At 35.6% G+C, this 72,089-nt stretch overlaps 1 protein-coding gene across 4 annotated transcripts; it reads left to right on the top strand.

The window, feature by feature from the left end:
- Window positions 1-34,008: 34,008 nt before the first annotated feature.
- Window positions 34,009-71,124, top strand: Tmx3 (thioredoxin related transmembrane protein 3). 4 transcript variants are annotated; one of them, XM_041640846.1, is made up of 17 exons: window positions 34,009-34,214; window positions 35,057-35,111; window positions 38,140-38,179; window positions 39,825-39,948; window positions 45,065-45,110; window positions 46,336-46,416; window positions 49,088-49,187; window positions 49,839-49,916; window positions 52,233-52,299; window positions 55,516-55,614; window positions 57,691-57,748; window positions 57,900-57,953; window positions 59,525-59,581; window positions 62,115-62,244; window positions 63,606-63,674; window positions 69,153-69,219; window positions 71,106-71,124. In XM_041640846.1, exons 1-16 carry the CDS (start codon window positions 34,160-34,162, stop codon window positions 69,171-69,173), a joined length of 1,134 nt encoding a protein of 377 aa, XP_041496780.1. In that variant the 5' UTR covers window positions 34,009-34,159; the 3' UTR covers window positions 69,174-69,219; window positions 71,106-71,124. The 4 variants fall into 4 exon arrangements, with proteins under 4 accessions (XP_041496780.1, XP_041496779.1, XP_041496778.1 ...); XM_041640845.1 differs by lacking the exon at window positions 71,106-71,124 and having other exon boundaries at window positions 69,153-69,494; XM_041640844.1 differs by lacking the exons at window positions 69,153-69,219; window positions 71,106-71,124 and adding an exon at window positions 64,968-68,236.
- The last annotated feature ends 965 nt before the right edge of the window (window positions 71,125-72,089 follow it).

Raw genomic sequence — 72,089 nt, 5'->3', positions numbered from 1 at the left:
TTAAGCTCCAATGAATCTAATGTCCTCTTCTGTACACCCCTAGCATCATTACTCACACACGTATGACATATTAACACCAACAATAGTCACCAAAAACATAGAGAAAATGTGTAAGGAAAGGGATACTTAAGAAACAAGCAGGAGCCGGGCAGTGGTGGCGCACGCCTTTAATCCCAGCACTCGGGAGGCAGAGGCAGGCAGATCTCTGTGAGTTCGAGACCAGCCTGGTCTACAGAGCTAGTTCCAGGACAGGCTCCAAAAACCACAGAGAAACCCTGACTCGAAAAACCAAAAAAAAAAAAAAAAAAAAAAAAAAAAAGAAACAAGCAGGAATATCTAATATAGAACATTAAAAAAAGCTTCACCACAAAACTATTTGAAGACATAGCAAAGGATATTTCATACTCAATAAAGGAGAAATCTGTCAAGATGGTACCATAATTCTAAATATTTATGGACCAAAGTAAACAAAATTTCCTAAAAGAAATCCTATTTTAAAAACATAAAGTGACCCTATCACGGCAATAGGAGGTGTTTCATCCAGACTAAAAACACTAAACTCTGAAGCTGAATGCTATCATAAATGAAATACACCTATCAAATATTTACAGAACATTCTATCTAAACACTAAGGAAAACACTTTCTTTTCTAAAGCCCATGGAACTTTAGCAAAATCAACCACATATTAGAACATAAAGCAATACTCAACAAATATAGAAATTGAAATCACATACTCAGATTAACACCCCCCCCAATCTTAGAAACAACCATAAATTAATATGTTTCTGAGAAAAACATTAGAAGGTATTATAAAGAACAGTCACCAACCATTCAGGTTGTACAAGAACAAGGCATAACAGCTGCTGATCTTTCAAAGTTACCAACAGCCCTACATTTAAAATGGTTGGTGGATAAACCTGTATGTAATGAGCAATGATCTTAAACAACAGAGAAACTGAAGGCTTCAGAACAGCAGTTAAAGTCTCAGTATATTGAAGAATCACCCAGCCCTTGAATTTTTTTATATTTGCTATTAAAAGGAAATTTGGAAAATGGAGAATGGTAACAGACCTAAGAGCTTCAATTAAGGTGATTCAGCCAATGGGCTATCTACAAGTCTGGAATTTCTTTGACTTCTCTATTGCCTAGAAAGATGGCCTCTTACCAATATTGATTAAAAAATAGTTTTCTCACTCTATCTTTACAAAAAAAGACAAAAAAAAATTGCCTTCATTATGCCTGCTGATAATAATTCTTTATCTGTGAGGAGATATCAATGGCATATTCTCCAGCTGAGAATGTTAAATAGCCACATGGAATCCATTATGTGTGTTATCTTAAGGAAGGCATTTTGCTTTTGTTTCCACAGGAGAAGAAAAGCTTTGGATGTTATAATAATTGACAAAGGTTCAATTTGAACAAGAAAGAGACCCTTGATGAGGAGAGGTGATAGTTCATCAAATAGCATGACCATTCAATTTAAACTAACTTATATGACAAAGAAATGTTTATCATTTGATCTGCTTTAACTGACCAAAAGGGAACCACCACAAAATTAGGTTTAGGAGGGGTTTCATTTTTGTAGTTTTAGGAGAATAAAGGTATCTATCTAAGGAATCTGAAGATCACTAAACAAATGAGACATCTGAAGAAAAAGAGTGAATCATCCAAAGATAATATAACCCCCACAAAAAAAGAGTACATTGACCGATTTATATTTTTGTGGTCTTGAGTTTCAGGCAGAAAAGAAAGTACATTTCAAGATTTAAGTCTCAATATGCCCTGGAAAGCTCCAATTGAACTGATACTAAAAGATTTACGGTAATTCTGAGTCTAAACCAAAGAAATTAAGACATAACTCTGTCTGTAACAAAGAAATTAAGACATACCTCTATCTGTAAACAAAACATTTTATGAGCCCAAAAAAGCCCAGCATTTATTATTGTTGATCACAGAATGTTAGCTTAAAATGTTTATACACTCAGAAGTATAGATTTTGGTAAAATATTTTTGTATTTTCTTAGGTAGTTTAGATTTCTAACTCCTTTAAAATCCTCTATAACATTACCACTCTAGGTAGATAACAAAATGACTTATTCTTTCTTTGCAGATACAAGTTACAGCCCACCAATTAGAGAGTTGATTGAGAAAAAGTGCTCTTTCCTTGTTCTGTCACAAGTTAGATTTATTGCATGTGCGTTGTCGGGATGACTCTGTTTTTAAGCATTTACTGAAGTAATGGATTGTAAGTAACCTTCAAATGTAACTCCTGTATTGCTTGATTTTTTTTGTTGGGTATATATAGCTGTGGAAAACAAAGGAAGACAAAACATTATAACAGGAACAACAACATGAGAGAATAAAGGAACAAAATGACCACAAAAGTGTATGAATATCATTTTCCACAAGCACCCTCAGATAAAGAAGTCTTAGTGCATCAGTGCCATGGATTCCTTTCAAACCATGGATGCTCTAGAAATGCATTAGTAAATCAATAAAACAAAATCAAAGACTAGACATAATTTCAACCAACTAACATTTAACAATGTTTCCAAAAATACAAGCTAGACAAAAGAAAGCATTTTCAAAACATGGTGCTGGGAAAAGTGGATGTTCACATGCAGAAGAATGAAACAAATCCAATATTTATATCCTTAAATAAAAAGTAAATCCAAGTGTATAAAATAATTAAACATGAAACCTCAAACACTGAAGCTTCTAGAAGAAAACAGAAACAGTACTATACATGATGTGGGTGCTGGATTTTCTTTTTCTTTTTTTTTTTGATTTTCTTTTTTTCTTTTTTTAAAATTTTTCCATTCAAAAATTTACACTTCCCACTTTCCTCCCATTCCCCTCCTGCTCCCCTACACTCCTTCCTCCCTCCCCCACCCTCCTTAAGAGAGGGCAGGATACCCTGCCCTGTGGGAAGTCCAAGGCCACCCCCCTTCCATTCAGGCCTAGGAAGGTGTACATCCAAATAGACTAAGGTCCCAAAAGGCTAGTAAATGCAGTAGAAACAGGTCCCAGTGCCATTGTAGATGGCTTCTCAGTCAGCCCCCATAGGCAGCCACATTCAGAGAGTCTGGTTTGATCACATGCTCGTTCAGTCCTGGTCCAGCTGGCTTTGGTGAGCTCCCAGAACTCCATATGATCAAGAATTACGGTCAACAATTGACATGTGGGTTTTCATAAAGCTAACAAACTTCTGTGCAGATAAGAGCAAATAATCTAAGAAAAGAGGAAGCCCACATGACAGGAAAGAATCTTTGTCAAGTATACCACTGACATAGGATTAATATCTATAATATACAAAGAGTTCAAAAAATAAACAAAAAAATCAACGCTTTCAAAAAATAAGTATGGGACATGAGCAGTGTTCTAAAAGAAGGAAAAACAACAATGGCTAAAAAAATATTTAAATTATATTCATCCCTAGAAATTAGTAAAATGCAAATCTAAACAGCTTTAATATTTTATTTTATCCCAATTAGAATGGCCAAGATCAACAAAACAACTAAAAACAAATGTTGTGCATGTGAGGCAAGCCATCATTCACTGTTAATGGGATTGAAAATTGGTGCGGCTATGGAAATCAGTGTGAAAGATACTCTAAAAGCTAAAAATAAATCCACTTTATAATCCAACTTCATAGCTTTTGGTAATATGCCCAAAGCACTTCACATCCTACTTCACAGTTTCACTGTTATGTCCATTGCTATTCAATTTACAGTAGCTTGGAAAGGAAAACAGCTTACATTCCCTTCAACTAATACATTTATAGAAAAAATGTAGTACACATATACTGTGCAAAAATATTCAGCCATAAAGAAAAATAAAATCATGAACTTTGCAAGTAAATGGAAGGAAACAGAAAAGATTTTATGAAGTGAGGTAACCCAGAAAGGCAGCGTGTTAGGTCCTCTCTTATGAGAGGCTCCTTGCTACAAATCTTCAGATAAAATTACATATCATGGAGAAATTGCAGAAACCAGTAGAGTAAAATGGGACCATTTCTCATATAGATTGTTGGGTAGCAATAGAGAGGGAATATCGGGGTATGTGATCTGGTTGGGGAAATGGGCAAAATAAAAGAGACTTAATTAGGGAGCATAGAGAGATAGAGACAGTAGCAATAACGATGTCTGAAAGAGAAATGAGGAATCATATTATTAACAATCAATTGAAAATTTTTTTCTTTTTTTTATTATTTTTTTATTTTATTGAGAAAAGGAAAAAAAAGTTTCAGCCTCCTCCCAGCCTCCCATTTCCCTCCCCCTCCTCCCAACCTTCTTCCCCTCCCCCCACTCCTCTCCCCCTCCCTCTCCAGTCCAAAGAGGAGTCAGGGTTCCCTGCCCTGTGGAAAGTCCAAGGTCCTCCCCCCTCCGTCCATGTCTAGGAAGGTGAACATCCAAACTGGCTAGGCTCCCACAAAGCCAGAACATGAAGTAGGATCAAAACCCAGTGCCATTGTCCTTGGCTTCTCATCAGCCCTCATTGTTCGCCATGTTCAGAGAGTCCGGTTTTATCCCATGCTTTTTCAGTCATAGTCCAGCTGGCCTTGGTGAGCTCCCAATAGATCAGCTCCACTGTCTCAGTGGGTGGGTGCACCCCTCTTAGTCCCGACTTCTTTGCTCATGTTCTCCCTCCTTCTGCTCCTCATTGGGACCTTGGGAGCTCAGTCCAGTGCTCCAGTGTGGGTCTCTGTCTCTATCTCCATCCATCACCAGATGAAGGTTCTATGATGATATGCAAAATATTCGTCAGTATTGCTATAGGATAGAGTCAATTCAGGTTCCCTATCCTCAGCTGCCCAAGGAACTAACTGGGGACCTTGGCTTGGGCATCAACGAGCCACTCTAGGTTCAAGTCTCTTGCCAACCCTAAGGCGGCTCCCTTAACTAAGAATTGTGTTTCCGTGCTCCCCTATCCAACCTTCCTTTATCCCAATCATCCTGTTTCCCCAAGTTCCCCCCATCCTCCCCTTCTCACTTTTCTCTCCCCATCTCCCCTTACCCCCATCCCACCCCACCCCCAAGATCCCAATTTTCTCCCCAGCAATTTTGTCTACTTCCCATAGCCAAGAGGATAACTATATGTTTTTCCTTGGGTTCACCTTCTTATTTAGCTTCTTTAGGTTCACCAATTGTAGACTCTGTGACCCTTATTTATTGCTAGAAACCAATTATGAGTGAGTACCTCCCCTGTTCATCTTATTGGGTCTGGGTTACCTCACTCAGGATAGTGTTTTCTATTTCCATCCATTTGCATGCAAAATTTGAGAAGTCATTTTTTTTATGGCAGCGTAGTACACTAATGTGTAGATATTCCACACTTTCTTCATCCATTCTTCCATTGAAGGACATCTAGGCTGTTTCCAGGTTCTGGCTATTATAAATAATACTGCTATGAACATAGTTGAACAAATGCTTTTGTCATATGATTGGGTATATTCCCAAGAGTGGTATTGCTGGCTCCAGGGGTAGGTTGATCCTGAATTTCCTGAGAAAACGAAACACTGATTTCCAAAGTGGTTGTACAAGATTGCATTCCCACCAGAATGGATGAGGGTTCCCCTTCCTCCACAGCCTCTCCCGCAAAGGCTATCATTGGTGTTTTTGATTTTATCCATTCTGACAGGTGTAAGATGATATCTCAAAGTTGTTTTGATTTGCATTTCCCTGATTGCTAAGGAGGATGAGCATGACCTTAAGTGTCTTTTGGCCATTTGAACTTCTTCTGTTGAGAATTCTCTGTTCAGTTCAGTACCCCATTTTTTAATTGGGTTAATTAGCATTTTAAAGTCTAGTTTCTTGAGTTCTCTATATATTTTGGAGATTAGACATTGGTCTGTTGCGGGGTTGGTGAAGATCATCTCCCAGTCAGTAGGTTGCCTTTTTGTCTTAGTGACAGTGTCCTTTGCTTTACAGAAGCTTCTCAGTTTTAGTAGGTCCCATTTATTCAATGTAATATATGTAATTTAGCTTAACCAAATTTTCTCTTCTGGATTGATAGTAACTCCTCTAAGAGCCAAATATCACTTAACAAAATCCTCAACAATAGGCATGACATCTCTTCTAAGTTGTAGTATGTGTAGTTACAGCTTGTTTCTTCAGAGAAGAGATTTGGCTACAAAAAAGTAAAAAAAAAATATTACACAAGATATGGGGGTAAACAATATAAAGCTTTAGACATTTTAAGTTTCAAAAACATTATAACAAAAATAGGCCTAAGCATATACAACTTAAAGATTTATATGCTTCTATTTGTCAAGTGTCATAATCAAATTAGGAAATACATGATCTATTCAGATAGACATTATGTTTATTTTCAAGAATTTATGCAAAATTCATATTGTAGGCTCCATTCTCTCTTAGTTTGATCCTCATTGCTCCTTATCTCTTTACTGTGACCTGTTATAATCAATGAATCTGATTTTTTTTTGTTATCAAGGTTAACATTATTTGAAAAAGAATGATGAAAACACAAATGTTTCTTTATAATGGTCTTTAAATATAACACTGACTTCAATTAAAAGCTTCTATATTCATTTCTTCATACAGTTTCATGATGTGTTGTTAATATACCAGGCTGTGCAAACCTAAGATTTCAGCCAAAAATAAAAATGATATAGGTGAGAGATACAAGATGAACCTCCTTGGACAAAGGAATAGAGGCATGAAGGCAGATTCAGAATCTAAGATACTTTGTAATGTGCCAGTGCATAATATTCAAAAGAATCTGGAATAAATATAATTCCTGATTCCTAGCAGGAACTTCATCTTAAAGTCTTTAGAGTTCTTTCCCTGCCAAGTACAAATTTAGTTTCCACCAAATTAGAACTTCTTGGATATGTTATTTAACCAGTCTTATGTAATACTTGAAGTGCCAAACAAATTCAAGAAAAATCCAAGTATTTCTAAAATTTCTTAACAATGGACAATTTTTTAGATAGAAATATATTTTATCAAACATTAGATTTGACAGTTTAAGTATATTTGAAATGCATAAAGAAAATTTATTTACATATGTACAATTAGGATCAAGCTCTGGTGCTTCATAGCATTAGCATTTTTAAATATTTAGATTATTTTGAGGTTTCAGTGAGCAGAACCACAACTCTGCCAATTTTCATTTGTAATGTAATGTAATGTAATTGTTCCAAATAAGTAAAAAAATCCATAAGTCAAAATGAAATTAACATTTAAATGTACTGGAGCTGTATCACACCATAGAACCTTATTTTTATAGACTACCTATTTACAACATTTTATAAGAATTGTTATTCATGATCTTAAGGAAATGAATTCACAATTACACTATAAGTATTCCCACCCTCAGTTAAAAACAAAGCAAAACAGGAGACTGTACAATTGTTTTTATTACAGGCATAAATTTATAATGCAAGAGTGGATAACACTGCATCCAAGAACAAGTCTATTACAAATTAGATAAAGCTATGCAAGAAGGAAGTATGCGTTCAAATAGAATTTTTTAATTTAAAAGCTACATATGTTTTTCTTTTTAAAAGTTTATGTAGTATATATTGATCACATGTTTCCTTTTCCCAAACTCTTCCCATACCTTCCCAACTTATCAACGCACCCAACCCATTAATCTTTCTTTTCCTCTTTAGAAAACAAACAAGCAAACAAAAAACAAACCAAAGCCACACAAAGGGAAAATTATAAGAAATTCTCTCTCTCTCTCTCTCTCTCTCTCTCTCTCTCTCTCTCTCTCTTTTGTAGGGATAAGTCCCGCCCCTTGGGGGGCGTGTTCGCCTCGGGCTAATGTTTGCCTATAAATTTGGCGAGTTTGCTCCCAGCCGTCCCTTCTGCTTTTTTCGCCATTAAAGCTGTATATATATATATATATATATATATATATATATATATATATGTACAATCTGTCTGCATTCGTTTACGCAGTTACTCTCTCTCTCTCTCTCTCACACACAAACACACACACACACACACACACACACACACACACACATACACATACACAAATATACAAAATTGGAGACAAGCCATTTATACAAGCAAAGCACCAGTAGGACAAAATTTCCCCAAACAAAGTAATATGAAACAAAGAAAAGTCCACAAAAATACCATTGAGCTCATTTTTTTTTTGTTTTCCATCAGCTCTTGATAATGGGGCCTACCCTGAAGTGCTAGAGCTCTGTAGAGCACGTTGACATCAAGCATGGATATGCAAAATTTGGAGTTTGTCCTGATGGTTTTTGAATTTGCTTTCGTCCAGTATTCCTCACTATGTTCTTTTTCCTTCTTTTGGAATGGTAAAATATATTTTATGCCACTATATGCTAGAAATATGTAATTTGATCTTTGGTTTCTGATTGTACACTAGCTTATAGTTAAGATATCTCAGAAGAGACTTTGAACTTTGTACTTTTAAACAGTGTTGAGACTGTGGTAGACTATGGAGATTTTTGAAGTAGGTCTAAATGCATTTTGTATTATTATATGGGACAGGCCAATGGGAGTCAGTGAGTGGAATGTGGTGGTTTGAATAAGAATGACTCTTACAGACTCATATATTTGAATGCTTAGTCATCAGGGAGTATATAATATCCTTTCCTATCTTTTCTGGTTCATTTTTGCTTGATATTGATTTTGTCAGATATTGAAATGTCTATACCTGTTTACATCTTGGGTCCATTTTCTTGAATACTTTTTTCCATATTTTATCATGAGGTGATGTCTATTATTGATGGTAAAGTGTATATCTTCAATGCAGTATGAAAATAAATCCTTTTTTAAATCCAGTCTGTTAGTGTGTATCTTTTTTTTTTGAAGAATTGAGATCATTGATATTGAGAGTTACCTATGAGTATTATATAATGATTTCTGATATTTAGGTGGGTGTAGGAATCCCCTCTTTTTGATTTACTGTTCTGAGATTATTTATTTCTTCTGTCTTCTTGGGTGTGGTTTAGATAGAGTTTTCCTTCTGTTGCTTTCCACAGAACTAGACTGGTAGACAGAAGTAGATTGAATTCAGTTTTATAATGGGATCTTTTGCTTTTACCATTCACTGCAATTGTTATCTTCCTAGGTAAGGAGTCTGGCTGGAAGCTGTAGTCTAGGCCCTTCTTGCTTTCTGAGTATCCACTGAAAAGTCAGATGTTATTCTAAGGTTTCTGCCTTTATATGTAACTTGATCTGCTCTGCTTAAAGATTTTAATATACTTTCTTTGTTCTGTTTAATATTTTGATTATCATGTGTCCTTTGGAACTTTTCTAGTCTTGATTATTTGGTATCTTGTATGCTTCTTGTTTCTTTTTAGACATCTCATTGCTCAGGTTGGAGAAAGCTTCTATGAATTTGTTAGAAATAATTTTTGTAGAGTGGTATGGTTGAGGTGGAGGAAAAATGGATATGGGAGCAGGAAAGAAGATATCTTAATTAAGGGAGGCATTGTGGGGTTAGCAAAAGGCTTGAATCTAGAGGAGTTCCCAGGTGTCCGGAGGGATGTCCCCAGCTAGGACCCTGGGCGCTGGAGGAGAGGGTGCCTGAACTGGCCTTGTCCTGTAGTCAGACTGATGATTATCTTGAATATCATCATAGAACCTTCGTCCGACGACAGATGGAGATAGAGACAGTGACCCACATGGGAGCCCTGGACTGAGCTCCCAAAGTCCAGTTGAAAAGTGGAAGGAGGGAGAATATGAGCAAGGAAGTCAGGACTGCGAGGGGTTGGTCCACCCACTGAGACTGTGCCTGAGCTAATGGGAGCTCACCAAATCCGGGTGGACTGGGACTAAATGAGCATGGGATCAAACTGGACTCTCTGAATGTGGCTCACAACTGAGGCAGAATGAGAAGCCAAGGATAATGGCACTGGGATTTTTCTCTACTGCATGTACTGGCTTTTTGGGATCCTATTCTATTTGGATGCATATCTTCCTAAGCCTGGATGGAGGGGGGAGGGCCTTGGACTTCCCACAAGGCAGGGTACCTGCCCTCTCTTAAGACTGGTGGGGGAGGGGGGAAGGGTGAGTAGGAAAGCAGAAGGGAAGTGAGAGGAAAAGAGGAAGTGGAAATTTTGAATGGTATTATTGAATAATAAATACAAAAGTACCTTTACAAATATCAAAAAAAAATAATTTTTGTGCCTTTGAGCTGGTTTCTTCTCCTTACTCTATTTCTGGTATCCACAGTTTTGATCTGTTTATAGTTTCAAATATTTCCTGGATGTTTTATGTCTGGATTTATTTTTTAATAATCTAAAAAGTATAATATTTTCTTTGACTGAGACATGCATTTCTTTTACCTTGTTGACAATGCCTGAGATACACTCTTATCATGTATTCTGTTGCTGATACTTACCCCTGAAGATTTTTCTTGATTTCAGAAATGTTTCATTTACAGTTTTATTTTAGTTTTACTTTGCTCCAGTGATTCTATTCCTATGTTAAATTCTCTTTTCATGTATTTAATTATTTTTATTATTTTATTCAACTATTTCTCTATGTTTTTATGGTCTTCTTTAAGGATTTGTTCATATATCTAAAACCAGAGGACAAGATATAAAGGGTCCTTGAACATATTCATAGCTGCTATTTTGAACTCTTTATCTTGAACTTCCACTAGTGCATTTCACAGGACCTTCTACAGATATGCTGCTTGGTTTTAGGAGGGGCATGTGGTAATATCTTGCTTGTACTCTACAAATAAAGCTTGCCTGGATATCAGAGTATGGAGCTCTGTATTCTGTGATTACCATAAATGAATAAAGAAACTTCCTTGGCCTGTTGATAGGGCAGAACTTAGGTAGGCTGAGAAAACTAAATTGAATGCTAGGAGAAAGGAAGCAAGACAAGAGAGAAGCCATGGAGCCACTGCAGAGACAGCTGTGCTGAAACTTTGCTGGTAGGACATGATCTCGTGGTGATGCACAGATTAATGGAGATGGAATAAATTATGATGTAAATTAACAACTAAGAAGCTAGAGCTAATGGGCCAAGCAGTGTTTTAATTAATACAGTTTCTGTGTGATTATTTTCTGGTCTAAGCTACCAGGCAGCTGGGAAACAAGTGGTTCCTCCTACTACAGTTACCAACTAGTTAACCATAGAGTCCAGGCAGTGGTGGCACATACCTTTAATCCCAGCACATGGAATCTTACTCCCTGCACTAGGGAGGAGGAAAGAGGAAGTAATATGGTTGGGTGGAAAGAGGAAAATGAGATGGGTGGAGACAGGAGCTAGCCCCTTTTCAGCCTGAGGATTTCATAGAGGTAAAATTTCTAATGGCTGGATGCTCTGCTTCTCTGATGGTTCACCTTTTACTCCATAATATAATAATAAATATAACATATATGATCTTATATATATTTAAATAATAAATATAATAAAATCATTAATATAATAATAAAACTCTGGGGTTTTATTATTAAGACAATTAGAACTCATACTACATCTGGTGCCCATCAGGGGCTCTCAGTTTTCCATAAGGCTTAAAAAAAGCTAAAAAAGTGCTTCTAGTCGCATATAAATGGAAGCAAAAACAGATTCTTAGTTGTGTCTCTCATGTACACCATGGTACAAAGATGCCCTGGGATTCGGGCTTGAACACAGAATGGCAGATTACTGCCATGATACACAGAAATGCCATCAAGCTGTCCAACAAACAACATGTCAACAGACTGATAATGTCACAGCCATGTGGCAATACTTAGATTAATAGAAATGGATTAATTTATGTATAAGAACCAACTAAAAATAAACCTGAGACATTAGTCAAACACTTATAATTCATATTGAAGCTCTGAGTGATTATTTTATGACTGTGGAATCAGGCAGGACACACAAAAACTTCTGGCTACAAGGGCATATTGTCTTTGCTGTTCATTGTTTTTATTTTTGTGCCAATGTCTAGGTATCTGGAGTTATGAATGAGATAATTCTAGGTACTGATTATAGTCTTGTCTTTGTTGAGTGTATGTTCAGTTTCTTGGTTTCTGTTGTCTTCTGTAGATATTAGGAAAGTTTGGTAGTTGTGGGATCCCTGATAATGCTTCTGCAGGTAAATGGGTAGCAAAGAGAAAAAGAGATGGACTAGAAGTAAATGCTGAGGAGTGTTTGGAAAGAGCTACAGGCATTCTGTCCATTCTAAATGGCCAAATCTCTGGGGAGTTGTCAGTGTGGTAAAAGGAACTCTTAGAAGTACGCTGAAGTTGGAAAAAGAATATTCTTGATAGACAAGATGAAAGGGTAAGGACAGGGTCTTGACTAAGAGAATCTCTGGTAGGGATAAGAAGAGGTACATTTGTAAAAAGGCTAGTACAGGATTGAAATTTTCATCTACATATATCTTAATGTTGAACAGAAACAGTAGTAAAAATTGCTGACCTGAGTCCCAGACTGGTGTATCCACTGAAGTTCCAGGTAGGAAGTGTTTTTATGTATTTGCATGTAGCACAAAGATAATGAAGATGACCGAGCTACATTGGAGTCTGGGAGTGTCTGCAGGAAAGAGTTGAGTCCACAGCAATAGGTAATGAACACACTAGTGGACTCCGTAGGTGGTGTGTGTGTGTGTGTGTGTGTGTGTGTGTGTATACACCTAGGTGTGCCTATATACTGACTTTCCTAAACATAAATTTGATCAATGTCAAGATTATGTGTATGTTGAAGATTCACTGAACTTCACAAATGTCATTATAAATTGAGGTGAGTAGAAGGCACTTTGATGTTAGAATGATTCAAAGATATCTTCTCACACGCTTTAAAGGAATGTGCCAATCTTGCAAACTGTGTTTTCAGCTGACTGGAAGTTTTCTCTGTCTTGAAAATGATGTTAAAATAATTGTTATATTTGTATTTAAAAAGTTGTTACAATTTTAAATAAGACAAAACATATTTTAGTTATCTTTCTCCACCAATTAATTTTTGTATTAATAACTCATACTTGCTAAATGTATGTTATATAAAAATTTAAATGAAAAAAACATTTTCTGAAGAAGGTATTTTATGTGCGTGTGTGTGTGTGTGTGTGTGTGTGTGCATGCATGTGTGTAAATTTTATCATTTTTATCCTTAAGATTTGGGATTTAAATTTCTATGTGATGATAATACTCATGCCAAAACAAAATTTATTCTTTTATTCTGTAAATCAGAATGAAAATGAACATTTTCTAATTCATTCCAAATGTCACAGAGTATAGGTAGTAAAGATAATGAGAGAAGCAGAAAAATAGTCGATTTTTTTTTTTTCTGGGGAAAAAAAAGTTTATCCTTAAGGACAAGATTAATCCAAACATCAGTGGAATAGAGAAACCAGGGAAGCTGAAGACAAGTCTAGAGCAACAGGTGAAGAATATTCGAATAGCCAGGGGATTAAACTAGAGAAAATAGATGTAAGTATTAGAGTGACAAGGAGACAGAAGAGAATAATTAGGGAACAATGCTAGAGTAACATGGGGACAAGATTAAAGAAACCAGGGAACAGAGTAACCACTAGAGTAACCAGAGGATAAAACAAGGGAAACCAGATAACAAGACTAGAGTAACAAGCAAACACAACTAGAGAAGCCAAGGGATAAGACTAGACTATCTAGGGACCAAGTCTAGAAAAATTAGAAAGGCAAAGTTTCAAAGAATCAGTTCAGGATTTTTGCCTTCTTTTGATTGTTGAGTGAAGCCATCATTTTCATTTTTTTGGAGGGTGGGAAACGATCTATGTCCTTGACCATGTCAGACTTCACCTACATGATATGTTTCTGTCCCCTCTTCATGCCCTTCCAGCCCTCCTCCTACCTCCTCACAGATCTTACTACAAATCTCTTTACTGTCTATAAAAATAAGTGAGCATACCCCACCTTGTTTTCAAAATGATTGATATGAATACCTCTGCAAAATTTCTTTAACCACTAAGTTAACATATTCTAGTTATGGAAGTAAGTGTTGAGAACTATTATTAGGGTGACTAGTCAGCTTCCAACAGATAATATGGTGAAAAGAACCCACAAAGACATCAGCTTCATTTCTAACTTTAAAAACTGGCATCTCAGTGACCTTTATGATTTGTTTAAACTATACGAAACGTTTCTCTGGGTATATATAAAATACCTTTTCCCTGAAAAGCAATGATTCCTCACTTGAACATACAAGGTAACTAAACATTAGATTATTTTACTATAGTTTTAGAAAGTTAGAAAATTGAAATATAGTATAAAACTACAGTATTGAAACAGTAAGCTATAACTACTTAGAAAGACAAACATGTAAATGGAAGAGAAACAATACTGAAATATAAACACAGATCTCTCCATCTGATGTATGACAATATGCAAAAAAAATTGTCCTTTCACAAAAAAGTACCATCTCAAACATTAATCCATATAAAACTAACTACTACAACACAATATAAAAAAATATGTAGCTGGGTCCAGGGGTAGGTTGATCCCGAATTTCCTGAGAAACCTCCACACTGCTTTCCAGAGTGGTTGCACAAGTTTGCATTCCCACCAGCAATGGATGAGTGTACCCCTTTCTCCACAACCTCTCCAGCAAAGGCTATCATTGGTGTTTTTTATTTTAGCCATTCTGACAGGTGTAAGATGGTATCTTAAAAAGAACAATGGCAATGGGTTTTTTATCCTACTGCACGTACTAGCTTTGGGGGAGCCTAGGCAGTTTGGATGCTCACCTTACTAAACCTAGATGGAGGTGGGTGGTCCTTGGACTTCCCACAGGTCAGGGAACCCTGTTTGCTCTTTGAGCTGATGAGGGAGAGGGACTTGATCGGGGGAGGGAAATGGGAGGCGGTGGCGGGGAGGAGGCAGAAATCCTTAATAAATAAATAAATTTAAAAAATAAAAAAAAATATGTATCAAAGGCAGTTCTCACTTAGGAACATGTAAGACAAAACATTAAAACTCCAAAAAGTACACAGAGAAAAAAATCGCTCTTGACTTTGAAATAGGCAGGTTGTTCAAATAGGATAGTGAACAATAACCATAAAATAAATTATTTATAAATAACTTTAGAATTTCTGATTATGGGAAAATATTATCAACAGAATTAAAATACAAACAATGTCATAAAAGGAGATAACAGTCATACATTCATCCATTGAGGATCAGTAAGGCACAATTTAACAAGTAAAGTTAAAAATATAATGTTTAAATAACACATTCAAACTTGAAAGTGTAGTTTATGAAAGGTAAGATTCACATATAAAACAAGCATGTAGATGTTTTTATATCATCCATTAGCAAGAAAGCACAAATTAAAAGCACAAAACAGTCTTATCTTACAGCCCCAAGTTTCCCAGAGTTCTAAGTAAAATCTAAAAATCAAGTTCATATGTCAGTTTATTTTATGCATTAAGATAATATGTACTGTGCCAAGTGAAAATAATTCTCAGATAAAAATGGCTATGTACTGAAAACAATTCATTAAAGTAACGAAAAACTAAAATAAAAGTATAGCAAAACTTTCAATGCTTCTTTTTTCTCAGAAAACAGTACAGTAATAGTCTGACCACTTCAAAACTCTGCTGACTTTATGAAATCACTGCTTTATTACAGATATAAAATGGTACAGCGCACAATTGCACTAGCTCACCTTGCTCTTGTAACCATGATCACAACTGTTTCTCATTACCACACATCAAGGAAGCCAAAAATCTTCTTTTTGTTATGCTGATTTTAGTCAATTATCAGTGATCTGTATATATCTTTCTTTGAAAGTGGTAGTCAAGTCTAAATATTCTAAAATTTTGGAAGACCAATGTTGCCAAGGAATCTATTTCTTTCTAAACAATGACTGCTTTTCTGGAAAAAAGAAGTCAAGCGTTTCTTGACCTTAGTAGAGAGCTGGTTATGTTTGTTGATGCCTATAGCAGTTACATCAGTAGTAATGGACACAGTTCAGATCATTCCTAGCAGTTCTCTTATTTCTTGAATCTAAAAAATGTAAGAATGTCTAGTTCTCACTTCTGGGAAGGCATCTATGTTGGGAGCCAAGAATATCTACCAGTCTGTAACTGTGTGTTGGCTAGCAACATTGGGGCAGATGAAGTACGTACTATTAGGAGCTATGGTTTTTAACAGTAACTGTTCTCAGTCTGGTACAGCCCTTTTTATTTATCATACATTGAGCTTTTTTTCTATAACATGATAGAGTGGCTCAGTTAAACATGTCCCTTTTGTGTTATTAGGCAGGCTTTAGTTATTCATTCTAATTCCAGTATAAATAGCCTGACTAACATGTAAGCACTTCCAGAAATCCTCACCTAGGCAAAGGAGATAATGGCTGGCATTTTCTAATATGTTTTCCAGATGAAGTGCTTTTTATGGTTAGATACCATATTATTCCTCTATAGTTCCTATAGTTACCCTGCACCCAACCAAACGTCTTTTATGACCTTAACTTCTTGTCCCTCTGTAGAAGTTCTGTTTCAGACCCCTTTTGTGATGAAGCCTATGAAGTTCATGAATGACAAGTATTTAAGATAGAATTAATATGTCTCCACCACAGTCTATAATCCTTCCTTTGTCCTCTGGTATTCTGTCCACAGGTTGTCACTGACTGGGGCAATCTTCAAAAAGAATCACAGTCTGTTTTTCTCTTGTAGGCAGTTCCATCACAGCATTAGATCCAAGGGATGATCTGTGGCTGCACTGTTTCTCAGTAGAAGCACCAAATGAAAGAGATAAAAGGAAGACCCCTCTGGGAGGCAGTTAGTTATACTGATGAGTGTCTATGAATTGGAGTTGCCTTGGAACAAGGTTGCTCTCCAGAGTAATTTATGAGACAGATCAGAAGGCTGAATGATGATTCTATGAATGCATTTTCACAGGATTAGGAAGGACATCAGGATGCAGAGTAGAAGCTGTCATCTACATATTGAAGTCACTTTGAGATAGTTAATTTCAGAGGCTGATCTATGTCAGCTCTCATTATCCACTCCTAGCTAAGGTTCACAACAATCTTGGAATGAGTATGGTATATCCACAGATTGACACTATAAAAGCTTAGGGAGTAGTAAGGATTGAGCAGTTCTCAAGTGGGATTAGTCAGCTCTTTTAATACCTCCTGGAGGCAACTGTATCCACACTCTAGGAGGTCCTCCGAGTCCTTTTGGAACAGTGGAAGGAAGTGACTAAACATGATCTCAAAAGGAGAGTAGCTACATATACAGGGTATGCAATGTGCCCTAAACAATATAATTGGAAGAATTTCTGAACAAGGGAGGTCTGGTTCTTGACAATATTTGGTCAATGTCATTCTCTCAACTGCTCTGATGATTAGGGATAGTACTATATGCACAAGTTCCAAGTAAATTGTCTGTACAGGTAGGAAGAGCTTCTACCAAGCCTGAAAAGTTATATATAATAAACAGCAGGTGTCATTATCCACTGCTGGTTGGAATGCCAGTAAAGGCCATTTCTAGATGTTTAAGTGCATAGGACCCCTGTTTTTGTGTTGACGTGGGAGTCTTGGATCCTCGCTGGAAATTGTTCTAACTCTCATTACAGACAGGTGTTGCTAGCTTGTTGGGTCAGTGTTGGTAACCTTAGGACCACCAAATATCTCTGCAACAGTCTTTCATAAAGCGGCTTTTCCAGATGGGTTGCTGGGCAAGGGTGGGAGCTAGCATCTCAGGAATTGCTATTTTTCTATCTGTGGTATTCAATCAGCCCTCCTGATTTTTGGTAGCTCCTTTATTGATTGCTCTTCTCCTGTCTTCTGGCTTACATGAAAGAAGCTCTGGGAACACAGGGAGTGTAAACATACCTTCTAAAGGTAAATGTCAGGGCCTGCAGAACTCTTTCTTCATAAAGAACATTGTTTTGATGCCTTGCCTTATTGTTGGTTTCCCAAACTCACTTGACCTTGCCTCTGTGTGAGCCTGGGTACCCAGTCAGCCTCTAGAAAGAGCTAGAAGATTTGGTCTTTGTTTTAATTTCTCTTCTGAGGTAAGCAGTCCCCTTTCCAGATATACTGCTGTTTTGATTCCTTAATTTGAGGGACTATTCCCTATATACGGGCTTCAGCTCCCATCAGTAACTGAAGAGCAGCCCATCCCTGATATTAGGAGGATATGACATAGAGATGAATACTTCATATTGGTATGGATCTTGATCTATTGATAGAAACTTCATTCATTTGTTATTATTCCCCCCCTCTCTCTCATTTATGGCTACCATTAAAACTGCCAAGTTGGAAAATTATTTTTTGTTTCTTTCAAAGAGTATTTCGGAACTCAATATTTAAGAATATCATCATTACTTTTGAGAAACAAATAAAAATTCTTGTATTTTCCAAGAGTTTTTTCACTTTTTTCTTTCTTTCCTTTCTTTATTTTATTGAGACAGGGTTTCTTTGTGTTGTTTTGGTGCCTGTTCTGGAACTAGCACTTGTAGACCAGGCTGGCCTCAAACTCACAGAAATCTGCCTGCTTCTGCCTCCTGAGTGCTGGGATTAAAGGCATACACCACTACTGTCCAGCTAAGTTTCCTCACTTTCAATATGATTATGATTCAAATGTTATATGTTACATTCAAGTCATTCTAAAAAGTCACACATTAAAGAATTTTGTACTTTTGATTAGTCTGTGTCCTAAGGCAGTCTTTTGAATCTCCTCCCTATATTTATTTATAAACAATTTTCTAATAATTTGAGAAATCATATAAACAAGGTAACATTCTTCAAAAATTATTTTGTGATAAATATATGTGATATTTGGCATTTAATGTCAGTAAAGGTGTATGTAGTACAGATGATTAGATCATCTCTTCGGGGAAAAATAATTGAATGTGTAACAAAAGGGAGCTGTCTGCACCACCTTCTGTGGCCACATGAGGTCTCTCTAATGTAAGGTTATTAATTATGGAAGGTAGAATACTCAAAAGACGTATTTTATAGATAAAATTATTTAGAACAACAGGACAACACAAGTTTTGAAACATAAGGTAATTCTAATTGCTAATATTATACATGATTTCACAAGACATAAAAAAAATGAATCACTATTTGGAGAGTTCTAGAAAGTTTATGAGGACACTTGGTAAGGCTGCTGAACAGTTCAGAAATACCACAGTAGATATGCACTTGGTTTTCCTTGCTATATTTTCCTCTCTATCAAACAAGATGGATAAAGAAGATTCCATGCCTGGAAATGCTAGAGTGAAATTTAGATATATCAAAGACCCAGACATTATAAGTATTATAGTTGTAGAGTTGCAGAGATAACCTAACTTATCAGAATGCCAGGCTACATTTAGTGCTACAATAGTATAGCTCTGGAGGAGTAGAACCACATAGAAGAGCTCTGGAGACTGAAGCCACAATAGAACAGCTCAGCTCTGGAGGATAGAGTCACAATAAAACAGCTCTAGAGGCTGGAGCCACAATAGAACAGCTCAGCTCTGGAGGATAGAGTCACAATAAAACAGCTCTAGAGGCTGGAGCCACAATAGACCAGCTCAGCTCTGGAGGATAGAGTCACAATAAAACAGCTCTAGAGGCTGGAGCCATAATAGAACAGCTCAGCTCTGGAGGATAGAGTCACAATAAAACAGCTCTAGAGGCTGGAGTCACAATAGGGCAGCTCAGCTCTGGAGGACAAGTGTCCTGACTATGAGGGAGCCAGGCTACCTGAAGCTGGGGTGCAATGAGGGATGGTCTCTCCACAGGATATAACAATCCTGCTTTTCTACTAGAAAGCAGGCACAGCTGAGCTCAATTCTGGTCCCTTAAGGGAATGTCCTGGCAGCAGGGCTATCTGCTTCTTCTCTGGCCCAAGATGTTTCTTCTTTTGCTTATACTCTACTACAGGTTAAGCCCCTGCAGAAATGTAGCAATCTCCTCAAGTGAAAAGTTACTTTTTTCTGCTCTGCCTTTCTCAGCCCCCACCTCCCCCCTTAAGGAGCACCTTAGCAAGGTTCTTCTGTTCTACTCCTCTTTGCTCAGGCCCTCTAAAGGAGATTTTCAGCAAAGTTTTTCAGCTCAGTCCCCTAAGGGACGTCCCAGCCGGGTTCTTCTATCATGCACCAGCGAATGAAGATCATCACTCAAGACTATTTTGAGAAAGAGATTTATTTGGGAAGGAGGAGTCCAGGAGAGTGGCTGCCACTGCCAGGGAGGGATAAACAGTGGACCTTTAACAGAACAGTCAGAGAGGCTTATATAGGATTTCTTAGGGGTGGAGTTTTTCCAGAAAGAAGAGGGACTGATTAGTTTTCTCTGCTCAGGGATGGGTTAGTTTAGTTGATCAGGGTAAGAGATAGCTCTGAATTCATGGCCAAACTGGGTTTCTTTCATTGGTCCTTTTTTTTTTTTTAAAGCTTTTTGACTCTAATCTTAGGACCAGGGCATATTTCTTTAACTGGATCTGATTCTAAGGACAAAGTGTATTTCTTTGACACTGGTTTCAGAGTCAGGGCATATTTCTTTGGTCCTGGGTCCAGGGATAAATATGTTTCTCTCCCTGGCTCAGGTCTCAAACCCAGGCTGTGTTTCTTTCACTGGCTCTGGGTTTAGAGTAAGAGTGCTCAGTGATTAGTTGGTTTCCTGCTCCAGTTGTCCCATTTTACCCTACAATAATGCTTTCAGGAAATTGGATCATCGTCAAAGAAACAAAGATTAGAAAGAGACAAAACAGTGAAATGGATGTAAGAAAAGAAGGTTTGGATGTGTTTGAGGAAAGAGTGTTAGATACAAAATTGAGTGTAGACTGAAATATCCTTTTTAGAAATAAAATGTATATAATATACATCACTAATCTATCTATCCGTTAATATACAGAAATGCATGTATATTAAAAAGTCTTTTCTAAACACTCATGAAGTAAATAATAAAATTACTTATTCTATGACATACAAGAAGTAAAGTTGCTCAAATGACATCATAAAGTATTTTTGTCTTCTAAAATCTAACTGTTGAAGAAATTAAAAAGACTATGTAACCTCAGTCTGAAATTTTAGAAAATATCAAAAGGTTGAGGAAGAAGAAAAAATATATATTCATACCACACACACACACACACACTGCCTTCATTTCTGCTAAGTTCCTGAAAATGCAATGGAAAATATGTAGGAGATTATGGCTGAAATTATCAAATGTTCTTTCAAGAAATGTAGCTAAAAGGCTGTGATTTTTAGTCTGATAATTTTCTGAAAAGATTGATATTTACCAAATTATGATAGGAATGAATACAGTATTCATTTTGTAATGCTGAATTGGGAAGCACTGCTTTAAATCTGAAATAAACTCATAATTGTGACATTTGAATCACTGTAAATAAAACCCTATGGCATTTATGGATTTCTATTTGTGGTTTAAATATATACACGGTGCACAAAATGTCTCCTAGGCAAAGTGATGACAGTAATATTCCCTTGGTATTTTCTTAATGTGGTATTCAAAACATTCTGTATCATGCTGACTATAAAATGCAGTTTGAGTTTTGGGTGGGGGAAATGTACCCTGTCTTTTAACCTAATCTCTATGCCCCAAAGATAATACAAGTGCATGCTTACTTACAGATAGAATAATTGTCTTTTCAAAGCTCATCACCTCTGTCTCTTAATAAGCCCTAAAAATAGCATCCCTCGAGGCAGGAAACTATTCTGTTCTTCCCAGAGGACAGGTTTACATTGGATACCATAGCAACCACAGCTAACTGCTTTCTCTGACTTTTTAAGCTTAGTGTGGGTTTCTTTGCAAAAATATTATTCTGTAAGTCACCAGTTCTGAAAATCTTGTTTGGGGAAGATCGTGCCTTTGTCCAAACTCAATTTTTATTCTAAATAAAGAATAAATTCTGTCATTCCTCCATTTTGCTTGAGTGCATGTAACCCTTCCAAAATAAAGATGCAGACCTGTTGCTAGAACCATTGATGCTGAAGCATGTAATTCTGACATATCACCATTTTTGTCACTAACACAAAAATAGATAATCCTAGACTTCAAACATAGTTTTTATAAAAAGCTTTTAGCAAAAATCATCACAATGTAAGCACAATATATCCATGATATCTAGTTTAAATTCTACTTTATATATTGCCTTTTAGTAGTCTATGAAAGTATAGCAGCTAAATTTTCATTTTAGACCATTTTTGGCTGTTTTTAGTTTCCTAAATTTCAATTAACTTATTGTCCTAGAGTTTCTAGTGCTGCAACAAAACATCATGACCAAAAAGCAAGTTGGGGAAAGAAATGGTTTATTTGTCTTACACTTCCACAATGATATTCATCACTGAAGGAAGTCGAGGGAAGGAATTCAAACAGGGCATGAATCTTGAGGCAGGTACAGAATTAAAGGCCATGGAGAAAAGTTGCTTATTGGCTTGCTTTCCCTGGTTTACTCAATCTGCTTTCTTATAGAACCTAGGACCACCAGCCCAGAGATGGTATCACCCACCATGGACTGGGCCCTCCCCCATTGATCACTAACTGGGAAAATGCCCTACAGCTGGATCTCATGGAGGCATTTCCTCAACTGAGGCTCATTCCTCTTTGATGATTCTAGCTCCTGACAAGTTCAAACACAAAACCAGCCAGTACACAAGAGCTGCCAACCCATTGAGTTCTTTTTGTAAACATGTGTTCAATTCAAATGTGTTTTGATTCCAATGCATAGGGATTTTGGTCAAGGCAAACTATCATGATCACAGACTCTAAATTTGGGGGTGGTGTTTTAAATAGGATAATTTCCACAACAAAGCATCTTCAATGTTTCATTAGAGAGGTACTCTTACACTCTATTCCATCAAAATCACTTTTTTCATGCCTGTTTTTACAGAGTTCTTTTTAACATTTTCAAACTCCTGCAACTAAAATTGCCCTTCCTTTCTTTTGCTAAATACCCCATCAGCTCCCAATGACCACAAGAAAATTGTCACAGGTGTTTTTAAAAGAATTGTATTTTTGATATGCTAAAAAACAAGATGTGATTCATATTTTCCCCTCTTCTTTTTCTTTTTTTATGATTCTTAGTAAACCACACTTACTGTAAATTCACAGCTGTGTTCTGAAACTCCAGCACAAAGATAGTGTTTGTATCTCTCCTTGTCTCTTGCCTTGTGTGATGTCACCTGCTGGCTTTAATGCCATGTTGAGTTACTTAAGTGTAAGAACACTTGGGAACTCACATAAGAATTGTAAACAAGGTATCTTGAGCCTGTGATTCTCTCTGACCCTGTACACCTTTCCCTCAATTCTTACGTCTTTCCTTTATAGCTCTTTTTATAAATTTCATGTTTTGTTTTTTTCCCTATGTTCTTTATTAAATCTGTAAGAAGTCTATGGTCAAATAATTAAAAGGAAAACCCCATGCCATCATGTGTTGTTCAATTAGCATGGCCTGATCTAAAACCTTGTAATGACATGACAAATATGACTCAAAATACAGAATTATATCAGTAGTTATGAGAACCATGATGTCTTAGGGTTTCTATTGCTGTGAAGAGACATAATGACCAAAGCAACTCTTATAAAGGAAAACAATTAATTGGAGCTGGCTTACAGCTCAGAGGCTTAATCCATTATCATCATGGCAGGAAACATGGCAGTATGCAGGAAAACATGGTGTTGGAGAAGAAGCTGAGAGTTCTATATCTTGGTCTGCAGGCAGCAGGAGACTGTGTACCACACTGGGCATAGCATGAAAATATAAGACATCTATATCTGCCCACATAGTGGCACACTTTCTTCAACAAGGCCACATCTATCTACTCCAACAAGACCATACCATCTAATAGTGCTACTCCCTATGGATCAAACATTCAAACACATAAGTCTATGGGGACCATGCCTATTCAAATTACCATACAGTATACCCTGAAATTTAAGAGAAAAAATTAGATGGAGATGATACCATATTAACTGTGGTCAGTGAGAGAAGGTGTAAGTCACAAAACAATCCCACACCAGTTTGGAATTATGGTTAATAAAGGGGTTATTTATTTAAGGGGAAAACTTACAAATCACTTTCCTAGACAACAGCCCTCTGAGCGACCAGAAACAGAGTCTAGCAGCCAGAAGTGCAGCCAGAAGCAAGAGAGCAAGAGCAGGGCTACTGCTGCTCTATAAAGCAAAAGAGACCATGCCCAAGTGGGCTGGTATCTTAAAGGCTATTTGCTGAAGGAGTGGAAGGAGCTCCTGCATCACCTCCCAGTTTTGTTTAAGAAAGTTCCAAACCCAATACAAAACAATATTCACTAGGAACAGATATCAAGTATAAGATTAGAATTACAATCAGCATAAACAATATTAAGCAAGGAACATGTGTTAAATGTTTTAATAAACATTCTATCCTAAGGAGTCTAAGTCTTATATTGGAAATGGCTTGGCTATATTATAAAAGGACAGTAACTATGACTATAGAAGGCCTGAGAAGGGAGATAATATTACTTGAGCAGGCAGGAAGTACAATCAAGTAGCTTCCAAAGGGAGCAATATATGACAGAGACAATTAGCTACCTGAGCAATCACCCAAAGTCTCATTTTGCAACATTGAAGCAACCAACTTTGACTATGGTCTAGAGTAATTGACAGACCATTTTCAGAGGCAGGAAAATTTTCAAAACCATTTTATCCTGTCTTGGCAAGATTTGACAGTCCTGCTTATCCATTTCCAGATATCATGTAACTTGTCAGTGGTTGAGGCATTGTCAGTTCCTTGCCCAAAGACCAGTTTTTCCAAGAAGAAAACAAGATCCAAGTGGAGTGCCTTTGGTGCTCAACATTCTCTAGGGAATAGATTGGTGTTGTCAGAAGCAGTTATTTCTCCTGTCAACAGAACCCTAAGTTACTTAAATGCCATGTTCCACAGATCCTTGAAGTGGCTGAAGATTACTTATCTAGACAGAGTACAATCTCTATGTATCTAAAGAATCTAATTGATATGACTGTATGTACAACAAACATGAACAACTGTTGACTTATAATAATTAATACCTATATAACTTAGAGAGTAAAACTTCATGTCAGAATATTAAATAATCTGTAAACAACTGTGCAAAAAATGACATCTAGGTTCTAGGATTCTCTGCTTTGGGTAGAGGGAGCAGGGTGAACAGAGCTCTCTGCTTGAGACAGGATTCAGAAAACACTTTTCTAGTAACTTTAATTGTGTCTTAATATCCTCAGCATTATAAATGGAAGGATTTATATATTTTAATTATTCATATGTTCTGCTAGGAAGTGACATGACACTATATTCTGGTGGGGAAGAGAAGAAGCTAGCTAAAACTCGGGGAATAAACAAATATTCCCTTGGGTGGCTGTTTGCAGCTTTCCTGAATCTGGGAAATAATTGAGGCCTTAGACTGTGTGTTTTGTAGACCTAAGTGAAGTTTCACTGATCCCACTATTGCCTACTGTTGCCAGCACAGAGTCCAGGCCTGGGCTCTGGTAAGCATCTGCAGTGCTGTCTAAAGTATAGCCTCAGACAGAGCATGGCTTAGGATGAAGCAGCATTCCTGGGTAGACCCTACAAACCCAAGATCTGCTCTATGTTTATCACCAAGCTCCATGTGAACCTCTTCAGTGGGCTGCCTTTCACAGCCATGGGAGACCCTGGAAACTGGAACCTATCAGTTCTCAGAATGGAGAAGGCCTAGCTTGTCAGGAGAATGAGCCCAGAAAAGAACCTGGCCTCTGAATACATGTCAGACTTCCCTGGAGAGAAATTATGAATCTCATTCTTTACATAAAGCCATGTTGAAAACAATGCCAAAGTATAAAGAGGAATAATTCAATACTAAAAGGCTCAGGTAGGTTTTTTTTTATGGATTGTTCCCCATGTGGCAAAGGAAGGACATAAAGTGTAACTCCTTTTGTACCTTCAACATTTGCAACTTAACCCTCAAATTTCTCCTTGAAAACAAAGGTGTGTTTATAGGAAACACACATTGATTCTTGATTATCACACCTGATTTCTGTGTCTTGTTTACAATTATTGACAAAAAAGTTCATCGCAAAGATACACACACCTTTAGAGAAATCATAAGGAATGAAATATTTCATTGTGCCTAGGAAAGTGAAAATAGAAAACTTCGATGACTATCTAAAGGAAAATGTTTCTCAGAAATATCTTAGAATAGTAAAATTAGGTAACTGAGAAACTGAAAGTTACTTTTATATTTTGTGAAGTATTTAATGGGTTTTAAGGTATCTGAAAGTGTTTATTTTTCCTTCACATTATATATAACCACAGTTTAATAGTATAAAAGTTTTCTAGGAAAGGGTTTTGAGCTGTACTGATTTTTATAAACTCTGTGCCTTTATTGAGTGAACTGAGATTTCAAACTTTGAAGAGAATTTGAAAAGTATCTCTCCAAACCCATTTTACAATTAGCAGATACCTGAATTAACATTATTCTGTAGCAGATTATATACCCACTATGTAATATGTAATCAATATAGGAATGAGTAGTTACTAATGTAAATAACGTAACTGTTCATCTCCATGTCCACTGCAGTAATCTAGAGGCAATGACATTTTAAATGGACCAACCTAATTTACAAATGGAACACACATGCATAGCTCCTAGAGTCAATTTTCTAAGAAAAGGAGCTCAATATTTTTTAGAAAGATGGGAGAGTCCAGATCAGTGAAAAAGATACTCTAAGAAAATGTGTTGGTTTTTATATAAAAAGCCAAGGTTTTCTATAAAATGTTAATAAACTAGATTAAGAGAACATGGAAAACAAATTATAGGGCTTGGACTGTGATAATATGGGCATCATAAATGCAATGGTTTTTGTGGATAACATAAATATATTGAGCTTCCTGTGGCTCAAAAGAATAACCCGATCACTGTGCCACTCATCCATATGAAATATGGAAGACAGTTACAAATCAACTATCATTTTAAAACCAGTATTAACTTAAACTTTGAGAAATACAAATGATATACTCTATAAGTTCTTAACATTCAGAAGAAAAGATCATAGATGTTTAGCACTATTTATCAGTAACGTGCTAACCAGCTACTTGATTTGCATAAACTTGTGAACTACTGAGAGAGAGAACAAAGACATGAGTGGGACAGCCTACTATAGAAATTATGAAAAACTACAAGAAATAAGGCTTAATGTGATTCTTCAGAACTATGGATATGAACTAGGGATTCCTCTCAGATTTTTATCAACATCTTTAAGTACAGAGTGACCTAGAAATAAGTATTTAAAAATTACTGAAAAGAAAAATAGTGACAATATTTTAAAATCTTTTATTTGTTAAATTACAATGTATAGGAATGTATAAGAATCTTTACTATTGTAATAATAGCTTAGGATCTTTTCTGAAACATGCACTCAAAATCCTACTTAGAATTCAGTATTAAATGTCTAAAAAGGCTCTTTGTCTGACTGCATTTATATTTTAGATATTCGCCCTTAGAAATGTAATAGACAGGAAGAAGCATCAAAACATTGCTGCTAAAGGGCGCAGAGAAGGGTAAAGTAGAACTTGGCTTAGGGAGGCAGAGGAAGTTGGTGAATGTTTCTCTAGAAGCTGAGTACCCTCTAACAGCCATTAAAGAAGAAATGCCCTCAGTCCTATACCCCAGAGAAGAGAACTTCACTGGCAACCGGGATAAGTCTGGATGCACATTATTTTGTGGAGCCTCCTGGAAGAAGCAAGGTTTCTTATACCCTACTTTGTTTCTGTGAACTCACAGACCTAGTTTGTTTCTTTGGCTTTCTAGTCTGTAGAACTTGGAAATCACAGACACGGGCTGTTTAAATTTCACCAACAGAAAATAAATACACTGCCTTAGTACTAAATTAAGAATTCCACGATAGAAGTTCATTACAAACTTTACTCTTTCTGAAATTCTTCTAATATTGGGCAAGTCAAGATTTCTATTTAGGTATATTTAACATACTGGGAAGTTGAAGGGAAGCCATGTTTCACTGACTTCTGCTATAGGAAGTCTTACAGCCAGTGGTTACCCGCCTATTGGGGCGTGGCATCTTATACTGTATAAGCTGATGTAGAGCATACATCTGCTATTTCCAATTGTCAAATCTTGCAAAGACAAAGTAAGACAGTTTTGATAATTTTCCTGCCTCTAAAATTGGTCTATCAGTTATTCTAGACCTTAGCCAAAGCTGAAACTTTGAACGTTTTCAACGTTGAAAATGAGACTTTGGGTGATTGCCCAGGTAGCCAGTTGCCTCTGTCATTTGTTGCACATTTTGGAAGTTGCTTGATTGCACTTCCTGCTTACTCAAGTAATATTATTTCCCTTCTCAGATCTTCAAAGGTGTTAAAGACTAGATAGTTGTAGTTACTTTTCTCCCATGACTTGGCCAAGTTATTTATTATACTAGTTAGGATAGATAATTATTAAATATATTTGTTCTTATTGTATATAATTTTGAATTAAGCTTAGAACTCTCTTATTTAAACAAAAGAGGGAGGTGCTGTAGGACGTCTTACAGCCAGTGGTTACCCGCCCATTGGGGCATGGCCTCTTATACTATATAAGCTGATGTAGAGCATGTGTCCATTCTTTTTTCTGGTACTGCATTTGGTTTCTGTTCTCCATTCAAGGAGAGGATTCTAATTTGTGAGCTTACCCCTAAATAAACAACCATCTATTTCTCAATTCTGAGCTAGTGTGTGATTTTTTTTAATCATCCTTCCACAGACTTCATATAAGATTGCCTCAGGGTTCTTGTGGACAATCTGCCAATTACTTCTTTTGTGTGCTATTTGAAGAAAAACTTCTGCACCATTCCATCCTAAATTCTTGCACTTTAATTCTTCCTAACTCTTCCTCCTCCTTTTGCTTTTCTTTTTGATCTTCCTCTTCCTTCTGTAATTATCCCTTTTTCAAAATTTCGAAATCTAATATAGAATCTGGAATAAAATTCAAAACTATTTTCTGTGTCCTCTTCTAATCAAAAGAACAAAAGTATGCACGGGATGAGGATTGGTTGGTTCTTTTATACAAAATCCATCATTGCCCTGAGGGCATGCCACAGAGATTTACTTCATTGTCATACTGTCAATGAATACATTCTGCAGGAGAGAAATTTTTTTGATTATTCAATAGACAATTTGAATAACAAGGAAAGCCACATAGGTCAGTCACCCTTCAATAGTGGACTTCTCATTGAATCATCCACAAAGATAGCAACCAATGAAGGACACAAGTTTGTGCACAGTTACACATTCACTAACCTATTAGGGCTCAACTTAGATATAAATTACTTATGTAAACTTCTCAGGAGTTATTTTAGCAGAACTTTATGAACACAATGTCTATAGCATTTTTGCAAAATACCTTCAATAGAATAATCCTTTCAAGTCTTTCATTGGCAACATTTTACTTTGGATGGTCTGCATTGCAGTGTTAGCTGCCTCTTCAAAAGCTGATATTCAGGTCTCTTTGGTTGGGATTCCATTTGAGAGTTAGAGAATTCAAGGCTCAACCAAAAGACAGACTGAACGTTTTTTGACCCTTACTAATTCTGTAAGCAGCAATTTAAAACTGAATTAACTTGCCTTCAATTTTCACACTACTAAATTAAGCTCAACTGAAGGAGAGTTTGAATGGAATTTAACTTATGTCAAGTGTTGAAAGGAGCAACTGCATTTTTCATAAACCTGACATAAGCTTACACTATCCTCTAGCTCTTGGAGTTTTTAATTGAAGTAAAAAGTTTTTTATCTGTAGCTGACTTCAAAATATGTGCTATTCCAAAGCACATAACATAGCTTGGCAACCACCACTACACCAGCATTTTACTGTTGTCTAGTTTATTAACATTATCCTTTCTGTTTATATTAACTTTTAATAATTTCATACAATGTATATTTTATCATATTCAGCCCCTTCTTTAGGGAGCAGAGGATGCCCTGAATGAGTAAAGTACTGAAGAAATGTGTGATTTGACATGAGGCTAGCCTGTTGAGGGCTCCAAGACCAATAGGCTCTTGGTAAATTGTCAAAGCTGTTACCCATATGGGTCAAGCTCAAGAGAGATGGCAACGCTTTCCTCAGAAGTGATAAGAACTTTTGATCAGTGTGTGCAAAGACTAGCAACTGAATCTTCCCCTGGATGCTTATAACCTATGACGGCCATTATACAAAACGTCACATAAAGATTAGCTAAACCCTCCCCTTGAGCTGTACTTAATAAACATGTTGAGGTTCCAGGTTCTCTCTGTAAAGATTAGAGAACCCTCACCTAATCCAAGTTTCATTGTACATGTGTCTTTGTGTCTCTCCTTCTTTACATCCCTCTGCTGTCCTTAGCAAAGTTAGAGAACCCAAGTAACACAGGACACAGCACAGTCATTTAAACTCCTCCAAGATACACACCATCTCCTACCCTCATAACTTGATGTCCTCATTTATGTAAAATCCATCAAGTTCAGTTTGTGTTGCACATATACTCTAAAGTATGTGGCCATCTATTAGAGCATGATTGGCCTACAAGGAGTCACACCCTTAAAGAAAATAGACTCCCCCTCTACAAGTAGCTAACAGTTTCCAACTTCTCATCCAGGGGTAGGACATCATGCTTACTTCTCCTCTCCATGTTGGAATTTTCTTAAGAATAAGTTTGTAGAGGTGTTGTGCATGCTGTCACAACATCTGTGACTTTGCAGTGAAACTGTCCAGTTTCTGTTTGAGAAACATTGTTTCCTTGTGCTTATCCACAATCTTTTGATCTTACAATCTTTCCTCCCCCACTTCTGTAATACACCTGAGGAATCAAAGAAGACGTAGAATATAAATCTCCCATTTAGGGATGAGGATTGCATGGTTTCTCATTCTCTGTACCTTGATCAGTTGTAGGTCTCTGTGTGTCTTAGTTATTTTTATGGCACTTTGAAGAGACACCATGACCTAAACAATTTAAAGCAGAGAATGTTAATGGGGATTTACAGTTTCAGAGGGTGAATCCATGGCCACAACAGTGGGGAGCATGGCAACAGGTAGGCAGACATGAAGCTAGAGCAGTAGCTGAGAGCTGACATCTGAACCACATGCATGAGGCATGAGGCAGAAAGAAATCTAACTAGAAATGGTATGGGTTTCTGAAATGCCCCCTAGTGACACCCGTCCTCCAACATGTCATAGCTCCCAATCCTTCCCAAACAATTCCACCAACTGGAACCAAATGTTCAAATATATGAGCCTATGGTCTTTCCTTAAAAACATCTTTTCTATTCTTCTCTTAAATGAATTATTTGTATAATTTCTTTCTCACATTTGCCTCTTTTTGGCTTTGTATTAACTTTCTACTGGCCTTGTTATATGAATTGCTGAATGTTCTCTATTGCTCCTATTCTTGGGAAGTTTGAAACAATAATTTGATAGCTACATTTATGTGCCACATTACTACATTAAGGCATTTTCAGACAGGTGTTAAAATGTTATTCTGAGTGTGTCTTTGAAAATGTTTCTAATAATTTATTGACTGAATGAGAAATTTAGGAAAGTAGGCAGTCTTCTTCAGTGTGGGTGGAAATTACTCACAATATTTTTTAATAGAAAAAAAGATAATGGGAATGCAATCCAGAATGTGCTGGGACATTCATATTTTTCTGCCTGTCCTGAGTTCTTAGGTTTCAAAATTATACCACTGGTTTACACCTCCAGATCATGGGACTTCTTTTTCTTGTGAAGCACCCCCAATAAATATTTTCTTACTGATTTTTATCTGTTGAAAAATTATAAGTAACAACTGATTTTTAAATAAAAATAGACAATAGATAAGCATATTTTAGAAAGTCAGCCTACTGATTTCTCTATAGAATGATTTCAAATCTGAATCAATTTTTCTAAGGGCTAATTCTTTTTTTTAAAATATTTATTTATTTATTATGTATACAATATTCTGTCTGTATGCCTGAAAGCCAGAAGAGGGCGCCATACCTCTTTACAGATGGTTGTGAGCCACCATGTGGTTGCTGGGAATTGAACTCAGGACCTTTGGAAGAGCAGGCAATGCTCTTAACCACTGAGCCATCTCTCCAGCCCCTCTAAGGGCTAATTCTAAAATCAATTTCAGTTTTGAATTTTTTCTTTTTTTATATCAATTTGTAAAGTTGTTCAACCTATTAATTTCTGCTACAGATGTAGTTGTATTAGTTACTTTTCTCATAACTGGGATAAAATACTTGAAAGAAGCAATTGAATTTATTTTTTTAATTGTCAGAGAGAATATAGCACATGCCTGGGGAAGGTCCTGAGCAGAAGCAGGTATCAGGCAACTAATTACACTGGCAGTGAGAAAGCAGAGAGCTCAGGTGGAGGGAAACATGGAAATACTTATCCTAAGGCTCTATTTCAGCCAGCTAGGCCACAGGTCTAAGTGTTAGAGCTTCCCTAAAGAGCACTCTCAGTTAAGGAATAGTTGTTCAAACAAAAGCCTGTGAGGGACATTTCTCACATAAATTGAACAAAGGTAACTAGTGTTTATTAAATTTGAGAAGCAATGCTTAATATTTTATCTTTCCACTATAACTAAACATAGGTTTTGTTTAGTTTTTAGTTTCAAACATTTTAAAATCCAACACTGAAATTTTAATTAATTTTTACAAGGTAAACACATCTTTGTAAGCAAGACCAGACCAACATAATATTTATCTGTACCCCTGAACACTCTTGATTAACTTTCTTAAAAACGAGCTTGTGTGTGTGCGGGGGTGTGGTTACAGGGAACACAGAGCTTGTTACTTGGTGGATGGTGGTATCTCAACTCTGGTCCTCGTTATAGTGCAGAAATCATTAAGTTAACGTCTTGATTATTTCTGAGATTGTGAAAATAATAGACCAAGTACCATCTTTTATTTGATTTCCCTTGCTCAACTTTTATGATATACATCCTATAAATTCATAAAAATTGACTCATTGTTTTGGGGGGGTTGTATGTATTTGTTTCTTAGTTTTTGTAACAGGGTCTTACAGTGCAGCTCATGTATTCATGACTTTGAATTCATAGTAGTCTTCCTTGCTCAGCCTTTTGGGCACTGAATTACAAGCAAGGGCTTACCCTGCCTGTCTCAATAATTTCTACTTCTACTCCTCTGCCTTTGCATGTTCTGTTTCCATGACATAAATTCTAAGAGATGATTTAATCCAAATCCTCTGGTACCTCATTCCTATTTTAAAAATCTCATTTAACTCAGATGTAATGACTGCCACAGGCACCGACTTATTAAAAAAAGTGTACTTTTTAAAAAAAAATCATTGAGTTGTATGCAGGCTGCAACACAAACATTTTATGCTAAAGATTCAGTCCATAGATAATCGGGAAACAGTAAAAAAACATAACCAAGATGTTATGATTAACTTCCCTTTTTCCAAGTTTCAGAAGATGCAATTCTCTTATTTTTATTCTGTTTATGTGTTTATGATGAACTTGGGTAACTCTGACGACTTCCATCGCCCCCCTGAAACTCTTCTTGAAGACCTGCGTGTCCTTTCGTGTGTGTGTGTGTGTGTGTGTGTGTGTGTTCCACTGAGTTTCAGCACAGCAACCTACTACTTAAAAAAAATGTCACACACCCCATCCAAGCACCCATTAACTAACTGTTGATAGTTCTCCCATCCATAATGGAATAGTAATGAGCCAATTTATAATATTTTAAATAGTTTTTTACAGAGAAGGTGTCAGAGCTCAGCAATCCAGCCTTATTTTAAAGCACGATCTCCCATTTATTTGTGTACTATCACAGAGTACAGGCGCGTTCACCGGACTTTAGTGGCAAGTTTAAAACGTGTGACAAAACTCAAGCTCGCAGTGCATGTCGGATCCGACCTCACCTCCACTAAATTCACAATGCCACACGTGCACTTCTACAAGAGTCCTATGGCACACTCGCTCGGTCCAGGAAGAACCGCGCACGTATTTGCACCCTCTTGAGAGATCTGAACGCGCGAAGGCACCGTGGGAATCCGAATGCGCATGCGTACTGCTCCGGCGCATGCGTCGCAACCCGCGCATGCTCAGATGCTCCCACCGCCCGGCTACTGGGGGCCTGAGGAAGGCTACCCCGCCCCGCCCCGTCCCGCCCCGCCCCTGCCTGCTCGAAGCGCTCCTGCCTGCCGGGTCGTCCTCACTTCTCTTTCCCCACAGTCTGTCGCCTCTCCCTTGCGTTTCTGAGTCTCTGCTCGCGCACGTCGCGGGATCCACGCCGCAATCCATGGCCAGGCCTACGGGGCTGAGGAGCTGGGCGACCTCCCGGCTCTTCGCTGCCGGTGAGGAGCGAGAGGAGCGAGCGGTGGGAGGTTGTGCTGGGGATGGAGCCGAGCTGGGTTGGGGCCGAGCTGGGTTGGGACTGCGCCGCGGGGAACCTAGGACGTCAGTGGGCCCTGGCTTCCTCAGCGGAACTCTCTGCCTGCAGATGCCCAGAGGGTACAGCACTACCTACTGTGCAAACAGGAAGTTTCCTTGACTCCACTGATTAGACTGAGGATGTTGAGCCCCAACTTGGAATAGGTTCTGAGTCTAAAAACGGGATGATGCCTAAGGACAGATTTTGGGCAGATAGCCAAGAAGATTGTGTTGTGAAGAGAGACCCAGTGTCTTTTAAGGTGTCAGCATGGAATATTTGGGTTCTCTGTGGTTCTCCCGACTTAGCCACCAATTTCGATCCCCATGTGAGCCAGGCATTGCCCTGTAATAAGTGCTATAACTGGAGCCCAGTTTTGTCATGTTCTACCTATTTTAGGGAATTGCAGTTGGACTTTGTACCAAGGGGATAAATGCTACTAGAGAAAAAGAAAATTATTTTTATCTCTAGGCCAGAAAATTAGGTTAGCGAGAAGAAAAAATAAAGCGAGAGTGGAAATATGCAACTATGTATTATGTGTACTTACCTACATAGTGCTTGCCCTTTGCAATATGAGTGAATGCATTGTAAATCTGAGTGAATGAACTACTTTTGCTTTAGTGTCTCTTAATACCTTGTAATGGTGAGCTCTTTGGTAAATAGTAATAAATAAATAAATAAAATAAAACTAACATTTTATAGGCAATTTAGACTTAAGGTAAAAACAAAGTGATAAATCATTTATCTTCTATATTTTGTCCTTTCCAGTTATTTTACTTGACCTGGCTGTCTGTAATGGATTTGTAGAAGATCTAAATGAATCGTGAGTATACATATATGTGTAAAATACTATTATATACTATTTAACATCATTTAACTCAGATGGCCGTGCAAATTTCTGCACAGGAATCTCATTTTTTAAAATAATAGGTACAGTGGTGACTGATGTTAACATATTACCAATTTTGTTTTAGTTGTTTTAAGTTCCATTTACATGCAAAATTGAGGAGTGCACCAGCAAGTTTGGCTAAGTTATAAAGTGACAATCCAACCAATATTTCTATATTGCTTCTTCTTTTAATTTAATCATACAGAGTGAGAGCTGGAATTCATGGTTTAATCTGTAGTATAACAGGTTTATTCGCAAGATCTTGCTCACACAGGAGGTGAGAAGTCTAACTTTATTGCAAAATTCAAGGTCAGTCTTTCTGCCTTGACTGCAGGGGATAATAATCTTTTCCCTGGCAGGCCACATGGGTGCCTTTCCTCACACCAAATTTGATGTATAACCAGTCTCTGGAGGGACTTGTAGTCAAGGACTCAGGCCTCCCATGCCAACCAAGCTCATAAATATACCAGCACTCCCAGCCTATTTGTTGGGTGATTATTGGCATCTTCACCTTTTTTATATACTTTACTACTAAAATGTTTTTGCTGAGGTCTTTAGCTTGGTCACTTTCCCACTTAGCGTTCTGTGCTTCTCATCAGTGAGATGGATATCTCTGTTTGTGCTACATCTGCCTGATGTTTGTATGGTACTGTTTCATAACAGGAACAAACGACACCCATCCAAGGAGTTACCATTTTTTTTTTTTTAATCCCTCATATCTTTCACTGTTAACAGTAGATCAATCAGGACTTGTTACTTCCAGGTTTGTGTGTGTGGTGGGGGGGCATGAATTTGTGTAGGTGTTTGTAGTTTGTGGTGTGTGTGCACATGTGTGAGCACAGCCTTTGCATGCATGTATAAAGGACAGACAATCACTGTAAGTCCTGCTTTACTGCTTTACGTCTTACTCCTTCGAGACAGGATCTTTCTCACTGAACCTGGTGCTAGCCAGTATCTAGCAAGCCCCAGAAACTGTTCCTGTTTCTATCTCGGTGTACTGAAATTACAGGCATGGTAAAGGCTTTTTTGTGTGTGCTAGAATCTAAACCCAGGTCCTCCTTACACAGCAAACCCTCTTACCAACTGAACAATTTTGGCAGACGGTTAATTTCAATTTTGTTCTTTGTCTCCATCAACCACCTTGGCACCTGACTGTATGATTGAATTGCTTTAGTGAGAGTAATGTGATCATTTGAATAAAGGTACTCTAATGGTAATACATTTCATATAGTAGGAAAAAAAGATACTCTAATGGATTGGCAAGACGTATGAACATCTCATGGGTCCTAGTCATAGCAATGGGCCTTGTGGGTATGTTTGAAGATTGTTTATAGAAAATGGTTTTTGAGGAAAACTCTTTGATATCAAGAAAGTAGCGTTTTTTAACTCAATGGTGCCTTGTGGGGCATGTCACTATCAACCACCTTTTCACTCTCTTTTAATAATAAATAGTAACTCTGCCTGAGAAAAGTCTCACTTCTAGTAATCATTTTGCTGCTTATGTGAATGCTAACCTGAAAGACTCTTCCATTGGGAAATGTTAATGATAGAGAACCTTGCTTGTTGGCTAAATGAGAAAAGTAAATTATATCTTGTAGTAGTGCCAGCAGATGTTACCACTCAGATCCACAAACTTCAGACATGATCCCAGACTGAGCATGGAATTTATTGTGAAAAAGCACCAAAACCATATGAAAGAAGTCTCATTTCTCATATTCCAGTGAAAGCTAAAGATACCCCAGAAGGATATTGCTGAAGCCCAAATTCATACCATTCTTGCTAGATGGAATATGCTGCACCCTTTGTGTTGTCTGTAATATTCCTTGGGACCTGACTTCCAGTGATGTCACTGAGTTTGCTTAGTCATCCCCATGCTTTGTGCTGACTTGACCCACTCTGTGTAGGTCATGGGTGCCATATTTGCTTCCTGTTGAGGTTGTTTAGGAGCGATGCATCTCATGGTGGCTGGTCCTGGAGTTTTGAATTAGCCTATACTCAGTTGACTTATTCGGGAGTATACAATTAAGTCCTATGCTGTGTCACACTAACCCACAGGACTAGGTGAGTGTTAAGGTTCACAGTTAAAGGACAATCCTAACTTAGCTGATGGCATTTTACAAGTTTATTATAGCCTGAAATATGAATGTCAGATCTTTGATCCCATTACAGCAATTCTGGATTTGCTGCATTTCACGAATATTTTATGAGAACAACATTCTTTACCAGGAAATGATGGAACTCCTAAAATCCACACTCTTAATACAATCCAGAGACCTATCTTGTTAACAGAGTTTCCTATGAATATCCTTAGGCCACTGCATTAAATTTCTTGCATGAATTTAATATGGAATACAGAAAAGAAGAGCTTAGGAAACACATCGTCATCCCTCAGTACTCATGGAGATTAGTTCCAGGATTTTCTGTAAATAGCAAAGTCTGGATGCTTAAGTACATTATATATATATATATAATAGCTTATTTGCATATATCTGTACACATCTGTGTATTTTAGTTCATCCCTAGGTTTTTTTTTTTGGTAACACCTAACAAAGCATATTGTAAATACTTTTGCTGTATTGTTAATGTAATAAAGACAAGAAAATGAAAAGCAGTACTTGTTCAGAATAGAGAAGCCCGTTCCTCAAGTGGAATATCAAAGGAAACAGACTACATTTGTGGTTCTTACCCATATTCTCCTTTCTTTTGTTGGAGTTTTTCAGTTCTTTAGACAGTTTTCAATTTTAATTCTTAAAGTGCTTGCTGGGTAGGAAAAGATTTAGTAGTTACTGAGTAAAATTTTTATATGAAACTTAGAAAATTTGTTCTGTGTTCTTTTATTGATCAGTTCAATATTAAGTTGCACATTTGTAAATTATACTAGTTATTGTAATAAATACTGTTGTAGGGATATTGTTTGTGAACATAAATATAAAATCAGATTTATTTTTCCTTTTGTTTTTAGATTTAAAGATAACCGAAAAGATGACATTTGGCTTGTTGATGTAAGTATGTAAATTTAAGTATCATTTTTGATCTCTTTTATGCAGAGAGACCAATTTGTTTTCTCAGATATTACTACTTTCATTTCCCTCGTATGTATGTGTGTGTGGTGTTTGTGCATGTATGCGTGGGTATTTCTAAATGTGTGCATTCACGTATGCATGCAAATGTTTATGGTGTATATCTATGCCTGTGAAGGCTGGAAGTTGACACTGTGTCTTCTTCAGTTGCTGAACACCTTGTATAATGTGAAGCAGGCTCTCTCACTGATCCTAGATGGAAATCAAAATTTTCTCTGTTTTGGTTAAGTGTCTTGCTCTGGGGATTCCCCATCTCTTTCTCTTATGGACCTCTTATGGACCATGATATGTTCTTAGTTGCATGTACCCACCTGGATTGTACTTGTGTTTTGGTGCTCCAAATTCTGGTCCTTAGAAATGCATGGCAAAAGCTGGGCGGTGGTGGTACATGCTTTTAATCCCAGCACTCAGGAGGCAGAGGCAGCTAGATCTATGTGAGTTCAAGGCCAGCCAGGTCTACAAGAGCTAGTTCCAGGACAGTCTCCAAAACTATAGAGAAACCCTGTCTCGAAAAAAAAAGAAGACAATGACGACAACGACATGCATGGCAGCTCTTTACCCTCTCAGCTATATTCCTACCCCTACTTTCAAGATTCTGGCAAAGGAATTTGTTTTTGATCAAATTCTGGGAGTAAGGTCACATTTTTTGAAGAAGTTGAGGCCATTTCTTACAAGGAAATTGTAGATTATATCTTAAGGAGATTACTTTATGATTTCAATATAGACTTTACCCTTGTTTCTTCATTTTTTAAGAGATTGAGTTATAATAATATACAGTAATGCCAAACATGCTTCATCCCAATACTGATAAAAATTAAGTTTGAGTGTTTGCTTTAACGTGTATCAGTGGGAAAAATGTATAGCCCACAAAGTGGAACAAGAGAGCAGAGTTAATGATTGTTGGGAGTGGAAAATAGAGCCTGAGAATCTGCTGCTTAAGTCTTCCTCCTTTTATTTATGTTTAAACATTTCCATGGAATCACCCTGAAAAATAAGTCTCATTTAATGAAAATACATAAATATTGTGTTAATACCATATAAATAGAATACCTAATTAAATTGTTTGATTCTGAAATGTGAAGGGCAGTGGTTGCAATCAAACTGACTTGTCCCTGTGTCAAATCTCTCAATGATCATGCAAAATCCTGCCAGTGAAAACAGTAGAACTCAGCAAATGTATCTACCTCTGTGTTAATTTTTTGTACTAGAAACAGATGTTTTCCATGAACACAGGTTGAATGTGGTATGGTGCTTGCATGTTTATTTAGTAGTTTTATCTTAAGTAGAACATAAACACGTTTGCACAGAATTAAAGATTTTGAATCAATCATGATTCTATTCTAAATAGGTATCGATAGTCAATTAAAATGAAATTAAAATATTAGTTTTGAGGTATTCCCTAAGAGGTAAGCGATCTAGATTCATACGTTTTTTTATTTTGTTATAAAAAACTATCTTGTCTGAAACAGATTAGTAATTAGATTGCTTAAATAAATTCTTTGAATATTAAGGTTGAGCTTCATAGTGGTACAAGGTTTTAGTGTATTTTTTTTTCCTTTTTGTGTAGTTTTATGCACCCTGGTGTGGCCATTGTAAAAAACTGGAACCAATATGGAATGAAGTTGGACTTGAAATGAAAAGCATTGGTTCTCCAGTTAAAGTTGGAAAAATGGATGCTACTTCCTACTCTAGTAAGCTCATAGTTAATTATTCTGTTATTCTATTAATGGAAATATTTTAATTATAGCATTCAGGGTAAGTAGAGGGGATGCTTTATCATGGAAAGTTATCTTAATAAGTTAAGACTATATACTTAGAGTTAAACAAAATTACCATTAAAAATTCAATACACTGTATGTGCTAATCTTAAGCATAGCATAGATATGCAAGTCATTGTTTGCTTCTAGTTGAGTCTACATTGATAATCTTATAGGAGGCAACTACAGAAAAGTTGAATTTGTAAGTATAAGCTGAGGAAGCATAATATGGAAAAAACTAGGTACTACAAGATGGGTTGTATAAATGAAGATTAGAAAGTACTGAAAGTTGAAAATGAAATTAGTGAGTTGGTACAGAGAACTGAATGATGCTGAGACGAGTACATGGCACCTCATAGGCCAAATTTGCTCTGCTGCTTAGTTTTGTAAATAGAATTATTGAACTATTGCTACAGTCATTTGTGTATTGTTATCTAGACTATTTTCATGCTCCATTGTCAAAACTGAATTGTGACAGAACTACATATCCCCATAACCTAAAATGTTTGCTATCTACCATTTCAGAAAATCTTTACTAGCAAGTGTCTTAAGGAAAATAATAAAAGAAGAAATTAAGTTTATGGAAGTATGGGATGTCCTATCAATTTGGAAAGAGTATAGCTTCAGAGAAAATAATAGTGCTTTTGTTTGCTGTAGTGGGAATTCTTCTAAAGGCCCTAAACTTTGGCTTTATTGGTAAACATTTAGTTGTGTTATTTCTTTTACTGGCTGTTTTGAAGTTTGAATGATGTGGCATATGCTAAATCTTTCATATTCAATAAGATTGGTTTCCTTTTACTTCTGAAAGCAGAAGTATGCTGTGTGACAATATAGCACAATATAGTCTTACAAAAATGGGACAAGATCTTTCCCTGTCTAAAGACTGGCTTAGAACTTTCTCTGAAATCCTTAGACTCATATCAGTATTTCTTCTCAGTTTCCCAAGTAATAGGATTACAAATATGAATCAACATATCCTGCTACTTACTGTGCTTTTTTTCTTTTTTCGGGAAGCTAAGTATATGTTCTAGGTTGTACTTTACTTCAAGACAGACCCATGTTTTTTAATTTCAACTCTTATTCCCTACTTTGTGGCTTTAGGTAGGCTACTTAACCAAGTTTTAGTTATTGAATCTGTAAGGGACTAATAATCTTAAAGGTGGAGACAATTGTATAATGCTTCATACTTAAACCCCCTTGGTGCAATGGCTAGTACATACAGAAGGTACCATATTGTTAAGAGTTTCCCAGGTGAGAAAGTGTTATACATTTTATCATTTGTCAATTGGGAGAGATTACAATAGAGGGAAAGCAAATGACTTGATAAAAATGTTTTGGGCTGAAACTTATAAGATCAAAAAGAATAACAATACATACATGAAGATTATCTATATGAGGTTTCATATTCTGTGTAGGATGCTAGGAGCTCAGAATTGAGTGAAAACAGCAGAACTGTGAAAATATGGTAGTAAATGCTGGTAATATTTATGGTAGTAAATATATGGTAGTAAAATATGGTAGAAAAATGCTGATAGTCATTTGCAAGGCTGAAGTTACAGATGGAATAGATTGCCGTTGTAATCCTTAGTATACTTTGTTAAAAATGAGGCCGCTTGTTGGTTCCTGGTTGCTCAGTCCCAAAATAATCACACAGAAACTATATTATTTAAATCACTGCTTGGTCCATTAGCTCTAGCTTCTTATTGGCTAACTCTTACATCTTAATTTAACCCATTTCTAGTAATCTGTGTATTGCCATGTGGCTGTGGCTTACCAGGTAAAGTTCCCAGTGCTTATCTCCTTCAGGGGCTACATGGCTTCTCCCCGACTCTGCCTCCTTTATCCCAGCATTCAGTTTAGTTTTCCCAGCCTACCTAAATTCAGCCCTATCAGGCCGAGCCAGTTTCTTTATTCATTAACCAATAAAAGCAACACATAAACAGAAAGACCTCCCACACCAGTACTTGCTGAGCTGTATATCTCCACTATTGTATGGGAAAGCATATTGTTTAGTTTTTTGTTTATGTTCACAGTGTCAGCTAGCCTAAGTTTGCAATTTTTCAGATTACTGATGTTAATGAATCAGTGATCAAGAATGTAGTTGAGTTGTTAGAGCTGAAATTCCTAAATGAAACAAGAGGACTGACAGACCACTGTTGAGGAGAGGGAGGATGTTTGGGCTAGTATATTTGAATTAGTTTTTAACTGTATTAGAAGAAGGAGTTGTAGAGATGGCTCTGGTTGAGAATGCTTGCTACAGTTGCAGAGGACCTGGAATTTGTTCCCAGCACTCGTATGTGACTTACAACCATCCTGAACTCCAGCTTCAGAGACTCTGACAGCATCCTTCTATCCCTGAAAGCATTGTACACATATGGTACATGAAAGCATCCATGTTGTGATATATTGTGCACATTCATACGTGAAGGCAAAACACTTAAAAAAATAAAGTAAAACTAATAAATCTAAAAGGAAAATAATGTTAAAGAAGTTTTTACATTCAGTGATTACCAACTGTGACTAGTTACATCTTGATTATGTCCACAGCCATGCATATTTACTCATCACACATTTTCTATCTATTTATGAACTCACATTCCATTCTTTAGAGACTATTGAAAAGTTTCACTTGGCCAGGAAATACTTATAGCCTATTAGAGAGAGAAGGAGAAATAAATTATTAAGTGCAAAAAAGTCTGGAGAAATGGCAGATTCATTGATCACTTGAATCATTTAGTGGGAAATAGAATAGCTATATTAAGAAGTTACTGGGAAAACACATACATATATTTATACAATGCATTTAAACTGGAACTATCATAAAGATAAACTGTGGTGCCTCCGTGACATTTACATTAACTCAAAGCTTGCAGTATCTGATCCCTTGATATTTAAATTTTGTATTCATTAAGTGACTCTATTAAAGGAGTTCTGAGATTAGAAAAAAATAACCAAAATAAGGGCTAGAAATGTTCCTCAATGGTAAAGAACTTCCTTGGGATATATAAAGCCAAAAGGTTTAGTTATAGTTCAGGTAAAAAAAATGTTTAAGTTGAGGAACTATAAAGTAGAATATTTTGATATGTAGTTACATAGTTTGGGTTTGATTTCAGAGAGGACCATTCCAAACAGTCAAGTATAGAAAAATTGTCTAAGATTGTTTTGACAGTAGCTTACTCTCAGCTGTGTAATTGTGGCAGAAACAAATGCCATCAGGCTTAATAAAACAAATCCCAATGGATAGGACTTTTGAACAGGAATTTTAAAATAGTGCGGTTTATTTTTCTGTGTTGAAATTGCACCAAATATTTTTGATGCCATTTTAATTAATAATTAGTCAACCAAATTTTATAAAATCTGCACAGAGATCCTTTCTTCCAGGGATGAATACTAAGAATATTTTTCATTTGGAAGTTAAATCATATAGTTTCCCCTATCATAGTGAGTTTATTTCTATTCTGGAGCACCTAAAACTCTGCTTACTCTCTGCTTACTATATAGCCTTGTTATACGGTCAGGGTCCTCTGCATCACTTGCATGAGTAAGCTTTCATTGGTATTTGACCAGCACCATTCCAATTTTTTGTTCTTGTTAAAGGATTAGTTTTGAAAATTTTCTCTCTAGATCACAAATTCTTTTTAATCTGTGACTGTAATTGATGGTTTTTCAAACTTGTATTATTGACATTTTAGACCAGCTATTTCTGTTTTTTTTTTTTTTTTTTTTGGTTTGGTTTTGTTGTTGTTGTTTGTGCTATACAAGTTGTTTTCCATGTATTTTTTAAATTTTTAGCAGCACCATATCTCTGACTTCTAGATTAAAGAAAGGTTCGTACACATTCCGGTTCTTCCTCCTATGCCCATATGTAAATTAAAAGCTTTACTTTCCTAAGAGTCATTATTTGTGCCCTTTTCATGTTGGTCATATGGTGACAGGAAGTATGAAAAAATAGTATTTTTTTTTAGCTAACTCTACCTCCCTTTTCAGTTCATAGATATTAACATAAGGTAAATAAACAAAGTGAAAAAAATAATCTCACATGTCAAAATTAGGGGCCAAGTTAGGCCCAGAATCTTCTATGAAGGGATTAATAACAAGTTTGTATGTGAATCATTTTTCTTTAATGTTAGAAGAAAAACAAGTCTATCAGACTGAGTTTCTATTTAACTCTTGCCTCCTAATTGATATTTTCACTCAAACAATATTCCAAGTGTTCAAAAGTTATGTTTTATCTGAGATTGGACAAGTTTTTCCTCACACAGAATTATTCTGAGCTACATTTAAAGGATTTTAAAGCCAGTTACAATATTCCACCTCAGTATATATTAGCATGTATACTGTGATGTGCAATTAGATATCACTTAGTAATGAGTTCAAGATCAGGGGTCAGGAACTAGATCTTCAGTTGTGGAGTTCTGTGTGCTAGACTGTGTGCTAGAAATTTTCCTATGTTTGTCTTCATTTAAAAATTCTTCTGCACACTTCATTTCATGAGTCTTTAGAATTTTAATTTGTGTGTGTGTGTGTGTGTGTGTGTGTGTGTGTGTGTGTGTTTATGGGAAGTATAGATCATGAAACTAGGAGAGGGACCATGAGAGGGAAAGAAGATAAGAGAAGAGGGAGAAGGGCAAAGAGTAATCATTGTTTATTTCTGATTAATTATGCATGCACACGTCATCCACACACAGAGAGAGACATTCATACATAGCACAGACAGAGACAGACACATTCACACACACAGAGACTTACCTGGGACTCGAACCTCGGGCACTGCAGGCGGCGCTCCAAACCTCTGAGCCAGCTCTCCATAGTAATCATTGTTTTGATAGTCACTTTTTATCTTTTCAAAGTATTTTCTGAAGTTCATATGTGAGATTATTAACTAATTACAATAAATTTTCATGGTTTTTTTCTAAGATTTTAATACTTAAAAACATTCACTTGGGTTTATGTGAATGCACTTTTTTTTTTTTTTGAGTAAAATGCTCATGTTACCTAGTTTTCTCTGTTTAAAAAGAACTTAGAAATATTTATTCTTTTCCTTATCAAGGCATTGCTTCAGAATTTGGAGTTCGAGGTTATCCAACAATTAAGCTGTAAGTTGAGTGTTGTATATTTATGTGTATATTTTAAATAGTTTACTCTTTTTACAATTTATTTATTCTAGTACTTTCTTTGGAGGTTGTAGGTTTGTGTTTTTAAACCAAGTGTGTGATCAAAGGTGAGAGGCTCTATATGTGTGTGAGGTGTACAGCTAAGTGAGTAACTGTATTCTGAGTGCTTGCTGTATATTATACATTTACAGAACGAGGTATACATTCATAAATTATGAAAGGTCTCCTGAAGGACCACATTATATATTCTGCTTTGCATCCGCTAATCACATGAAACAGATTTCATTCTTGTATATTTAAAGAGACTTACTTCATCAGAGAAAAAAGAAATCAAGAAAAGGAAAATTGATAGATGTTAATTTTAATAGATGAGTATTTATCAAGTCTCGTAGAGAATTTAAGCTGAAAAAATGATATGGTGATTCTAAAGGGAATTATTTTATAATGATTTTGCTACATTTTGCTATTTTCATTGACCTTATTTTGGCATTATGAGTAGCTAAGCTTTCTTTTCAAAGTTATATTTATAAGTAAGCTAGCTTCTTCCAATACTTTAAAACCTCAGATTTTACAAGTTTAAGTAAGTATATTATTCTGGGGTTTTTTATTGATATTTTTCCTTTGTTTTTGAAAATGTTACAGTGTGTGTTAATGATCCTTTCTCTGTTATTAGGAGTTCTGTTTTGCTCATTAGTTGTTTTTTTCCTGTACAGTTGATTAGATATAAATTTATTTATTAACAGATTTTTTGGAAGATAATCTATGTTTTAGGAAAGCCATTTTTATGTCTGATTTATGATGAATATTGGAGAATTTATCAAGTAATTTGTATTATACTGGTGAAAATGAGCTTTGCTACCACTCTAGTTCCTAGTCCTTTTTTTTACCGCTTGATCGAGAGTCTAATTAAAACTACTCTGACTTAAGCCCTTTACTGTAAATGTGCAAATTACTCACTTTTTTCAGACAGTGCATACTAAAATTCAATACCACAGAGTAAAATGTATTCCTCTTGTGTGAGTGAAGTATATTCGTATGCATCTTAAGGTGCTGTTTATCAGAAGACAGTTGCATACTGTTTTACACAAGTGTGCTTCTTGTAAAGTTTCCCCTTATTTGGCATTTTGTGCATTTTAAGTTTATATTTCAGTAAATTATGATTGAAATTAAAAATGAAGAAAGTTAATTTCCAATTTTTATTTTTAAGATTGAAGGGGGACTTGGCATATAATTACAGAGGACCACGGACTAAAGATGATATAATTGAGTTTGCTCACAGAGTGTCTGGGTAAGTTGAAAAACCTTTAATATTTGAAAGAAAATATATTTTAGTAGACCACATCGGAATACATATTTTAGGTATAAAATGTGTTGTATACATGTATGAAACAACCTAAGGTTTTATAGCATATGCAGTGAAATTCTGTAAAGATGTATCATATTTTGTAATATATGTTAATTTTGTGTTTAAGGCCATTTTATGTTTAAAAGAATCGTTTTTTCCTCCAGTGAATTTAATACATTTTCTAATTTTTTATTATAACAGTCTTTTTTATTTATAAAAGACATCCTAAGCTAACCCCGACACCACCCTCAAGGGATGCTTGAAGTTGTGCCTAGTACCAGACCATATGGAACGTGCTCTATTTCTTTCTCTCAAAATATCTTGTAAAGAAGCACTTGAATTCCTTTCTTTAGTATCTGTATTTCCAGTATCACTAACTTCTGTACTTTGGGTCCTTCGTTAAACAAAGTAAGAATTACTTACACTTAACTCGTGCAGTTCCTTCATAAGTCAGTCTGGTGACTCAAAAGGCTGTAAAATTGCTAGTGGGCAGGTCTTGTATACACCATACATACACTGATCAAAGAGATGATTCACTGGCTTTCTATCTATGTACCTTTGAGGGAAAATAGTATAGAGTAGGGTTTCATAATACTCAGAGCAGTGCACAATTTAATTTATGGACTGTTTCCTGTGAAAGCTTGTATTTAGTACTATCAGACCATAGTTGCTAAGGGTAATTGGAAACATGGGAAATGAAATTGGGAGGATTACTCTAACAATTTTTTGAATCTTAACTTTTAAATATATTTTTCTTATGTAGTAATGCCTTATATCAACTTTTATTTCTTTTTCTCTAATTTCAGAATCTTAAGAGAAGCCCAGAATGTTCTTATTCTGATAGTCTTGGAATTCTATCCCTAGTTTGTGGTTCTGAAAATATTTTTTAGATTCACCTAAATTAATTTTTTTACCATCACATTTTTTATGCCATCTGCAAAGTGATCTGACAGTATGTGTTTATCAGATGATATAGTTAGAACCCAGTGAGCCATTTGCATTGAATGACAAATATTTGACCTATTGCTGATCAGGAAGTAGATCCTTTCACAAGCAATTCTTACTAATTTAAATGTGATTCTTTAAAAAAAAAAAACAGTCTATATCTTGCTAAGGTATAGAGAATATCAGTGTTTATAATTATATTTATGTGTTTCTCTTTTGAAGAACATTTGTCAAGATTAATCTGTATTGCCTGTAAAGTTCTAGGCACTTTCATTTTAGCTTGGCAAGATAAATTATAAATAGCTTTAAGTTAAAACATGATAGTTTGTTGTATAAAATGATGCCTCAAAATATCTGTATAAATGCACAGAACTAAGAATAATTTATGTTAAAGTTTGTGATGCTTATATGTGTAATTTCCATTGTATTTTCTCGTTCTGATTGCATATTTCTCTTCGTTTACTTTGTGAATAAATTTTGAAATGGTTTTGTTGGAGATGAGTACTAGTAAGATGCACTTAACCCCCATGACTTCAGGTAGCTTTATGTTTTGCAGTTATGTTAATTTTTCTTTAACTCTAAAAAGGAATGCTCCTGATGTGAGGGTGCCTCTGGAGTAGGGGAGATTTCGTGACTCAGTTTTAATGTTGCATCACTTACTGGTTAATTATGAAGGATTGAAGCAGAAGCTAGGGAGAGTTATGCAATGACCTTAAGAGCTGTGTGTTTGGAAAGTGTTTGCCTTTGCAAAATAGGTTCTGTTCATTTTGTAAATTTTGAGTACTGAAAGTATGATAATCTATACCATATTTAAAAGAAAAAAGCATTTACTCATTTCTTAACTGTATTTGATAAGTGATATGTTTTATAATACTCTTTAGTATTGATGTATTCCTTTTTTTAAATGTCTTTGATAAATTCCATAGAAATATTTTCTCTTTGTACTATTGTATAACTATTGCTACATTTTATTTTTCTGAAAATAACTAATAATGATATAAATTGAAAGCTTGGGTCTTTGACCTCCATAGGGTACTTAAGAAGTATATAACATTTAGATTGAATCATATTATATAAATTTTAATTCTTTTTATTTTGTTTTATTTTTTGAGACAAGGTTTCTCTGTGTAACTTTGGAGCCTGTCTTAAAACTCTCTCTCTCTCTCTCTCTCTCTCTCTCTCTCTCTGGAGATCAGATTGGCCTTGAACTCACATAGATCCACCTACCTCTGCCTCCCAAATTCTGGGATTAAAGGCTTGCACTACCACCACCTGGCTAATTTTAGCTCTTGTTGACTCCTGGGATACTGTTTCATAATCTGTTTCTTTAAAATATGCTTTTGAAAAGGAAAATTTTTTCAGGTGAATTGTCTTGCTTTTAGTCAAGATCTGTAAATGAATACTCATTCTGTCTTACTAATCAGAAATATTATTGATGTTTTTCTAAAGAAATATATTTGAAACTGCCAGATTTAATTCTGGGTACTACATAAAGCATGACTATGTATTACACAAGCACCATAGACTGAAATTTTACTTGAGTAGATTTGAGATATACTTAAGTGCAGATAAAACATTGCTAGCACTATAAACATTATCAGCTATCACATAATTGGAATGAATTGTGCACTGTCTTGAGTTCGTACCCATTTGTTTTCTTTTCAAATAGAGCTCTGATTCGGCCACTTCCAAGTCAACAAATGTTCGACCATGTACAGAAGAGGCATCGAGTATTTTTTGTTTATATTGGTGGAGAATCACCCTTGAAAGTATGAAGTTATCTTTTTTTCCAAATAAGCATACATATTGTAATTCTTTTTACTGTACAGTTATGATTTTATGAAAACTTGAAAGCAAAATATTTTAGCTTATCTAAATATTTTTCACAATGAAAATACTTTCTTTAATCCCCCTTACTAAATTTGCCATTATGAAATTGAGGTAAGTGAAAAATTTGAGAAAATATTCCCTGCCATAGTAATTTTTATGTAACTAACTTCATTATTTAATTTTAACATTTTTAAACACTTTAAGTGAAAGACTGGAAACTGCAGTGAAATGGTAACTTTGTAAAACAAAACACTGTGCCTAAGTTTCCTTAATGTATATGTGTTTCTGCATACCTTGCGTACTATGATCACCATCATCATTATCCATCATTGTTAATCTGTTAATAACCTGAATCTACTTTGTGTTATAATTTATCAGTTCTCTTTGACGGGGAGGGTAGGAGCACTTAATTGCTGTGATTGTTTGTGGTCATAACAGTGTATTTTGTTTGGTTATATTTTCCCCTTTCACTGAAAGGTGACATGGTAAAAACTTCTTATACTGCTTATAAATAGCTTTGATTGTTAAATGAGAACCAAATTTTAATTTTTGATATTCAAGATATCTTTTTTCTGTTTGTATTATCATAGGAGAAATACATAGATGCTGCATCAGAATTAATTGTATATACATACTTCTTTTCTGCCTCAGAAGATGTGGTTCCTGAGGTAATATTTAATATCTGGTTTAATGACAAAAAATTACTCATAAGAATTAATATTTGATTTTATGTATCTGAGAAAGTTTTACTTTTGGTGTCAGATTATTTATAATTCATGAGCCAGTACATCCACAATCATGGCATATAAAGACTGTCGTGTTTAGTAACTTTTTTCTCTATGAAATAACTGGTGAGCAGTGATATACATCAAACTCCAAAGATGCTTGTAAGTATGCTGCAAATACAGTCTTCTCTTGGCCTTTCAAACACTATAGTAAATAAATATTACAGAAACAAATTTTCATTGATACTACCAAAGTAAATAGGTAGTTTGAGAGTTGGAATAGGTAAGGATGGACAACTTTTCTGCATTTCTTTGTCCAAAAACTAAAGGCAGGAAGAAAAGAAGAGAGGGAGGTCTCTGAGTAGAAAATATTTGAACTGAAAACTGCCTGATGTGAAAGAGCCTCACACAGGTATGAACAGAATATATCAGAAACAAGAACATGCCTTGCCTATCTGAGGAACAGTGCAGTAGCCAGTACTGTGAGAAGGGAATAGAAGCAAGCAGAAAACAGATCCTGTCTTGGGCAGCATAGTGTGTATAATGAAGTTGAACTTCATTTGAAAATACCAAGATCACAGTGAATTGAACAAGTGTGAAAGTAGGTCCAGAGATCAGTTGACCTTTGAGCTTGAGAGTCAATAAGAAAGCAGGGGAATATGAAATAATTTAAGAATGTTCACCTGATACAGTGCTTCTCAAACTTCCTAATGCTGCAACTCTCATGTTATAGTAACACCCAACCATAAAATTATTTTCATTGCTACTTCATAACTAATTTTACTACTGTTATGAATTGTAATGTATATATCAGAAATGCAGAATATCTGATATGCTACCCCTGTTAAAGGGTAGTTCGACCACAAAGGGGTTTCAACCTATAGGCTGAAAACCACTGGTCTAGTACATATCTCGATTCTTATATTATAATAGGAATTCTGGAATCATTTGAGTTTGTTGAAGAACCTCTATTTTTTTTCAATCTAAATCCATTCCAGTTTTCCTAGTTAGTTTTAAGACATGTTGTTTTTCAGAGCAGATCATGTTCATATCCTTAATTTGAGATTTCTCCTTTGTAGCTCTAAGTATTGATGTTTATATTTTACAGTGAGACCCTCCCATTTTGGTATTCAGGCATACGATTTTTAGCAAACACAACTAGTTGTATAACCACTACATCTTTGAAGATGTAGAATTAGCTGGGCAGGATATTGTACACCTGAAGATAGAAGCAGCAGCTCAAGGCCAACCTGGGCTACGTTAAACTTTGTATTTAAAAAACAAAGAAACAAAAAACTAAAAATATAGAGAACAGACCGACTACCCCATGCAATGTGTTAGTGAACGTCAAGGAATGTAGGAGACAGATGAATATGGAGCTGGATTATCTGCAACAAGTTCTTCAGGAAGGACTGCTTTGTTGCTTTGTAAGGGAATATTGCTTTGTGTTGAAAATAGAACATTTATATCATTTTTGTGGATGAGTTGCCAAGAGCAAATGGATCTAGTCATGTTTAAGAGCTTTTTCACTACTTAAGGTGGTTCTTTTCATGATGTTTAAATCTTAGTCATAATGTTTCAAGACCCTTTATTATATGGCCTCTGTGCTCAGATGAACCTGGATCCTTTTATTTGTTGTTATTTTTATATTTCATGTGTTCATGGGCAATTGCTTAGCCAAATTATTTGTCTTCTGATAGTCATAATTTTACCTTAAATAAATGCAAAATAGAAAATGTACCTTTAGGTGAAATATTATGAATGACAATTGTGTTTCAAAAGCACTTTGTAGAGTTCTTCTTTCCTAATGTCATTCATAATTCTCATAAGCTTTGTGATTCTAGAATGCTATCATGCTATCCACACACTTTGTGTTTCTAGAATGAGGCAGTCAACTCCCTATATAAAGTGGCTGCATATCACACACATAGCTGGTGAGTGGTGGGAATGGCATCCTTAGGTAGGCGACTGAAGTGTTGGTCCTCCTGTTCTGTGCTCCAGAACCCTCCATCTTTTCCAAACCAGGATGCTGTGTTCTTTTTTAAACTCTTTATGAGTAGTCTGATTTTTCTCACATTTCTGGGATGTACCTGAAAACATTCAGACAGAAAAATTGGCTGAATTTAAGATTATACTCTTTTTAGTCTTTTGTTGTTGTATATATGTTTCCTTATTCTTTTCTTTCCTAGTGCTTTTGAAATTGTAGGTACTAATTGGATTGTTAGTGTTGATACTTAAACTTCTGATATTTTTCTGCAGTATGTGACACTGAAAGAGATGCCTGCTGTGCTTGTTTTCAAAGATAACACTTACTTTGTTTATGATGGTAAGTCCCAGAGCTTTAACTCGTATAAAGCCTTTCATAATTGCAACATTGTTACAAAGGAGGTGTTTATAAAAGATTTTATGTGCTGCCAGTATCACAGTTCCCAATGGTAGAATGATCTTTTTAACCCTTCAATAGTTTTTACGTTAGTGCACTTTCATCCTTAGTTTCTTTCAGTGATTTTGTATGTGTGTGCGCATGCGTGCATGCGTGCGTGGGGGGGTATGTGTGTGTGAAATTATTTGCCAGTTTAAGAATAATATGTATGCAATTTCTATGTATTAAAATTTTCAGACTTGATTTTTAGGAGGGTAATTAACATTTCACCACACAGAGATAAAATAAAACATCCTCAGAAAAATAGAACCCTATACCGTCTTTAAGTATTTCTCCCCCTCTGTCTGAAAACACTTCCTTAAAGTGAATACCTAATTTCAGCTAAATTTTATTTTGATACCACCCATGCATCATAAAAAGAATGTTATAATACAACCCTAATACTCACAGTAATATTAAATGGTTAACTGGACCTTGCTGCATTTGCTTTAGTTTTGTTGTTTCTCTTTTGAAGCATTTCAAAGCAAATCCTAAAGGCATTTTGTTACTGTTTCATTTTTCTTTTTTTTATTATTAAAAAAATGTGGGCCATATATTTAGGTAACCACTTGGTTATTGGACCACTAAAGACAAAGTTTTTTCTTTGTTTCAATGTTACTTTGATAATTGTGCAGAAAAAAAAACTAAGCATCTCTTTTTTTTTTTTTTGCTGGGTTTAATTGAACTAACTTTAATTTCTTGATATACAATCATCATTACTGTATATGCTGTTAGTATATAAGAGGTATACAGTGTTAACCTACTTAATGAAGGTCCTACATCACTAGAACATTAAATAAAGAGATTTATACAATGAAACAGAAAGTAGTTCATAGGCTCATTCATTCAGGGGTTAGTTATTTAATGTTTACAGTTATCACCAAACAGTCAAATGTTTGCTGTCAAAGGAACTTGAGAGGAATTATTCATACATAAAAATGAGAGAAAAGACATAACCCATATCTGTGTCTTTACCTTCCTTCTTTTTGATGACAGACAGCTACTAGAGGTGCTCACTATTGTTACTATTTTATGTATTTTTAAAGTAGAATATTTTCTTTTTTCTCCCAAGTTAAAATGCTTATTAACAGTATCTAAATTCAACCTTCTCATTTCATTACTCTAGTCCTGCTAAGAGGTCCTTAACACAGATACCTTCCTTTTTTACTTTCTTAGAAATTTAAAAAAAAAGTTATATCTGTTTATATATTACATATTCTTTGTACCTGCCTAAGAAAGTTCCCTTCCTTTTGTCTTGCTTCCTGCTTCAGATGTCTTTTGTGCTTGAGATAGAAGTAGTAGGTGCAGTTTCTGCAGGTGTTGTACATGTCCAGCTTTGTTGCTATTTCACAGACAGTATTTTGAAGTCTTCAAGTGGACAATAGGTTCCATAATGCCTCAGATGTTTACTCTGCTGCTGATTATTTGTGAATCTGGAAGCATTAGGATGCTTCAGGGACAGTTTATCTGAAGAGTTTTAAGTTTATCATATGCAGTCTTTAGCAAATTTGCTCTGGACATGGAATTAAGATTCTTGCCCAGTAATCACTTTGTAGTTTTAGGTTTGTTGCAAGGGAGAGGCTGCTTGTTCATCCCAGCCATCTGGCTAGGTTAGCCCTGAAATAACCACACAGAAATTGTATCAATTAAATTGCTTGCTTGGCCCATTAGTTTTATCTCTTATTTGCTAACTCTCACATCTTGATTTAACCCATTTCTATTAATATGTATATCGCCACATATACATAAAGCAGTGGCTTACTGTGAAAGATTCTAACCAGCGTCCATCTCAGGCGGAGGATCCATGGCTTCTCCCTGACTCTGCCTCTTCCTCCCAGAATTCAGTTCCGTCTTCTCCGCCTACCTAATTTCTGCCCCTATCAGGCCAAGGTAGTTTCTTTATCCATTAACCAATACAAGCAACAGATAGAAAGACGGACCTCCTGTTTAAACAGAAAAAAAGGAAGATGGGCAGCTGGGATGAACAAGCAGGCCCCTCCCTACAACATAGGTACAATTTTCTAACTTCTAAATTCAGCTCCACAAATACTTTTAATTTGACATTTATTCTGTAGGTTTGATTGTTTAAAAATAGTTTACTTGAGCTGGGCAGTGGTGGCGCACATCTTTAATCCCAGCACTCCGGAGGCAGAGGCAGGTGGATCTCTGTGAGTTCGAGACCAGCCTGGTCTACAAGAGCTAGTTCCAGGACAGGCTCCAAAACCACAGAGAAACCCTGTCTCGAAAAAACCAAAAAACAACAACAACAACAACAACAAAAAAAAAACATTTACTTGGCTATATAATTAGCTATATAAGAGACAGGAAAAGCACACCTTTCAGTCAGTGGGTATAATATAGTCAAAGCAAAGATAGGCGTTTAAAGACCCATACTTTTAATGGTTTTTTCATGTCATTATCAGGTTTCCAAAAGTATTTCAGAACTCTATTTTTTTTTTCCAAGACAGGGTTTCTCTGTAGCTTTAGAGCCTGTCCTGGAACTAAATCCAATAAGGATGTACATTTCCCCCTAAATACTATATTTCCTGTCAGTCTAGGAAAGGAAGTACTTGATGTTGAAATAAAGCTCACGAACTATGTTTTATGTTTTTGTTGAAGTTGTATATATGAGAAAGAATTATAAACTAAGATAAAATCTAATAAACAGTACAGATTACCTGCAATCATAGGAACCAGGTAAAACCTTTACCAGGCTGTCATTTTAGGAGCATATGTTTTCTTTGATCAGTCTGTAACTGTCTTTCCAACTTCATTTTTAAATGAATATTGAGATTATAATAACTGCATTTAACTTATGTAACTTACTTTTAAATTTATAAATGGAATTTTCAGCTTTTTACAGAATATATTCAGTTTTGTTTTAGGGGATTTTAATTATTTCTCTTATTTGAATTCTTTGTTAATTTTAGTTGGTGCTGTAGTAAATAATTGCATTGTTCATTAATCCTTTCCTACATCTGATTAATAGAATAAACTACCTTAGAACCATCTTAAGATTTTAAAATAATAATACTGTATTAAATACTTTATTCACATTGCCAGATTGAGATAGTACAGCTATCTTGTACTCCAGTATATTTCATTTGCTTTGTTTTCAAGAGTATGAAGATGGTGATCTGTCCTCATGGATCAGCAGGGAGAGGTTTCAGAACTACCTTACTATGGATGGTTTCCTTTTGTATGAACTTGGAGACACAGGTAACAAGCATATAGCCATTCCTTTTTCATTACAGAATTTTTCTTTGATTGAATACTTAATTACTGGTTCTTTTAAAGCTGCATTTCCTAACTAAAGTAGACTTATGTTTACTAGGTCTGCTTTTTAAGAATTGAAACTTAGATATCCATACCACATTTATAAATATATGTTCTTAAATGTACTTTCATATGAGGATCAGTTTATTCTCTTTTCTTTTCTTTTTGGTTTTTCAAGACACAGTTTCTCTGTAGCTTTGGAACCTGTCCTAGAACTCACTATGTAGACTAGGGTGGCCTAGAACACATAGAGATCCTCCTGTCTCTGCTTCCTGAGTGCTGGAATTAAAAGCATGTGCTACCACTGCCCTGCTGAGGGTTTTTCTAACACCTAATGGTGATGATCAAAACAAGGAGCATGGATGTTTAGTAATGAGGGGGGAAAAAACAAAACAAAACATGAAGCTTTGCATTAAAATGAAGCTTTACCAGCACTCGGGAGGCAGAGGCCTCTGTGAATTCTAGGCCAGTTTGGTCTACGAGAGCTAGTTCCAGGACAGGTTCCAAAACTACAGAGAAACTCTTTTTTGAAGAAGAAAAAAACAGAAGAAGAAGCTTTCTTACAATTTTCTAAAGTCTGCTTTTACTTGTGAGTAGGAATCAGTCATATTGTTTATTTCTTAAGGTCATAATAGAAAATTACAAATAAAGCAAGGAAATAAATAGAAGTTAACTACACATAAATAGAAAGTTCAGAACTTACAGGACACCTGCATTTTTAGGAGAAAGTGTTGTGCATACTTAGACTAATTTTAAGTGGAATATCTATTTGTTGGTACCACATGTGTTTCTTCTCACAATTTCATGGTCATGGGTTGGAAGTGCAGCTATAGAGAAGAGACATTTGAAAATTAAATTAACACAGAATAAAAACTAAATATGAAATATTTCAAGAAATGAAATAATCCTTATAGACTGATGTTTTCAACAAAAAGTTAACAGTGAGTTGAGATTGTATTGCTTAAAGATGTATTATGCTGGGCAAGATTAGAAAAAGCAGCAAAATAATGTAGAATTATGTGCTTTGTTTTGTTTTATACTTAATCTTACATTTGTGTTCCTGCCCTTGTCAAATAATACTCCAGTATATTTAGGTATAAACATTCATTTAACTTCCCTTATAACTCTGAAAAACTATTGTTTTCCTAAAATGAATGGGAGTTTCTTGAAGCTAAGGTATTTAGCTAGTAAACAGTGGTACCTTATTTTTGTTCTCCCAGTGCTTGGTGTAGTGCTAAGAACATAACACTTCAACTCAACCAGCACCACCAGAGCACCACTGTTCTACCCTTCTGAATATATCAGTATGCATATAATGTATGTTTTACTTATACTTCAGGATCTGTAGTTTATCACTCAGTTTGATGCTATGTACCATTTCTGGTAAATGGTGATCCATTGTACTAGAGCAAGTGGCCATGTAAAAAGCATTTCCTTCGTGTTATAAACTATTGCATCTTTAGCACCAACAATTTTTCTTTTTTTTTTCATTTTTTTTTTTGTTTTTTTTGGTTTTTCAAGATGGTTTCTCTGTGTAACAGCTCTGCCTTTCCTAGAACTAGTTCTTGTAGACCAGAGTGGCTTTAAACCTACAAAGATCTGCCTACCTCTTCCTCCTGAGTGCCGGGATTAAAAGCATGCACTACCACCACCTGGCTTATTTTTACTAATTTTTTTAAATCAATATCTTCTTTATGGTATAGCTTTTGACAAAATACTGTGCCAGTCTGTGTGTTGCATAACACATTTTAATAGAGAAATTACTACAAATTTATTATGATTTACTTCGTAGAGGAAATTTATCATTTGCAGTTGACTAATCTATTGGTCCAGGCTACAAACACTATATAATAATATGGTGGCTTAACTTTTTGTAACATGTAAAGGATGATTGGAATTAAAATCTAGAAACATATTCTGATAGTTCTCAGTTACAACAGAAGTAATATTTGACAAGAATGTGAATGTGTTATGTCATTCTCAATTCCAGGAGATGAAAGATATTATTTTTAATTTTAGGAAAGCTTGTGGCCATTGCAGTTATTGATGAGAAAAACACATCACTTGAACATACCAGGTATAGTTGCTTTGAAACAGATTTAACCTTCAAATGTCATTCATGTCTTGCTTTGCCTGTAATCATTTAGATAAAATTACAGATATTATAATGGAATAATTAAACTTTTTAAACTGGGAGGTAAAATATTTATATATTTGTTCTCTTATAGATTAAAGTCAGTTGTTCAGGAAGTTGCTAGAGACTTCAGAGACCACTTCCACAGGTATGTGCATGTGTTCTGAAAGTTGTCTTTGTTAGAAATGTTGTCTTTGTGTAACTTGGTGTCACAGTAAAATAAATCTAAAACAGTAAGATAAATTGAGTAACCATAATCTCTGAAATTTAAATCTGAAATCTGAGATGCTCTGAGGTCTACATACATGAGCTTTGATATGACATTAAATAGAAAATTTTACAGCTACCTTCACATGGTATGATCAGAACACAGAGTCACCTTTAAAGGATTGTATGAAACTCCTTCAGGATACATGTATAAGGTATATATAGGAGAAAAAATTAATTCTGTAATTAACATTTTGGTCCCTGCCCTAGGGAGCTCATTGTTTATGTGCAAATGTTCCAAACCATGAAAGCTTTCAGAAATGTGAAGCACTTCTAGCCCCAAGCTTTCCAGAAAAGAGAGTTCATCTCACACTTAGAAAGGTGAATCAAGAATTGCAGTAAATGACTAGGAGCTTCAGATCAACATGAGGATAAATCTATTGTCACGGCCACCCTCGGCCCGCAAGGATGACGCGACCACCGGAGCTCTTCTTGCTTTTTCAGGACTTTATTCACACCAATTCATCTCCTTCTCCTTCTCTTTCTCTTTCTCTCCTCTCTCCTCTCTCTTTGACCTCTCTCTCTCTGGGCAAACCTCTCTCATTCCCTCTCTCTCTCTCTGGGCAAACCTCTCTCTTTCCTTCTTCTCTCCCCTTTCTTTCTCCTCCGGGCAAACCTCTCCCAGCCCTTAAGTAGGCATGGGCTGCCAATCCCGGATTGCTAGGTGGGCACTGCCCATAGGCCCACGCATATGCAGGCAGCTAATGATCATTGCGTGATCATAGCATAGGTCAGACTTTAGCCATAGGAGTTGATTATACATCTCCATCAGTTGTGATTCCACGCAGCTCGCTACAATCTATGTCACATCTTACAAGTTAGAGAAGCTGTTCCCAGTCATTTATAATTAATTCCATTTCTGCTTCCTGTGAGTGTTTGACATGTGTTTTATGGAAGGAAAATATGCCCATAGACTTGAAAATATGAAACAAATCAAATGAGCAGTCACATGCCAGGTAGATGATTAAAACAAATATTCAAATTAACGAAATGTAAAAATTTACTTAGAAATGAGAAATTTTTCTGTGTTCCAGATTTTTGTGTTTCTTGCTGTCTCTAGTAACAGAAATAGATACTTGTATGATTCATTATTTTCTTCATATTTCAAACCTACTGAAAGTTCATTGTGTAGTTCTAATGGTACATGGGACCTCATCTGAGTGATCCTATTTCATGGTAAATCAGCTTTCCTTAACTACATTTTACTGAGAGCACATTTTCTTTCCCTGCCTTTTAAACATGCATGAGATGAAATATCTTAAGAGTTTGTTGCTACTGCTCATGTACTTATCAAACCACAGTAACATAAACTTTATGTACATATCATAGGGATTTCCCTGTTCAGTATTTAAAGTTTATATGTTTACCAAATTCTTATTGTGTTGTGTACCTTTTTTTTAAATCTAATATTGTGTTCTTTCTCTTCTCTCTATTGTTGCTGATATCTTATAGAAATTTTCAGTTTGGCCATATGGATGGAAATGACTATATAAACACTTTGCTGATGGAGTAAGTAAAGTGTTAATGGTTTTATTAGCAGTTTTTCCACTTTGGTATTTCTAATTTTGAGAGAATGGGAAAGACTTAATGGGAAAAACATGCCTCACCACCAAAAAAATCCACATCATTTCCTTATGCTGACATTCTCCCATTAAATGTCTTATTTTTGTTTATAAATCCCTTATTTTGAATTTATTGAGATTCAGTTTTAATCTTTACTATGAAAGATTATTTCCCACTTCAACATTATAACTTGTAGCATTATCAGATTACTCTACAATATGTATATTTGTGGGTTTTTATAATATATACATTAATAATTTTATTAGGTAATTATGGGTTGGTAAAGTTGTTCTGGGTAGAGGCACTGGCATACAAGCCTGAGAACTTGAGTTTGATCCCAGTGTACCACAAGGTAGCAGGAGAGACCCCCATCTCTTAGTTGGTGGCTGACATCTACATGCAATTATTGAAGGTACATGAAGTATTTGACACTAGTATTTTTTTCAGTTTTGAAAGTTCATTGGTAGATTCATATGTTTGTAGAATAAATTTTATTTATATCCACCTCATTCTGTCCCTCTCTCTCTTTTATATCTTCTTTTTATGTGTGACCCAACTGAATTTAATTAGAGTTGTGTGAATGAGTATGTGGTAGGTTGTTGACTGGAGCATTGGTAATATTGCTGAAGAAAATGATAATCTCCTGACACGAAAGCCATTTACTTCAAATAATCACACAAGAAGGGATGGGGCTCATAGGCTTCTCCCTCATTCATGCTGATGAAATGCTGACAGGACCATGTTGTTCCCAAGATGACACTAATGTTTTAATATCAAAAGCAAAATAGAGGGATAGAGAGCTGGCTTAGAAGTTAAGAGCACTGGTTGATCTTCTAGAGGTCCCGAGTTCAATTCCCAGCAACCACATGATGGCTAACAGCCATCTATAATGGGATCTGATGCCCTCTTCTGGTATAAAGTTGTACTTGCAGATAGAGCATGCATACATAAAATAAATTTTAAAATTTACAAAAAAAATTGAAAAGCAATTGTTTATATATTAACTATATCCAATAGAACAGTTAATCTTTATAGAAGTTTTAAGGTTGATCTTGTTTAAACCTAAGAGAAAATATATTCTGTATAATCTTATATTGTAGTGTATATACATCAGAGGACTTAATAAGATCATTTTAAGTCCTTTGCAGTGAATATATATGATTGATTAAAAAAATTGCAACATTCCACAGCAATTTTATTCCAATGACTAGTATCATAATTCAGGGTTATAGTATCAACAGTAGATAAACATTTTTTATTTTTATTTTTATTTTTTTTTATTTTATTTTATTATTATTTTTTTTTTTGGTTTTTCGAGACAGGGTTTCTCTGATAAACATTTTTTAATACATTGTGGTATAGTAGAAAATCTAAGCTCAAATTAGAATCAGAACATAATTAGCTTAAGTTGCTAAGTTTGAAGATTATGTTAGTTTTTTGTCTCTGACAAATATCTGAGGGAAAGATTTTAAAGGAGGTTAGATTTATTTTGGCTATAATTTATAGGTTTCCGTCAGTGTTGGTGGTCACCATTGCTTTCAATCTAAATGAAGCATCATGGCAGCATGAGTGTGTGGCTGATACTTCTCACCTTAGATGACTAAGAAATAAAAGAAGAAGAAGAAAAAAAGGAGACAGACCATCATGAGCACATTTCCAGTGACTTGATACATTCAACTAGATTTAATGGTTGAAGATTCCCCTACATACCAAGATAATATCACCAGTTGAGGATCAAGCCTTCCACACATGAATTTGTCCAGGCCATTTCATATTCAAGCTATGATAACAGGGCTTTATGTGCTAAGATATGATCTGCTTTGATGAATATTTAAATATATATATATATATATATATATATATATATATATATATATATATATATATATCTTAAGTAGAATAACAAGAGACTACAGAGAATTCACAATACTGTTTATTCAACATATTTTCTATATGTTTACTCAGCTATACAAGGTACCATGCTGAATATTCTCATGTAATTGTCTAGCAAGTTAGGTACTGTTGGTATCCTTATTATATCAGAAAAAAAAAATTGCTTGTAAGAAGCTAATTACTTAACTGACATCCTGTAATGTTAAGAGAAAACTCCAGATGCAAATACAGTGTGACTCCAGATACTGTCCTCTTGCATGTGTTGGTTTTAGAGTGCCATCTGATGTAGGGCTAAATGTTACTAGTATTCTATGTAATGTTGTGCAGAAATTTATACTTTGTATAGCACAACTTTTATTCTTATATTTAATCATGTTGCTCAGGTGTTGTTGGAATATTTTCATACATTCTTGGTTAATGGGGTAATGGTAAATTTGATGCAAAATTTGAAAGTTTCCTATAGACCACAGAGGTAAAAGTATTAAAAATCTGTTTTCTTCCCTAATTATAGTTACTCAGAGATACATGAGCATTAGGGTATTATTACTGTGCTTAATACAATTTTTTTCTTTTTACTTGTTTTTAGTGAATTGACAGTCCCAACCATAGTTGTACTGAATACTTCAAATCAACAGTACTTTTTGCTAGATAGACATATTAAGGATACCAGTGATATGGTCCAGTTCATTAACAGCATTTTGGATGGTACAGTACCAGTAAGTAATTGACATTCATTTCTGAGGGATGAAGAGAAGGAGGCAGAAGATAAATTAGCAGATTTTTACCTCTGATTATGAAAAAAAAAAGGTTTTCATTGCCTGGAGGGAAGAGGGAATCAACTTCACCCACTGCATTTTCGTGTCTCATTCACTCAATCTCATACTCTTCTGTGGCAGAGGCTCATAGGTACAAATGTCCTTCAAAGAATGACTTGGAATACCTTTGCTTGTCATGGTGATGGGAAAAGTGCTCTTGGGCTCTAGGGTTGGATTAGAGATAATAAGAGGTTTGTGATGCAGAATAATGTTTTTTAGAGAATTTTCATGGCACATAACACCCTTTTTGGTAAATTGAATTAAGGCTAACTGAATTAAGTTACCATAAATAACTATTTTTTTTTTAAATTTGTGAAAAACACCAGTTTACTAAGCAATCAAGAAATATATTCAGAATCATGGCTCCAACAAAGAGTTCTAAAAATAATCATATGGGAAAATTGTCATAAAGACTACTTGATCTTAATTTTCTTTTTTCCCTTTGTTACTGTAATTCTTATTGCAGTATTTCTCAAACTAGGTTGCAAGTTATATTAACAGTCATGAAGTCCTGCTCAAGTGTACTAGCACACATCTTAATTCAGTGAAAAAATCAGGAAGGGTCTTTGTTACTTCAATAGTATTTACTGTTTTCCTATATTTTTGTTTCAGTTTTACAGAAACATTGAAAAGCCAACTTGCTTACCTACCTTGGTTTAAAACCAATAAATTGGGGGAAACTCTCTTAGTCACATAGTAGCAATATGATATAGAGAGAGATGATATTTTTATTATTATAACAAATTCATTTGTAGTAGTGTGAGCCCTTCTCTTAGTAAAACCTCATCAGATTTTTATAATAACGATTACATTGGTCCTGTAGCTTAAGAATTCAAAGAGTGGGCCAGAATTCTGGGATGGCTAGATGCCAGAGTTGATTTCCTCAAGAACTTTTCTATTTCTCAGCACTCTGTGTTGAGTTCCATCTGCAGAAAGATGCTGCTACTTAGTAGGAAAGTCTTCAGCCACAGTGTGTCTACACAGCCCAGAGAAATGTAAAGCTTGTACAAGCCTAGAGAGGGTGAACCCACTTCCAGCAAACCACAAGGATCATGAGAAAGGGCAGAATGAGTTTTTAGGGTGCATTAGCATGATACACTAGGAATATAGGACATGAGGGGGTATAAATATTTATCATGAATTTAGGGGTGATATGTGTAATATTTTGTAAGTCAATTTTATGGCCTCCAGTTACATGATTATGTATCATAAAATAGAGTAGTAGAATAAGCATAACATATTTTATTCTTCTTATATTGAAGGCCCAAGGAGGTGATAGCATTTTGCAGAGATTGAAAAGAATAATGTTTGATGCCAAATCTACAATTGTGGTAAGTTCTGACAATTAATTTAATATTCTTGATAACTGAAAAACTTGAGGTTCTCAGTCACCTCTCTCTTTCTTTCCACATAACTACCTTTCTTTAGAGGCAGACTTAAATTATAGACTGAAAATGTGGCAGTAAATCTCTAAGGATGTCTTTCTTTATTTGTTCACCCCAGATGTCATGCTAGCTGTTCCATGTCACTTTTCATTTGTTGAGTCCTAGACCTCCATGAAAATGTAGCTAGCATTCTTTATTATTAAGAGTACATATAGACAATAACCATCTAAGAGATCTTCATGAGTAATGCGAGAAAAAGAAGGATCTTTATTAAATATTCAGGCTATTTGGTTCCTTTTCCTGTTGCCAATAGCCAGTTCTGCACACATGTACACTCACATGTGCATGTATGAGCATAGTTTTTATCTTGGAGTCTTTAACATGATATGTATTGCCCTATGTATGTATTTGTTGAAACTAAGTTCAGTAGCAGTGAGTTGAAATTTAAGTGGCCTTAAATTTACATCGTGCTTTTTTTTTAAGTTATAAACTTAGTGGCCCATTAGCTCAGGCTTCCTATTAGCTCTTATAACTTATATTAGCCTATTATTCTAATATATGTTAGCCACATGGCTCAGCACCTTTTTCAGCAGGGCAGGTTACATCCTGCTTCTTTGGTGTCTGGACAAGACTGCAGAAACAGCTTCCTTCTTCCCAGAATACTCCTGTTCTCATTGCCCCCATACTTCCTGTCTGGTTATCCCGCTTATACTTCCTGCCTGGCTACTGGCCAATCAGTATTTATTTAAAACATAATTGACATAATACAGAATTGTCTCCCACCATTAGACTTTCTGGTGGAATTACATTTGGCTCTCTTGATGGAGGGCCTCTATAAAACTTCTCTTAGGACTGGAGAGCGAGGAGGAGGGGGACAGTGGGAGGGAATGGGAGGAGGGGAGAAATTTTAATTAATTAATTAATTAAAAAAATAAAAAGAATAGGTTTTTACTAAGCTATCCTCAGAGCTCTTGGCATTTTTCTCAGTTTTTAATCTTATCATCAATGTACATAATGAGACAAGTGAAGCTTTTAAGTTTTAAATTATCTTAAAAGTAATAAAAATCAGTGTGATTACAATTTTTGTTTAAAACACACTTTGCTTCTCTTTTCTATGTATATGTTGATGATAGCTCTGAAATTTGGTGTTTAATTAGTATTAAGTGTTTTACAGAGGCCCTACATCGTGCTTTTTATGTCAGAATTCTGTTCAAGTGCAACTGAATTCTCTCCCCACAGTCCATATTCAAGAGTTCTCCACTTTTGGGCTGCTTTCTCTTCGGCCTGCCACTTGGTGTCATCAGCATTATGTGCTATGGAATCTACACAGCTGATACAGAAGGAGGCTATATAGAAGAGCGATATGAAGTGTCCAAAAGCGAAATGGAAAATCAGGAACAAATAGAAGAGAGAAAAGAGCAGGAGTCTATCAGTGGAGAATCTCTAGTGCCTACTATGCAAGAGCCCAAGGATGTATTAGAAAAGAAGAAAGATTGAGACTTCAGAGGAAAAAAAATTGATAGGATTTCAAATTATTAAAGAGTATTTATTGAATTTAGAAATTTAATCATGATCTATTTACAGAAGAGAACATGTTACTTGTATTTTGCTAATAACAACTGCATGAATTAAAGTAGTCCCTCCATAAGTGGGAACTTATTTGGAGCACAGAGATGAAGAGTTTGTTTAAAACAAAACCAGATCATTGTGTCAGTTTACCTTAAAGATGCCCATTCTGTTCACACTCCTTTGTGTGCATGTTCTATGACAAAGTTAAAAAAACTTGGACAGAATATTATCTTGACAATTGGGGTGGAAGATATGTGGTTTTACGGAGCGAAATAGTGTTTCACCTACTATGTCAAGTCTCCTATATTTTGGATAAAATTTATATAAACAAATTAAGTCTTTAAAATTTAGATGTTTTAAGAGAAACTACTAACTTTTTCCATATATAAAATTTAAGATTCTGAGTTTAAAAATAGTGAGGATTTTATATAGCATAGTGATTTTATTTTATTAGTTGTTTTTAAAGGAGAAATGTTACTTTTTTACTTATACTCAGTTGCATTATTATAATACTGGCTTATGGTCCAATGAAGTGGGGAAAGAATCTTTGACCTTTACAGAATGACCAGGGTATGTGGGGAGTGGTGGCTTTAGCCTCTGCCCTATGCTGCTCAGCAGGGTGCACTGTCCATCACTGCAAGAAGTAGAAGCCCTCTTAGTACACCTTGCTTTTAACCAAAGCAACGTAGTATTTTGTTCTTTTATTTTTATTTTATAGCGTGACATTACTTCTAAAATTTCTATTATTTAAGAATGTTTTCAGAAGTAATAAATCATCAGCACTCCGGAAGCAGAGGCAGGCGATCTCTGTGAGTTCGAGACCAGCCTGGTCTATAGGAGCTAGTTCCAGGACAGGCTCCAAAACCACAGAGAAACCCTGTCTCGAAAAACCAAAAAAAAAAAAAAAGTAATAAATCATGTTTTTATGATATATAAACTAATAATTTAAAAATTACTGCCACACCTCTGTTGTGGGAGGCCACCTCCGTGACATTCATGACCTCTCATCTTTGATCAGAATGCAGTCTAAGACTGTCTAAGAGTGGGTATTTTGTGATAACATGTTTACTAAACATTAATTTGTTAATTTTGAACCCTTCATTTTAGCTCATCTTAGAATTTTTATTAGATAATATTTAGGTGGCTGTTCTTTGAGTAATTTAGGATTTATTGAAAGGATCTGCTGAACATTTGCAAACATGGTTTGCAGTTCTAACACTGTTGTTACTTAGGGCTTTTTTGGTAACCAGGGGAGTTTCTGCCTTCTGATGCAATATTAATCAACACTGAACTGAAACTGTCTGTAGAGCCAGGAAATTGCTAGTCATAGTTTGTATCCAGGTATTCTTTTCATGTTTTAAAAAACATCTATTTTTAATATTTAATCAACCATAATTAACTTTATTGATAATGGTATAAATATAAAGTTACAGGAAATTTCAGAAAATAGAAAATATTTTCAAATGGAAGCTGGAGGTCAACACTGTTCATAATTGCTGTGAAAAGTAAACTCCTCCAAAGTATAAAGACTCCTTGGGAAGACTTCATGATAGTTGTCTGAATGGAGGAAAGACCTGAAGTTTATACAAGATGATTCATTTATGATACTCTATGGCATCATGAGAGAGACATGAGGAAATAGGGAGTACCACTAATAAATTTTATTATTTTCATCACTATCAAAAGTTATGTGTATTTTGTCTTATCAATCATAACTTGTAAATAAGTTCTCAGTAGGAAAAAAGATAAGGCACAGCTTTGTATCAGTAAACAGAAATACAGAGGTAGTTTTGGGGAATTTTGTTTCGTTTTTGTTTTTTCGTTTGTTTTCTTTGTTTTTGGCAATACTTTTCTTGAATGAGTATTTTGGTTCTGTATTGTGAAACAACTTCATACTGATCCTCAGTGTATTTGTACTTTCAAAATGTTTTCATTGAGGAAAAAAAACCCAATGTGTAAGTGGTTTATAAGTGAATAGTTTCATTTCTTCTTGTATTAAACTTATACTTTTTGCTTATTCTTGAGGATATTTTTATCTGCATTGTCAGATTGCTCACATAACAAAATTTAAAGTTTGTTCACGCATGTGTTTTTCTCATTGATGTGTTATTCTAAATACTGTTTGCTTACCAGGAGAACATACTACAGAATCAAGGCAGCTTCTTCATAATCTAGGAAAAGATTGATCCTCTAATTCAGTGATAAATTTCATGGTTAAATACCAACAAAAGAGTCCTTTCAGGAATTGGAATTCCACCTTTTCTTTCATGTGTAAATTCAAAAATTTAGCTCTTTGGTGCTCAAACAACATTCAAGAGTATTCCAGAGAGTGTTCATGCTTAGTCCAGCATCTCTTTCTGAAATCCTTTATTGTGTATGTCAATAGGTTTGTACCTTCTATTGTTTGAAACTTCTTTGAGATTTATTAGATATATAGGTTTTGTTTTCCTCCTCTCTTTAAAGGACATTTGGACCTGGTTTAGAAATGCCAAATAAGATGATGAAAGGACTTTTAAGAGCTGAAGCAATTGCGTCTGTTGTTTCTGTTTCATCCATCTTATTGCCTGTGATGTTTCTAAGATTTTGACTTGGTAGCTCTTGGTTTTAAAATATTTTTATCAGTGTTTTCTGATGAAATGGACAGGGAAAAAAAAATCACTCAGCTATTCTTATGCAGAAATTGTTAAGCCAGTATAAGATGTTAAGATTTAAGTGGAGGGACTGAATTTGTCATTTTATTTTTTACAAATATATATTTTTTCTGAATGTTTCTGAGTCCCAAGAATGAGCAAAATAATAATAGTAATTTTCTAGTTTGGATAAGCTATAAAGGTTTTTGAAAGTCTGTATTACTACTAACTTGTTGAATTGTGATAATATGCCTTATGTCATCAATTGCAAACTTTTCTTTTTCTAAAATAAATTAATTAAAAACATGATTGCATAATTTCTACACAATATGTATTTTTCAGAAATTTGCCATATGGCTATGGGGCAGTGGAATAAGAATAAACAGTGAGCCCAAAATAGTTTTCACTGATTTGCAGGTTATAAGCAGAGATAGCCTACTGAGCTATGGGGGGGCTCCAATTTTATGGGACTGTGGTCTTAACTCCATTTTTCTTTTTCTTACTATACCCTAGTGAAATCAGGAAAGCCAATTAACTTCTCCCACTTCTGAATTACATGCGATTTGAGGATATTGCCGCTTATCTAGATTATGAAGTACCTGTGTCTGGCACATAGCTCATTAATAACTGACTGACATTTATTGTTTTAATTTAGTTGACTTATCACTTCATTTAGAATTCTGTCATTGATAGAGGGAAAAAAATTTACTGTAATTTGAATTCCTGGTATTTTTAAATTTTCTTAGCTAATTTTCTGCAATTTTTGAATTCTATCATTTTATATAGTGATAGAAAATATTTTAATATTGAAATTAAAACTAAGTATTTAGGTTTAGTTACCTGTGAAAATTCTCTGGCTTTTCTACTTTTTAGATGAAAATGTTACACAAGAAAGTGTAACTTGTCAGTAAGGTTGCTAATATGTGTGAATATCTTACTTAGATTTCTGTATGATTTAGGCAGAGTTAAATGCAGGTGTGTCACTGGAGGTAGGTTTTGAGGTTTCCAAAGCTGCCTGTGGGTCTGGATGTAGCTCTCAGGTGCTTTTCTAGCATCATGTCTGCCTGCCACCATGCTCCCCATGATGATGATGATGGTGATGATGTCTTGTGAAGCTGTAAGAAAGCCTCTGATTAAATGTTTTTGCAAGAATTGTGTTGGCTGTGGTATTTCATCACAATACTGATAATCCTAACTAAGACAATCTTGTTATGCCTCTACATAGATGACTACTTTGGACACGTGAGCTGGTCAGAACTGAGCTGATTTTCACGTTGGAGTGCAAGCATTTGGTGTGTGTATGTAAGATATTTGAATTTCTTTAGAAGAAAACTTGCTGAAATGACATTTTCCTGTCTTTTTGGAATATTAGGATAATTAATAGTTTCTTGTGTGAGAGTGGAAAGAAACAATTATTCTAAGTTGGAGTGGGGATTAGTGTCAAAAATAAGTGGGTTAAGAGCTTAGTCTTACCTCAACTTGATAGGCCATCCTATCCATGGAAGACCCTTTCTGAACAGAAACAGAGGAAGAGTGGATTGGGGGTCAGGAGAGAGGCATGAGGGGTGATGCAATGGGAAAAGAGGAGGGAGGGGAAATGGGTTGAAATGTAAAATAAATGAAAAAATGTAATTAGTAAAAAGATTTTTAAAAGTAAATATGTGCTAGAGAGATGGTCCCATGATTAAGAGCACTGACCACTCTTCCAGAATATCCAGGTTCAATTCCCAACACACGTTTGCTCACAGCACTTTGTAGCTCCAGTTCCAGGGATCTTATCCTTATCTAGTCTCTGCAAGTGCTACACACATAGTACACAGAGGTACATGAAGATAGACACTCATATACATTAAATAAAAATAAATACATTTTTAAAAGTGAATTTTGCTTATCAAAACAATTGCAACAAAACATTTTACACCTTGGTTGCTATAAAGCAAAAATATAAAATGCAAAACAAATACTATAATACAGGTATTGGAGCAAAGGAGACAGGTATGATTATACTTACCCCAGAATTTAGGATGCTGAGATAGGGTGATCATGAGTTTGGGGCCAGCTCCAATCATTTACAACCAACCCTCTAAATGAAAACAAATATTTAATAATATTTTGGGAACTTGAGTTTAGTTTTCTTTATTATTTCCTATTGATTGGGGGCACTAGTAATCATATGGGCATTCTGAGAAAATTTAGAATCATGGTTATCTTGGATGTAGTAGTCTGAAGCTGCATTAAATCAGCCGGTTGCCTTGAAGCTGTTTTTGATGTTGGATTACCTGGGCCATTGTTCCCATCAGAAACCACTCAGGGGTCTTACTTGATCTAACCATATTAGCCTGGAAGGAATCCACAGCTTCTCAGGTTCTGTGGAAACAAAAATAGAATCTCTTTTCCAAAGCAACATATCCTTTGATACAAATTTTTAAGTCAATATACCTGTATGTGGGTTTAGCTTAGTAGCCCCCCCCAATCAAATTTATCTCTGAAGTTAGTTCATTAGCAGTTAGAAAATTCAAAGAAAACATGATAGTAAACATAATCCAGACTCTATTCACATTTACATGCTTATTATAATTTTTATTACTCTATTTCTTTATTTCCTTTTTAAGGACTTCAGTTTATTATCTTTAAATTATTCTAATCTGTGAGACTCTGGCTACCCTTTATTCTCTCCTCTCCCAAGCCTATGCATATTTATCAAACTCATTGTGAAGTGTTGAGAGGGCTTTTTGTCTGAATCTCTTTATTGTGTAGCTCTAATCATTTTCTGACTAGGAGAGTTTTTTAAAATGCAAAGTAGGTGTGGCTAGAATTGAAACCACAACTTTACTCCTCTCTAGGCTTTTTAACATGGTGGAGGTATGTTTACCAGCAGCTTTGGGAGCCATGCTCTGAGAAACAGTACTAAGTAGTGTGCAACTGTGCCCTTAGGCCCACAGCTGTGCTTTAAAGCCAGCAGGCAGCTGCTGGGAGCCTCTTTACCATAGCCCATGTAAGAAATTGTGGGAACCCACCACACAACTCAGTCTATGGCAGTTGGCAGCTGGCTCCATTTCTTGGGTTGTTGTCCAGAGATGTGTCTCCATACCATGGCCAACAAGAGAGACTAGGAAGCCCAGTGTGGCTTGTTTCTTTTTCCTTACAATATTTTTAAGCTTTTTTTTTTTTTTTTTAGATCTTATGTGAATCCATGCCAGATGGAGGTTTCTCTCTCATCCACCAGTTTCCAAAGAACCACTCTGAGGTTTAATATTAATTATAAACTGGCCTATTAGCTCAGGTTTATTATCAACTTGCTCTTATAACTTAAATTAATTTCTATTATTCTACATTTTACCAAAGACACATGGCTTGTTACCTCACATCTTTTCTGGCAGCTGCTGGTGTCTCCCCAACTTTGTATTCTTTCTCCCTTTATCTCTGTTTGATTTCTTCCTTGCTATATTCTTCCTGCCATTGACCAAAGTACCTTCTTTATTAACCAATATTAATAAAACATTCACATCATACAGAGAGGCATCCCACATCAGACCAGTCTGGCCTTAAACTCAGAGATGTTTCTGTCTCTGCCTCCTGAGTACTGGTAACAAAGTTGGTACTCATTTACCTTTACCCATAACACTGGGAGCATGTTTAGTTCTTTTTCTTCAGAAGATAGTATTCCTCTATGGAAACTGACTTGGTGAAGTTAAATCAAGTAAAGTATTTATCCAACCTCAAATATAAGATGTCCTTGTTCAAGCTCAGACCTACCAGGTTTAAAACACCTTTCTAGTGCTGTCCATTTAACTTGCTTGTCTTTGTGTTTCTAGTATGGATACAGTATGTGTTTATGAGATTTTTATACTACTGTTGATCTCCATTGGTGAAATAAGTTAGCAGGGCAAAGGCCAAGGAACTGTCTGATGACATCTACTTGAGTCATTCTGAGAACAGCAAATAGAGGGATCTAGAAGGAAAAAGAAGACATTTAGCATACATACATTGCGACTGAGTAGTGGAGTACTACACAGTACATGAGATGCCATTTACAACTTCCACAAATTAACTCCAAATTGACCTTACACCTAAATGTCAAATGTCAAGTGCAGAACTTCTAGAAGATACTAAAACTAGGCCTCTCTGAGTTTGGCAACCTCCCTAGGCTTTGGGAGGTTTC

Source organism: Microtus oregoni, unplaced genomic scaffold (genome assembly GCF_018167655.1).
Source record: "Microtus oregoni isolate MIOR12 unplaced genomic scaffold, Mior012 000065F_ref0000479, whole genome shotgun sequence".
In the NCBI taxonomy this organism is placed as follows: domain Eukaryota; kingdom Metazoa; phylum Chordata; class Mammalia; order Rodentia; family Cricetidae; genus Microtus; species Microtus oregoni.
Note: the sequence above shows the minus strand (reverse complement) of the source record. Positions and strands in the feature narration are given on the sequence as shown.

Coding starts and splice junctions, on each gene's coding strand:
- Tmx3 (XM_041640844.1), top strand. CDS start 34,160: ATGGCCAGGCCTACGGGGCTGAGGAGCTGGGCGACCTCCCGGCTCTTC. Junction 46,417..49,087: donor TTTGCTCACAGAGTGTCTGG/GTAAGTTGAAAA, acceptor CTTTTCAAATAG/AGCTCTGATTCGGCCACTTC. Junction 52,300..55,515: donor CACTTACTTTGTTTATGATG/GTAAGTCCCAGA, acceptor TTTGTTTTCAAG/AGTATGAAGATGGTGATCTG.